The 53,511-nt window shown below is 44.5% G+C and overlaps 1 protein-coding gene across 5 annotated transcripts; it reads right to left on the reverse strand.

The window, feature by feature from the left end:
• Positions 1-679: 679 nt before the first annotated feature.
• STAT1 (signal transducer and activator of transcription 1) lies at positions 680-41,817 on the reverse strand. Of its 5 annotated transcripts, XM_077830480.1 has the most exons (25): positions 41,709-41,796; positions 33,222-33,334; positions 31,749-31,877; positions 30,772-30,916; positions 29,083-29,181; positions 27,376-27,465; positions 26,348-26,426; positions 25,002-25,093; positions 24,164-24,315; positions 22,748-22,906; positions 21,380-21,472; positions 19,143-19,202; positions 17,710-17,739; positions 17,512-17,605; positions 16,407-16,448; positions 15,233-15,316; positions 13,897-13,995; positions 13,137-13,272; positions 10,441-10,496; positions 9,498-9,592; positions 5,987-6,126; positions 4,470-4,655; positions 3,736-3,811; positions 2,498-2,600; positions 680-1,713 (listed from the first exon to the last, which is right to left on the reverse strand). In XM_077830480.1, the coding sequence occupies exons 3-25, from the start codon at positions 31,874-31,876 to the stop codon at positions 1,690-1,692; spliced, it is 2,262 nt and encodes a 753-aa protein (XP_077686606.1). In that variant the 5' UTR covers position 31,877; positions 33,222-33,334; positions 41,709-41,796; the 3' UTR covers positions 680-1,689. The 5 variants fall into 5 exon arrangements, with proteins under 5 accessions (XP_077686606.1, XP_077686608.1, XP_077686604.1 ...); XM_077830482.1 differs by lacking the exon at positions 33,222-33,334 and having other exon boundaries at positions 2,525-2,600; positions 41,709-41,817; XM_077830478.1 differs by lacking the exon at positions 33,222-33,334 and having other exon boundaries at positions 41,709-41,817.
• Between the last annotated feature and the right edge of the window lie 11,694 nt (positions 41,818-53,511).

The raw sequence follows: 53,511 nt of genomic DNA on the forward strand, positions 1-53,511 counted from the left end.
CTTGGAGGCCTAAAACTAGTTTATTTTTCAACTAAGGTAACCGTGCTACTTTCACTAGTGGAGTGACGTGCTAGGAATGCTTCTGTTTGCTGCTACAAAGAGGAAAGCAAGACACAGTTATGCTCTGGATGGGCTTGAGCCTACTCCCATTCAAGTCAATAGAAAACTCCCATTGACATGAATGGTGCAAGATCAAGCCCTCAGTGGACAACGTGGACTTCTCCATTCCAACAGTTCCTGGCTAAACTGTGAACTATAAAAATAGCTGCAATCTGACAGGCCAAGAGATGCCATCTGTCGGTTTGACAAGTTTGCATTTCTTGAGGATTTTTTCTTTTTTTCCCCCTCAATTCTCAACTTACTTTTCAGGCTTAAGCCCCTTGCCAGTAGCAAGGTTAGAATATTTTCTCTTTGTTTGGATGGCAGGTGTGTCACAATGAAGGAGCCCCACTCTTAATTTATTTTAGTTCTGGTTACTTAAAATTAAACTTTTATGCGCTTTGTGGATACATATATTTTTATGGTAGACAATGATTAATAACTCTGACAGTGTCAAAGCCCTTCCACCTCCTCAAGTAACTACCGGTCGAGGGGTAGTCTATGGTGACTTTGCAGTCAGCTTACAAGGATGGTTGGATGGAGGGCAGTGCTTGTATTAAGGATCCTCTGAGAAAACATCTCTCTGCTGCCTCACACAGATTTTATTGAACTGTACTTCAGGAAGGGACTGGGTATAATTCTACAGTGTCTAGCTTTCAATTCCTTTATGCCATAACAGAAAGCAGAATATGCAGCGCGTGCTCAAACACTGTTCTCTGGGGTGACATGATACCTTGGGGAATTTTCTCCATGAAAGATTTTGTGAGACATCCTATTCAATTGGTGTTTCTTTTCTCAATGAGCGGTACAGTCACAGTTTTGGATTTCACTCTTACCATAATAACATGCTAGTTTATTTTTACAATGAAGCATATGCCACTGATTTAGCAGAGCAGAAGTAAACACAGGTCAGTGCAGTTTGTGGCTGTATCCTTTGAGAAAGTATCTAAGCTTTCATTTAAAAGAAAATATTCCAGCCCTCCTCATTGCAGAAGAAAGCCAAGTGTGAGCAAAGTGCAAACTGAAGCTGTATTGTCTGCCTGTGTATGCAGGCAGCCTGGAACCAATTTCAGAGGTGATTTACTTTAAAACCTAAAGACAACATTGTAAATGTCAACATAACTATTTCATTTACGATAAATTTAGTAGAAACACGGGCTTCTCCCATAATCCCACGCTGCTGTCCCAGCCAAAAGCCCCCACTGTTCCCCCACGCTGTTGCTAAGATTTCCAGCTTTTCCCCTCCACCTTCTGTGCTGGAGTTTCACAGCGGTGACAGAAAATTCTCTAGCTCATTGAAAATTACAATTAAACGAATGTCATATCACAATCAGTAACATACAGGCTACTCTGGGTATTATGATTTTCACACTGAATTCATTAAGAACCTCAATTCCTTAATTTAACTGAAGGTCCAGTCTGATGCATTGGTGTGCCACACCATCCAAGGGCTTTCTTCAGAATGTAGGGAAAGCTTGCCACAGACTACACACAGCCTTGATGCATACCTCTGCAGACTCGGAAGCAGAAAAATGCAAGCTACTTAAGGATGGACATGTGCAAACAGTATAGCAGAGAGACCAATAACACTTAAGTCGGATAGGCTGAACACATCTGTAAAGAAAGAGCACAGGTTGATTAAAATCTATCCTAAAACAAACCACAGCAAAGAATTATACTAAAATACTCTTTTACACTTACATTTTACCATGCACTGCAGTAGTATTTTTCAGGGGGTTACACAGTAAAGGCACTGAGACTGATGTGCTGCTATCTATTATTAATGGGGGCTTGAACTCTGACAGCAGAATTATTAAGTAATATTCAAAAAGTGTTACCCAGGGTTTTCAGAACCCAGTGCTATTTGCTAAACCAACCAAGACTATGTCATCTTTTCAGATTGCCACAGGCAGATTCAGATCTCTCAATTCAACTTACTGTGAGAACAAGAAAATTGTATTTTGCCAACTTTGTTCCACTGTTAAGCCAGATAAAATGACAGTGCTAACTGGCCAAATCTATTCATAGCTAGATGAAGCACCTTACTGCTGTTTGTATAGTAACTTTTCCTATTGTGTTTCCTCCACAGTCTTACCTAGCCTTCCTCCAGGACATAGCATATAAAGAGAGCCACTGTCTTGGAGTCCAAAGAGGGGAGAAATAGGTTAAAATGAAGCAAAGTAGCTCCAGCCTGCAAAGGAAATGCATTTGCATTTCCAACTAAAGGTGGTAACTTGTTCTGGAAAGCCAGTTGTGTTCAAATCACAGTATTTTTAAAATATGAAATATTCAATGGCAGGATAAAACCCTTGTAAAAGCAAATTCCATGTCCACCCCCGCTCTCTTCCCCTTCACCTCCCCCACCCTGGCCAAAAAAAACCCCAAAAAAACACCATACCACAGTGTCAATTTCTGCAGGGCTCACCATTCGAGACACCTCGTCAAAATCTTCAGGAGACATGGGTAAGAGGTTTTCTGTGGTCTGGAGTCTGGAAGGGTGGCTGACATGGGAGAAGAGAAGGGACAAACCTTCAGCGTATTAACATTAATTCCAATGAAAAAACAGCACCCCTGAAGTCAATTCATTTCCCATTTCAATCTCTTTTCACTCTATTTGATTTTTAGTAGCATGTGCCCCTCACCATGGCATCTGGCTGCCTCTCGTTCAGTTTAAAAGGCAACAAGTAGGTAGATGTCACTGAGATGGGTGACTCAGCAAAGTTACATCTTACTCATTCTGCAGTAATGTTAATTACACAGTCTGAACAAATGTGAGCTGTGGGGAAGATACTGTCTTCAGCAAGAGAACCCATTACAGGGAGCTCCTGGGCCCCATACGCAGTACCACTGAAGTCTCGGGATGGGTGCAAACCCCTATGCCCATGGATCCTATTACTGCTACATCTACACAGGGATAAAAACCCCAGGGCTGGTCTAGGTCAGTTGACTCAGGCTGCGAGGCTGAAAAATTGCTGTGTAGATCCTGCAAGGATGCAGGGTCCAGAGCTCAGGTTCCAGCCCGAGCCCAAGAATCTACAAGAATCCAGCAATTTTTAGTCCTGTGAGCCAAAGTCAGCTGACCTGGGCCAGCCACAGCTGTGCCATGGATCTTTTATCCCTGTGTAGCCATACCCTGCAAGATCAACCACTCTGACTTTAGTAGGTCACCAGCAGCAGGATGTTCCACAAGCTAGAGTGTTCTACTTAGAAAGCCCAGCCAGTTCTGAACTGCATTGCTGAGACACAATGTTTCACACTCTGCAATGCAAGAGTGGTTTTAATAACTGAAATCAGAGGTGGGTGGGTGGGAAGACGCACTGATCTACTACAGTCAAGTCAGGATAGGTCATGTTTGTCCAAAGAAAATGGAGGTAGCTAATTTTTATGAAAAATCAAGTATGGGAAACAGCTGTAAATTGCCCAAATATTTCTACATTTTGTACTTTAATATAGTAGCCTTTTTTCTGTTCTATTATGTGTATTGTGGTGTCTTCCTACCCAGTGGGCTTAGCAAAGCAGGGGAGAGATCTAATGCAAAATCATATACATCTTTAACACTCCTAAAATACACAACATTTTTAGTAGCTTCAAATACTATCCCATTTTTAGAAATCCAGCTGTTCTGGGCAAACTTACACTTCAGATACGGAGATTAATTCAGTCTTGATGTATCCATTCCCTTTGGGGCCATCTAAATCCATAGGCTCAGAGGCTAAAAATAAAATACACCAATGCTTAGCAAATGTTTACTTTGAGAAAAATCTTTTATATGAATTAAAGGAGCAGTGTCAAAAACTGCATTTCTTCCTGAAAACGTTTTACCACCTACTGTTACAACAACTAAGGCTATATTTCCCCTTGTTTCCATTGTGCATTAAAGAAGACTGTGTCAAGTCAGTTCCCCCTGCTTGTGTGACTTTTCCCACATAGCATGACGGAGGGGGGAAAAAAGGAAAATATGGCCCTGATCAATTCACGCAGCAGCTTCTACCCCCTGAAGTCAATGCAGCGCCACACAAGTGCCAGCGTCCAGTTACGTGGATCTAATTGCTAGTGGGGACATAAGGTTGTAAAACCACAAAATATGGCAGGCAGACTCTGGGGCAGTTGTATGGCCTGAAACTGCCACGTACACATTTTTCAATTTGATCAGATTTCCCACTGACAGCCCCTCTACTACCTCACTTCTTTTTCACCCGTTGAACAGTTCAGATACAACCGCTCACATTTTAGATGGGAAGAATTCAGCAGGTCTGGTTCAACTACCGTCATTTAATTGTATATCATAGCTATTATCCGGTAGTCCAACATTTCAATGACAAACAAATACCTCAAAATACTTCTGCAAATGAAATGCTGGTAGCACTTACTCTCCTTGGGTCTGGAGTAGTATTTCCCAAAGGCATTGTCTTTGGGAATATTTGGGTACAGATAGCTCAGTGGATTTTCAGGAATATTTTCGGCCGCCATCACTTTGTAGTTGCGAATAATATCAGGGAAAGTAACAGCTGAGAGCTCCTTCTTGGTGTAAGGTTCTACCGAATGGAACTGAGGTTCTAGTGAATAAAGAAGGACATGAATCCTAGAGATGGTGCCAAAAGCCTGGTTAAAAGTATACAGAAAAACACAGCTGAGCTTACGTATTCAGAGAGGATCAAGTGAAGGAAGGGACTTACAGAATGAAATCTAATTTGCACTGTCACAATTTAGTTTTTATTTCCAAAGCAAATACTGTTCCATGCAGAGGAAAGTATGACCTAATATATGTGAGAACAGTTCTTTTCACATATTTTATTCAGAGTGACTGGGGTGACTTGTGTTCACCTCTGGAAACGGGCTGTAATCATATATTTAAATTAAAACATGCTGAAATTTACAAGACTGGCCCTTTTCAGCCTCTTCTGATAAAATTCAGATCACATCACCTGCTACCTGATTTGACCCAAACAACCATGGCTGTTTTATTATGGGGGTGAGCAAGGTATGGTCCCCCTGCAAGCTGAAAGTTTGGATTCGGGACAACACTGTCCGTCTCCCCTCAGCCTCTGACTGGCAAAGGCAGGAGCAGGAAGGCTGCAGAGAAGGAAAGACAATGGGTGAGGCAGCAGCTTTCAGCAGCAGCAGATTCTCCTAGGCTGTTTAGTAGCTGGGCTCCATCAGCAGCTGCAGCCTCCTGCCAGCTAGGGGCGATCTATCTCCTTACAGCATAAGCTGGAAGATGTAGGGAGCCTCTCCTTCGCAGTCAGTGCAGTCCCTGCCCCGTCCAGGCCCCTCCCCAGCCAGCCTGGGTCTGAGCCCAGCAGGAAGAAGCTGGCCAGGCAGGGAGCTGAGCTGACTGCAGAGGAGTTCCAGCTGCCCATCCCCCACGGTGTCTTCTCTCCCCCTCTCTGGAGACAGGTGCAGGGGAGCTGCTGAGAGCAGGTGGAGGGGGAGTTACAGGGTCAAAAGAGGGATCTCTGGGTCGGGGGGAAGGGCAGCAGCTGTAGCACCTTGGGGATGGAGGAACTTGGGGCAGATGCAGGTGAGAGCTGGGGGCACCTTGGGGTGGTGGGGGGGGGGCATGAAGGATTTGTACTGGGACATGTTGGGATGGAGGAGACCTGTAGGGGGGAATGATACTGGGGGAACCTTGGGGATTTGTCCTCCACAACTTTATAGGCCAAACTGACTCCCCTGGAAATGCCCGTCCCCACGGAAGTAACTGAAGCAGCCTACCAGATTGTTGTTGGAATATTGTACTCGTGGTGGTACTCTGGCTCTTATTGGGGAAGATTGTTAATTTCATGTTATTGCCAGTCTGTGTAAGGGAGACAGAGGGCTCCAAGGATTTTTAACTTTGGTTTTAAAATGTAGGTATAAACCCAAGTTATTCTCTGTATTTACTTACCATTTTGGGATCCCTCTACCCAGGTAAAAGTGATGGCTCCTTCTCGGCTACTTTCACTAAATCTCAGTAAAAAGGTCCCTGGCCTTTGGTCCTTTAACAAAGCACGTTCTCTCTCCTTGCTGATAAAACCCATGATACAACTGTAATATTAAAAGAAAAATTGTACAATTTACTTCTAAGTACATCCAAAGCCTATTATTAGGCTACCTCATGTAACTAAAAGCAGAATTTTTCCAACTGGTTTATAACATCCCATGCAGCTATAACACCACCATCAATGCACAAATTAAAATGTGCACTCTCACTCCTGGGTGCAGTAGTCCTTGAGCAGCAGCTATCCAGAGAGTGGCTATTCAGCCTTTTCTCTCTTGCTATGTGTAACATGCTATAAAATGTTGTTGTCTCAACACTTTCTAAAATCAGAAATTGGTTTGTTATCCAAAACCAGTGTCTCAATTCAATGGGTAAAATTACTCAACTTACTCATGTGTGTTTGCAAGACCAGGGCCTAGATGGCAGTTTTAACTTAAAGAGAGCATTAAGTGGGTATTAACGAAAACTGTCACTGCGTTCCTTTTTGACATCCTGTGTTTGCTTTAGTATCCCATGCTCCTGTAGGAATCGCAGACAATTGTTTGGATTTCTCAGTATTCTTTGGTTTTGTGCTCACTTCCCAGACAGTATGTGTATCTCTGCCAGATCAGATATTGACAGTCAAGGTTATTTCAACCCCAGTTTTACATTGTGTGTTAAGCCGTGTTCTCTTATGCTTGGAAACACTCTGATTGTAGCTCACTTTAACTTTCTCACCCTCCTTGTACCATGATTACCAGATGCAGGGTACTATGATGTTTTGTCCCTCTGGAAAGGTTTATCTTTTGTCGGACAATGCTTCAGAGTGATCTGGGGTGACTTTTGTGGCCTTGAAGGAAAGGAGCTCTAAGGAGAGCATATAGGGCTGTGTCTAATCTGCTTGTGATGCCTGAATTTACCTGCACAGGGCAGAGTGGGCCAGTGTGGTATCCTAGGGTAACATCTATTATATGGGCATGATGGTGAAGACCTTAAAAGGTGGATGATGTCTGAACATCAAGATGACACGAGAGTCTCAAACAGGGACATGAAGGAAGAAACTGCTCTCAAGACAATGACCTCTATCCATAAGCAATATCTGTGTTTTCATGCTTGGGGATGAGGTAGCTCTGATGCAGTCAGTCACTTAGCAATACTGTCCAGGTTTTCTCCAGTAGATCAGAGTTTGAGGGAGAGGCAAGAGATTTTTTTTTTTGCTTTAAATTAACGTTTAAACTCAATTTTATTTATCTAGGAGTTCAAAAGTCCTCTGAACCATTGTTCTTTCCTTATGCATACACTCATTTATGTAATTAAACCACCATTACTCTAGGTAAATATGTATCTTGGCAAGCCCAGTAAATTAGGAAATACACCATCTACCCAAAAGAGAACAGTAGAAATCTACAACGTAAATTTTATATATTTAGAGATTTTTAAAAAAAACACTTCAGATATTGTGGGTAACAGCTACAAAGGATCCTTTGAGGACTATATATCCCAATCCTTTGTTTGGCAATCTTCAGCTTGATATATGAAAAAGGCAATCTGGGGGCAATTATGATGCCATGTATATGCAACAGGTGTTCATATTGTACAAAAAACAATCAGACTGGTTGGCAGTCTGTCTGATTCAGGGCCTCTTGCGGTTCCAGTGGGTTATTAGCCCCTATTAATTAACTTTCAGCTATTTGGCTTTCCTAAAAAAACCCAATAAATGTTTTAAAGCCTGTGGCTGATGTCACAAACCTGTTTATCTTTGTTCCTAGGGATCATTTTATTGTGTTACCTGCCTGCAAATCCTCTAGGTTTAGTTGAAAAAAAAAGGTTTGTTTGTACCTTTTATTTCTGTCTCTGTTCTTCCGCTAACAAACAGAGAACTGCTCACAACAGGGAGGAAATTTGTTGTTTACAACTCTGTATATCTGTAAGATGATCTTGTAGATGGTATTAATGGTATAATTATACAGAGAGAGCCCTGGATACCAGGGGTGAAATCCTGACGCCACTGAAGTCAGTGGCAAAAATCTCTTATGGGTGTGGGTGTGAGAGAGTTAAGTCTTCTGGCTGGATCTTCAAAAATGCTCAGCAGCCAGTTGCTCCCACTGTTAAGCCAAATCTGGACCCCTCAATGGGTGCTGATCAGTTTGCAAAGATTAGGGCAAAGATTTTCAAAGAGGAGCAGAAATTATATATAGAAAAAGAGGAGTTTATGTGGGGTGGAGGTCAGAAGTGGAGGTGACAAGTTTGTTGGGGGCATCTGAACGGGAAGCTTTGAGGGCAGAAGTCAGTGCAGAGATATCTGTAGTAGCTAAGCAGAAAATTAGGGTGAGAACACAGCACACTTTAGTATAGTAACTTCCCTGTTAACTCAGCCATATCTGTGGGCCCAATTCAGCAAGGCACTTAAGCATTTGCCTATTTTGAAGCACATGAGAACTTCTGTTGTTCACATGCACAAGTACCTTGTTCAATCAAAGGCTATATCCATAACTTTCCTGGTCTATGTTTGTTAGTCCTGGATATGAGTGTTATCTTACCAGCATAAACACCCTAAAACGGTCATTAAAATAAGAAAGTTTGTCATTGGCAATCAATAACTAATGAAAGCAATTTTAATACATAGCCATTTTTACAGTAAGTCACTGAAGGTTCACAGAATCGGAAGCACCTTTCATCATATATGAGCTGTTAACAGGATTGTAAAAAGGTCAAATCTGAACTGACAACTAAAAAGCAGGATTAAAACCCCATTTTGAGCCTATTTCTGGCAGAAGTCATAGTCCCTTTAATAATGGGCTATGTGATATCAGCAACACTGAAACCCAAGGTTTCTAAACATTGAAAAATCAGCTCCTTTGCTAATCTGGAAAAGAGCTTTACTATTAACATTTTAATTCTTTAACATTTGATCAGCAAAGATTAGCTGCTGTAGCTGGACTCCATCATTGCTATCAAAGGATTCAGTCAATCCAGCTGTTGCCAACAGGAGGCTCACAAATGCACTTTTTTAAACAAGGGTGAACCTTGTACAAGATTCCCCTACAGCACCTCAGACTTCTAAACAGTCTTCTCAGCCTGCTAAACTCCTGTTCTTGTGAGCTAACTCAGTTCTGCCTTGAGATGTGGTGAAAGCTCACTGTACTGTAGGTTGAGAGCTGGTGGTTCATCTCACTTAACCTGAAATTAATCTGAACTTTGACCTTTGGCATTAAAAGGCAGTGCAATGGGTTTATTCCCCAAATTCATAGTCTTTTTACCACTGCTTCAGCTAACATGCAAAGGATCCATCTGGCTCCTTCCAATGAAGACCTAGAACAAACCTCATTTGCCCTATTAGCACTCATATTTTATTTCTGATCACAACTGTCATTTTAACAGAGCTAAAGGTGTGAGCCATCAGCTATTCATCTTCATTAGCAACATACAAGATTCTTACCCGTCATTCCAGAGACATAAGAGGTGTTTTTTAATGAGTTCAAGGATGCCCTCAATCCACAGCCAGAAGGGAAAATTTTTATCATTTATGTTTTCCTGAAATTACAGTACATGGGGAGGAAGACACAAATAACTGTTACAAAAAGAAATCTGAGTACAACGGACTCAATTTATAACAATGTCCTGAAAAAGCTGCAGTGTCTCTCCTTCCTCTCCTCTTCACCCCCTATTTTTCTTAACACTTTTCCTCTTTCTTTGTTCCTTTTTGCTGCTCTTTTTATTTCATTTATTTATTTTTTGTTGTCTCCTCTCTTCCCTCTGTAATAGCTCCAGTTCCTCCACTCCCTAGGATGAAAGATGCTGTGTTGGGATGAGGTGCATCCATTGGTACCATCCCAAACTGGTCTGTGTGGCACAGGTACAGGGAAGAGAAGCTTGGGCTGGCAAGGGGATACCTGGGCCTGCAGGACCTTACATGTGACCTGCTGCCACCACAGGCATGTACATTAGGGTATGTCTTCGTTGCAGAGTTAACTTGTGCTCTTCCTTGGGTGTTGCCCCTAACCCAGCTGCGGTCCACTGGACAACTACCCTCTTTATTTAAGAGCAATGAAGATCCTTCACTTGATGATTAACAGATGAAATAAAAGTGTAGGAATAAAAGCCAGGAACAGCAGGTTGTTGTATCTATGGATTTATGTATTTCAATATAATAGAACATAAAGTGCTCTAGGTGACTTCTACAGAAATTAAGATTCAGTCCCTGAAAAGATGCACACAAATCAGCAGTCTAACCTCACCCCCATATAACTTACATGAACCAACCATAACTGAATCAAAATATTCACACACACCCCCCCTTGCCTTCCCAAAAGCCTAGTGAAAAACAAGAGGAATCGAAGCTTTGTCTCCATTATCTAACCTGTTAAATAGACAGTTCCTACCTTGCAGAATCTTGTCCAAGGAATAAGGCCATCAAGAGAGCCTCCACCTGTTGGACCTACACAACAAACCAACAGACTGGCTTCAGACGTGTTTATTTGAAATATCAGTTAGGCTCAAGACTTAATGTAGGTGAAACCGATCTGTATTTACATATTAAATTCTAAGCATTTGTTTAGTTTCAGTTAGGGGTGTAAAAAAGAAGGAAGAGAAGCTGTTGATTTAACTGTTCGAATAGCTGGTGCAGAGCTAGCAAGCCAGTTTTGCGGAGTAGCCCCTCTAGGCAGTGTTCTGGAGAAGCAGAATGGATGCAAATGACAGACCGATGTTTTGACAGGCACCAGGAAGAGCAATCGAGAGCTCTGCTACAGATTTCATATTAACAGTAAAGTAGGGTAGGAACTAATCCAAATATAGAGATAATCTAAAATTGTTATATACTAAGACATTTTCATCTTCAAAATAATTCTTGAAATGTGGTCCAATCATTCTCCATTTATTGGCAGAAGCCATCACACTGAAATTAGGACTATCCATGTGAGTTGAGAGAGAGATTTGGCCCATTAACTCATCGATCATTGCAACATCCTGTGAGATCAAGTAGTATTCCCATTTCAGCTTTAGGTGACTTGCCAAAGGTCCCACAGAAAGCTTGTATCATAGCGAGGAATAAACCTCATATCCCGACTTCCAAGCCTACTCTTAACCCCAGGATCCTTTTCTTTCCCATTAAAATCCTGTAGCATACGTACGTGTTTTGATTTAAGGGAAAAGCCACAGACATTCCTTTAAAGGAAACTGTGGCCCAGTTGCCACAGCTACATCAACATGTTCAAAATCCCCCTAGGCACACCACAGAACTAGGGAAGTAGTGTATAGTTGTAGCTACGCTCACAGAGGACGAAGATTCGGTTACTTATTACTATTAAGTATTCCCACTACATTCACAACTGGATTTTCAACTATGAGGCATGGGACCCCCAAAATCTCAGGGGAAACTATACATACTGGCCTGTCAACTGCAAGTCTTTTCAACTCTGACTCTGTCTAGTATCCTACTCCTACTCCCAATATCAATCAATCAGACTAGCTCCAGGCACAAGGGAGAAATCTATTTTTTTTTTCTTTTTCCCCCTATGTCCATCTAGAATGAGTCTCGGTTCCCAATACCATTGATAGTATCACAGCACAGACTATTCACACCCTCACATCTGAAAGAATGGATACAGGCTTTATCATCAGACAGCCAAACTCCATATACTAGTGAACTACATACAGCACAGAAGGAAGTCTTGAATTTATTGCAGCTAGTAAGGATTCTCCAATCAATCTCTCCAGCGCTAAGATTGAGTTTTATAACTCAAATGTAATGTAATGATAGGATGAAGGATATCTGTTTACAAACTTAAGTGGAGGTTATCACAGTTTGGGAATTTACCAAGTTGTAAAATACTAAACCAACAGAGAGATGTCAATAATCAATATCTCTCTATCTGACAGTAGGAAACCTGTATTTTTTTATGATGAATATATTCTGCCTTTGTTAAATATTACAGAATTTTAAAACACATAGAAAAGTGATCTAAACAATGGTAAATTATGTTACAAAAGGCTGCCAAACCTTTTAAAAATTTGATATTTGAGCTCTTGATAGAGCTAGAAAAAATGCTTTATAAACTGGACAGCTGGGATTTCCAATTTAGATTTTTTTTTTAAATATAACCCTTTATAAAATTTAAGGCTAATGGCAATGCTTCTGGGAATTAATAACAAAGTTTTGTTTTTTAAATTAAGTCTATCCTTCCTCTTATCCAAACACTACAGAATTAAATTAGTCAGGGTCTCTGAGAACCAGACAGGAAACTGACACCTTTCCGTTGTTCAAGAAGGAATACACAAAAATTGAACAATGAATTAGTGTTTAGCTAAGGACATGTAGGTGGGAAGAGCAGGAGATTTTTTTTAGCTTGACACATTCCTTTAACGCTGTCACAGGTCTCTTGGTCCAGCCCTGTCTTTTATGCACTGAGTCAAGACTGTATATAGCCCATCCTGGTCTATGGGCAAGTGTAACATAAAAACCTGAGACAAAAATTACAGTTACTGGACTAAATGACCCATTTCTTCAAGGAATATTTCAGTGCCCTCTCAGAAGTAAATTTGGTCCCAATCCTGTAAACCCTTACTCAGCAGAAGTGTGTGAGTGAGTGAGAGAGAGAGAGAGATCGGCGGGATCTAACCCTTACAGTATACTAACTATTCATCATGTAGAGAAATGGAAAATGGCTTCAACACTAAGTGGGTGATCACAATACAACTCTATCTGTATTACAGAACACTGAATATTAATAGTTTAAAATTGAGCTACAGAGTATACCTATAAAAAAACCTACAAAATAAAAGTTTCTCTAAACGTAAAGTAACCATAGTAGATAATTGCAACAAAAAAAAAAAATAACAGTCCAACATGGTAGTAACTACAGCTGGTCAAAAAAATTTCAAAGTTTGACTTAAAAAAAGGCAGGGGAAAATAAGCTTTTCATTTTTTTCCTATGGAAAAGTTCAATCCATTTTTATCTAGCAATAAGTCACTTTTCCCTAGCAGTCAAACAAGCCATCTACTTACTTAATATAACCAAGAGGAAGGAACATAATAAAAGGGCTTGTAGATATAGTAAAATTTGTTATAGGATCATACCAAGAAGTTTCTCCCCCAGCATGCTCAACTGATCTGCATGAAGTCCCCTTTTAGTTACAGAAGAGAACTGCCAACTTAGCACTTCAGAAAGCTGAGACCATCTTGCACAAGGTGGGTTCAGAAAGAAGGACAAGTTCTAGAGAGAAAACATCATGTCCACAATCTTAAACACACATGAAATTTAGCATGAGCACAAGTGTGTGGTCAAAAAAGTAACACGGAGTTTACATAAAATATGCTGACGTTTGACGATAAATGAGGACTTCTACATAGATGGAAGGTCCAGCTGACTATGGAGAAGCAGTTAACAATACTGATTGACTCTTGTTCTCCAAGAAAAAAGAAACCTCTCTGGGTTTAATCTAACCCAACAAACCATTACATGTTACTGAAGACCAGTGAATTAAATTACTGAATATTTACACTAGGAGAAGCCAAATAAACATCTGAAAATTGTAGTATCCTTTATCATGTTTTATACACCTAACAGTTTGCTTGGTTTAAAAAAAGCACACACAAGAAACAAACCCTGATTGACCGACCCCCCCCCCGCCAAAAAAAAATCCTAGATCCAGTAAGAACTGAACTTCAGAATAAAGATGAAAGAATGAATTATGTCAAATATTATGAATTAACATGGAAAGACAATCCACATCTCCCTTGTAAATTACACAGTAGTTTCAGGATACTGACTTACACTTTTAACATTCTATCTATCTTTCATGTCAACAACACTTAAAAGTAAGTATTCTGTAAATACCTTGGGTTCAGTAGTCAGCATGTTGTACCACAGAATGGAAGCCCATCCACTTGGAAGTTGGCTCACATTTGAGATCACAACAATGGGAAGGGATGTGGTCTATAGAAGAGAGGTTTTTGGAATTATTTGGGATACAGTTCTACTACTGTAGATACTTTATTACACATAAATTGATTTAGGTATATATACTATCATCTTTCATATACAATAAATACATTATCAATTTGTGATGAACATGGGCTATGTCTGTACAACTAATTAATTCTGATCAATATTGTGAAGTGGTTTTATGAAAAACTGCTGAATTACTAGGGTCTATATGCATGTGGATCCACTATTGCTGACATGGCCTGCAGCAGGTACACCAGACAGGAGCAATGTGACATACTTAAGGTTAACAACGGCATTTAGACCTCATAAAGGTCATGCTAAAAAAGCAGTGGCATCCTTAGAAATCCTGTCATATAATGGGAAACACACAAAACACATCCAAGACTCACTAGTGAAGGAATGTAGTAAATGCTGGTAGAGACTGCTATAATGAAGTTTACAAAACAGTTCCCTATTTTCACATGATTATAACTTACAAAACCTTTTGGATTGATGTTTTCTATGTTAGCAAATTGGGGGGGAGGGAGAGTTGAGGTTTTTTTGGGACTGGGGGAGTGTGTTGGAATTGGTGGACATCCCTTACCAAGAAGTCAGGTTTACATCTCATTCAAAAGCTGGTACCTCCAGCAGCACTTTTAATGCTAGCCTGGGGCACTGGTTCAGGTCTGACCTGAAGGGAAGAGTGCTACCCAAAGAACTGCAGGTACCAATTCTGCAACATAGAGTATTCTTTGGGAGGTTTTATAAACCAGACCCAGCCTTACTTAGGTGCAGAGATTTGAAAGAATCAAAATACAAAGGCCCTATCACTATATGCGGTGACACTGCTAAGTATTATCAATGGATTTGAAAACAACAATGGAGGCAGAAAAAATGCTGAAAATTCTAATACAGTAGAACCTTAATTTTATGAATACCACTCTTACAAACTCTTTTTTTTTTTTTTCCCCAAGAGGATAATAAAAATCACAACAAAAGTGATGATGAAGAACAAGCATGTCTTCAGTGCATTGACAATTCCTTTGCACTGGCTTGAAGGACAAGAAAGCGATACAATGCACCATGGTGCACCATAACTTCTGTAATTCTGAGACATTCCTAAAAATTGAACTCAGGCCCCAATTATTTCAGAGAAGAGGGGTTTCTACTGTACTTAAATAACAATCTCTGAATAAAATTACTCAGAATTAATTTCACCCCTATCTAATCTACGTAGTAACCTTACCTCTAGATCTACCACCAGCCCAGGCTGGCACAGCTGAGTTTCAAAGCTGAGGGAATGAAGTTCTTCTGTTACAATGAGAGGACCCTTTAAAAAACAATCATAGGGAATTTAATGATTAAGCTCAAATCCTTAAAACACTGGAAATAAGACATTTTAGGCTGTTAGGCTTGATATGTTAAATATTGTATGGGAACCCATTTAGTACGGTACCTCTTACTTCCCCAGCAGTGTATAAGCTATGAAGTTACTGTCAGTCCAAATAATGACATTTAGTATTCATTAGTTAATGTAAAAGCAAGACCCCTATAAGCCATTTTTCAAATATTCCAATTAAGTGGTTCTAGGGATTAGAAGAAGTGTCATTAGGCAGGGAAGGGAGCAGTTTGATGGTCTCCTGGCTTAGACAGAATGAGTCGTCATCCCTCACCCCCCCATGATTTCCTTTTCTTCCTAACTTGTTTAGAAGATTGTATATTTTAGAAATGCCAATAAAATTGAGCACAAAGGGCAGTTTGCAGGTAATACCACAGGATAACTCTGCGTAATGTCATACAGCTTTGGATTCTATGGAAAACCAAAATGCTAATTTGTGCCCTGTTATCTAAAACTTCTTTGAATCTGTTCCAATAGCCAAACATTGGGGTGAAGAGTGCCCTCTGCATAGGTATATGGAGGGCACCCTCCATGGCAAATCTCACCCTATCCGGGAGGCGGGAGCCTTCACCTCTCCTGGAAACTTCTAGATGCTCCTGCCCTTAGGCTTGCAAGGGGTAATAGCAAGGGCACTGGATGTCGTCCACAGCACTTCCCCTAGAGCGCACATGGACATTTCAGCAGGAACTTCCTGGTCCCCTCCATGTCTGCTACTGATCAATCCCAGGGAATTCTGCCATTGGCAAAAATTCTTGTTAGAGCCATGCCGTGAGGGGGAGGAAGGCACAAAGGAAAAGCACCAAGCTGGGATCTTATATACATAGTACGGTGCCTATGTCTGTGATTCCAGGGCTTGCTTTCCCTGAGGTTTTAAGTTCCTACCCTGCTCTGCCCATTTTCCCCTTGAGGAGTTTTCCATGGGATTGGGCAGTTTGGCCCACTATCAGGCATTTAACAGTCCTTAATATTATTAAAAAAAACTGGACCAAAAGAGGGAGAAAAAAAAGTCAGTGCTGCTTACCTCATTAGTTCTGCTTCCTGTATTTTTTTGTTCCTTTAATTGCTGCAGACAAAAAGAACAAAACAAAATACATGACAGTCCCGACTGAAAAAGTGACTGTTACAAATGAAAGATGTATTTACATAAATAAAGCAGCATTTGCACAGTCCCTTCTGCATAACTGGTCATGAACCTGCTGCATTAGTCTCTGATCCTCTTTAGCTCCCAAACATGGGAACCAGGGGATTTGACTGTAGATACAGTAGATAACTGCTATCCCTTTATAAAAGCATTCTGCTGTGAAAACAGATATTGCAACCTGACTTAATATCTTTTTATCATGCTGCAATGATTGTGTAGAAAAGGCCTTTCTTAGAGGCACAGCAACAGTTATTGATGAGCGTGGGATAGACTAAATAATGGATTATCATCAATGAGCATCCACCCTAAATCGGTCTAGGAGAATGTCGGCCGACTCTGTACCATTGTTAGTGCCCTATATATAGGTCTACGCAAATAGGAGAGAAGAATCCTGCATCTGAATCCTCCATTTGCATTTGATTCCTCTCCAGATAGGATGGATACTCGCTACCCTTCCTAAATCAGCATGGCAGTGAGATTATTTAGTCCGCTAAATTTGTGGGCTGTTGTCTAAAAGCCCCTTCCCTAGACAATTCAGCTCTAACCTTTCTTTCCCAACACATCTAAAACCTCCCTACTCGTGGCTTGCTGCAGAATCCTTTCCAGAAACACTCTCCCTCCTGCCACAGCACCTCCACTGCTGCAGGTTTCCTCTTTTTTCCTCACAGAAACTGATGCCTTCGCTACAATTTATTAACAAATGTTTGTTTCAGGCCACAGGGCAGTAACTACTTTCCAGTGTAGGAACAGATTACAAAGAGCGTGGCCTCCAGCTCTCCTAGGACCCAATCTTACTTTCACTCAAGTCAGTGGTATAACTCCTTATGTAGGGGACATTTGGCTATTTGGTACCACTAGGGTAGAAAGCAGTGGCACTTTAAAGCAGTAGAGAGTCAGTACTTAAAGGAATGCTTTCTGCAAACAGGGACTTGAGACATATTAGACAGTGATCTAAAAGTGGGAAGGCAAGAAAAGTGTACCCCACCAGATGCCTGAACTCTGCTGCTAGGCTTCCATTAGTGGATTCCTCCATGTTCATTACTTTTGTATTTGTTCCCAGAATGTTAAATTTTCTGAACCTACACAAAGAGAGGGGGGGAGTTATCAGACTTTAATTCATTTTAAAAATACCCAACATGGCAAAAAAAAAAAAAAAAATGGGAAGAGTGCAGGTGCAACATACCCTTTTACTGTGTTCTTCTCATTCACGTCCCTGCAAAGGAGATTCAGATCTTTGTAAGTTCCAAAAGTAAACCACACACAGAGGGGAAAAAACAGGCTTATTTTCTCTTATATTTGTAATTGATAGAGCTGGTTGAAAACAGGTAAAAATACTTGTGGAAAAAAATGAATTTTTTTGCCAAAAAAAAATCAATGAAATTTCAAAACTCTTTGATCAGCTCCAGTAATCAAGAAAGCAAAATGTTTACTGGATTAAATGTATTTCACATCACACTGTATATTTTCCCCCAAAGTTTAGATTTCTCCAAGGTGCCTTTATAATCAAAGACAGCCCTTCACTTTACTACACTGTTTATAACTTTGGTACTCCACTTGTAAAAGATAAGAGTTCATAAACTACTTTCATTCTAAACCCCTAATTTCAAGCACAAAAAGCTACCATTTAACTTGAAACAGTGTTGCCCAGTACTCATGATTTTTATCATAAACCTCGTGATATTAGATGTTAAGTCCCAGATCCTGGAGTCAGATAACTATGCGAGAATCTGCTTGTTTTGTTTTGTTCAAGTAAGTTTCCAACCCTTGTAGTGTTTGTGGAGAAAAGCCTCACTGCACACTAAATAATAGAATTTAAATAAAAAAATAAATTATGTATTTGTTTTTTTTTAAATCATCATTTTTCAGCCAATCATGATTTCTGAAGGCTGATTTTGGATGCCTGGTGTTGGCAACAGTGCTGAATTATCTCAAGCACATTGTTGGCTGACAGGTGAATTTTGTTTAGAAGGTTTGGTAACAGTCTGTTTGGAGTTTTCTGATTTGAATGTGAATAAGCAGAGGGGTTTGGTTTTTTTATAGTTAAGACATTTCTCAAATTTTTATCTTAGGGGGCTCTTTTTTGCATGTGGACAACTCAAAAATGGTTTTGTCTTAAAAGTTTAATCTTGTCATCTGTATAGTCCCCAATGTGGAATGCCTATTCTGCTAACTTTGAGAGAGACTAGTTGATAATTAAAGCTGTATGTGAATGAAAATAGCAGTATAGGGTCAAATTCTGCTCTCCGATAGAATTAATGGGAAATGCACGTGCATGCGTGCACTCACAATTTACCCACACAGTGAGTGACTTTCCTTAGGAAATAAGGCCCCAGTACGACAATGAGCTCTGCGTGGGTGGGACCTATGTGGAACTCACTGCAGGGCTGGGTCTATATCTTTCCCTGTGGTGCAAAGGTATATACTAGAAATGGAAGAGGATGGGGAACTGTTCTCTTGCACCTAGCAAGGAAGCAGAATTATAGTGAAAATAGGGGAAATGGCTCCTGTGGTAACTGGTACAATAGGGCCCAAGGTCTACTCTGTCATTAAGTGTCTATCTTTTACTGGGGCAGATCATCATAACTATATACAGGATATGAAAAAGATGAAACATACTTATCAAATAAGACTTTCACTTTTAAATTATAATTCAGTTCTTGTAGCTTCACCAGCAATCTGGAAAGAGAAATCAGTACAGATGACTGCAACTGCAAAGGCTTTACTTCTCTCAGAAACATGGCTCCTCTTTTATTTTGGTGATGAACAAAATGGCTTCTTGATTTGCCAGTTCCTTTTAAAAATCAATGAGTCAGCATGAAATTTCCATCCTGCATTTAAATCAACAGACATTTTGCTACAGACTTCACTGGGAGTGTGACTAGTCCCTTTTGACTGACTGGATACTGCCCACTGATAAGTCATCTTTGATATATTTATTTTTTCTTTCCATTTTGAATAATAAACAGTGCCTGTACACAAGCTCTGAGCGCCCTACCATTTATTTGTAATTACAAAACCAAATAATGCAGTGCAGTTAGCTCACCCCATTTTTCTGGCGCTCCAGCTCCTAATTAAATGCTGACGCACCATACGCTGACCTACACCTCAATTCACTGAACGCTTTTCAAAGGTAACAGTGAAACAAGTGGTCCCTGTAGCATGCCCTGGAGAGGCAATTCGACTCTATTTCAGACCAGGGATAGGGGTACAATCAAGAGTCCATGGCACTGATGGAGAACACTCTACCATCCAGCCCCTCTCTATTATAATCAAGGGGGATCTAGTGTGAGTTCCCATGCTAACTCAGAACTGTAGCAGTGTCTTACAAGGAGACTAGTATTATTGAGAACTACAGAACTATGCAAAAGACAGGAACTTTGAAGGTGAGGCCTGGAAGGGAACTGACTGTTACCCATCATGGAAAGACCATTCCTAACCACTTTTATATGCAAAGAATTATTCTAAGTATAAGCAAAGAAAGTAAGTGTATTATTAGCTGACACCTATGAAACTAAAGGAGCTTCTGAAAGGCAAGGAGATATTGGCAAACTAACTGTAGTTCTAATCAAGGAAGTGTCATTAAATATGGTATAAAATGGCTAGTGCTAGAGCCCTACCAAATTCACGGCCATGAAAAATGCGTCACGGACCGTGAAATCTGGTCTTTTGTGCGCTTTTACCCTATATTATACAGATTTCACAGTGGAGACCAGTGTTTCTCGAACTGGGGGTCCTGACCCAAAAGGGAGTTGCAGGAGGGTCTCAAGGTTATTTGGGGGTCAGGGGGGGGGTGTCACGGTATTGCCACCCTTATTTCTGCGCTGCCTTCAGAGCTGGGCAACCAGAGAGCGGCGGCTGTTGGCAAGGCGCCCAGCTCTGAAGGCAGCGCCCTGCCAGCAGCAGCGCAGAATTAAGCATGGCTGTGCCACACCAGGCCACTCTTACTTCTGCACCGCTGCCTTCAGAGCTGGCGGCCAGAGAGGGGCAGGTGTTGACTGAGGGCCCAGCTCTGCAGGCAGCCGTGCAGAAGTAAAGGAGGCAATACCATACCACGCCATCCTTACCTCTGCGCTGCTGCTGGCGGCGGCTCTGCCTTCAGAGCTGGGATCCCGGCCAGCAGCCGTCGCTCTCCAGCTGCCCAGCTCTGAAGGCAGCACCGCCGCCAGCAGCAGCACAGAAGGAAGGGTAGCAGAACCGCAACCCCCCCTCCTACAATAACCTTGTGACCTCCCACAACTCCTTTTTGGGTCAGGATCCCTACAATTACAACACTGTGAAATTTCAGATTTAAAGAGCTGAAATCATGAAGCTTACAATTTTTTAAAATCCTATTACCGTGAAATTGACGAAAATGGACCAGGAATTTGGTAGGGCCTTCGCTATTGCTCAAGGGAAGAGGACAGGTTGGGGGGGGGGGCGGGTGGTTAACTCCCCAAGACACCGCACCTGAGCGATCGTGAATACAGCTTAGTGCTCCCTGGCTAGTCTGCTAATGGTGGTTCATCCCTCCTCACATCGAAGTGGTCTGAATGGTTTAGACTGAATGCCTTCAACTCCCTTCTGGCTACGGAGGCAGGACTGTCACTCAATACCAGGGCCCTGACCAAAGGAGTGAAGTCAGACGGTTCCAAACAGAATCTTGGTCAGTTCTCAGCCAGAAGGAAGTGGAGCAGTGAGTGGGAAGAGGGAGGAAAAAAGGTAGGGCCCAGGGAAATCCTGCCAGAACACTTTCTCTGTCACAGAGTGCTCACTATATTTTGTTTCTGGTCACTTAGCCAGATGGAAGGTTTTGCAGCCCTTTCAGCTACAGGAAGTCCAATGAGGGAATAGGCTTACCACAAAGAAAAAATTACCTCAGTTTTACTGTGAACTGCACTCCAGTTTTCAGGACCAATGGCCTCTGAGGATGAGTTGGCATGCAAGGCTGCCTCTCCACCACAAAAGAACTGCAGGGGGAACAAAACCATGGACATTTTTAGCTACATTAGTACAATACTGTTAAAAAGTGATGACACTTTCAGCACAAAACAGATTACAGTCTAATTTATTTACTACAATATTTTTAACAAATATCCACAATAAATTGGTACTGTGTGCACGTTCAGTTCCTATTTATTCAGGTACTAAATCTTTGGACTCTATTCTTACTAAAGTGATATGTTTTTAAGTTGGATGGAATTCTAAAAATATAAACTTTTATTTCATCAGGGCTTTTTTAAAAAAAAAAGCACTAAAAATAAAATTAACAGTTTGAAGAAAAAAAAGCTACTTCACACAACTTTAAAAATCAAACGGCATGTAAATAATAAAGGACAGAACTGGTACAATCAGAGTGTAAACTAACGGAATGATCCATCTCACCTATCTACAGCACTATGGATTACTAAATTCTTAAAGTGTTCATACTGTGACTGGATGTCAGGCTCTAGGATGGTATTTCTCATCCTACTCGCGCAAGCACACTATGCATATAACTAAGGAAAATGGCAAGATTTAGGCCTTTATATCTTCTCAATTTGCACCGTTTCTAATGGAGCAGGAGCAGATTTCTGTCTTTTTCACCTGTGGGTTAGCTAGGGCGCTTGAGTGGGACTCAGGAACTGGGGCTTCTGTTCTCAGCTCAGACTGTTGTGGGATCTTGGACAAATCACTTTACCCCTTTGGACCTCTTCCCCTCCCACATCTCATCCGTCTTATCTGTTTAGACTGTAACTATTTCAGGGCAGGAATCCTATGTTACGTATTTGTACAGTGGGACCCTGATCTTGGATGGGGCCTCTAATTACTACTGGAATGTAAATAATTGCCTGGAGATGCAGGGCTAATCTGACTCATCCCAACTCCCACCCAAGGAAATAAGAGGTGGACAGTTTCTAAGGTATTCATCCTGCATGTATTTCTGTGGGTAGACCCCAGCGGCGCACACATGGAGCAGCTTGCAGGACTAGAGCCTAAAATCAGAAATGGACTAAGGGTCCAAAGCTTGATTCTGTGTGAACTGAAGACAGTGACAAAACTTCCATTGACTTAAAGGTGCAGAATCAGGGGCTTAAACAGGAGAGTTTACAGGGAAAATCCTAGTAACAGACAGCCCAGTTTTTGTTTTTTGTGAAGAATAAAAGAAAATAGCAGGTGGGGCACTAACCCGTGTATGTGACATGTTAAGTGGGGAGAGTCTACCATCCATTCACACAGACCAAACAAACATATGCATCCATTACCTCTGAATGAGTTGTTTGAAAAGATTGCACGTGCGGTCTTGCAGGACTTGTTTGTTTTTTGTAATGGGATCTGGCTCATATGTAAATTTCTGCTCCAATTCCTCAAGCTTTTTAAGCTGCTGACGAACTTGCTGAAGACTCTCAGCAACAATGGTGAACCTGCAAAAAAACACATCTTATTGATTATTGTTACCAAACACTGGTATTACAGTAGTGCCCAGACACCACCCAGCTCTGTCTCCAATTAGTATGTTTCTAAGAGTCACACGGTCCTCAGGAACTTGTGAGCTTGTCTCAGTGGAAAAAAGACGATGATGATGATGTAGGTTTGGCAAGGATCTGTTAGTGCAGGTAAACATTTAAATCTCCAGAATCTGCCCTCTTCGCCTCTCCTTCCCATGTAAGTACTGTGACCTATTTAAAGTAATAAGGAATGGAAGCATTTCCTCGAGTTACTAGCATCTGTTTTTTGGAGGACATGTTTTGGGTATTGGAGACAATGCATGCATTGTGAGGCTGCTTAAATAAATTGCTGTACTGCATTTGGTGCCATAATGGAGATTTCTATCCTCTCTACAGTGCATTAGCTCTGCAGCACAGGAAATTACATTTACGCAATCTTAGGGCTAACATGACATATAGTCTTTAAAGTGCCACAAGTACTCCTTTTTCTTTTTATGACATATAAGGTAGTTTATATGATATTTAATAAGGAAAACTATATTTCTCCCCCAATTAGAGCCCTCATTCTCTAGGGATGCATTCTGATAATGGCAAATTCAGTGGGACTTGCATCATCTTACACCAGAAATTACAGTAGAACCCCATTTATCCAATCCTCTATTATCCAGCTCTCCCTATTAAACAACCAAGGCACACAGGTCCAGAAGCAAGCAATCTCTCCTGCTGCCACTAGATGGCACTGCAGCCTTATACCTTCCCATTCTCTGGATTATCAGATCTGGCCCCCATCTCAATTAGATCAGATAAATGGGGTTCTGCTGTAACTTGTCCTTAGTTTCTCCTTCATGTGTCAATTTACAACATTTATCGGCACAAATACTTCCTAGAGGACTTCAACCTTAACACCAAGGCTCAATTCGGCCTCTGGAACATAAAAAGGCAAATTGTACTTCACGTACAGAAAGTTATACAAGAAAGGCAGACAATGTTTTCTTCAAACTTCCTCGAAAAGAATGAATACAATACAACATTATATAACTTTCAGGAGCACAGTGAAATATGCTTTTTGGTTCTCTTGTGGATAAAAAAATTACAATTTTAATAACAGTAAATTGACTGTGGGCCAAAATACTTTAAGCATGCCCATTTTCAAATATATTTGCTTATCAGGCTTTCCTTCGTGGTATGTTTCAAAACCCCTGGGGTCAGTTGAACTGCGATGTAGAGACTTACCAATTTTGTAGCTGGTCGAGGCAAGCATTGGGTGGACCACCAATACAAGCAATTTGTTGTCTATGCTTCCATTCAACAAGCTCTTCATTAATCAAAGCACTTTGTGTGTGCTCTGATATATTCAACAAGTTTATTATTTTGGTCACCACTTCCTAAAGAGAATATCAGATTCCTCTGTTTAATTATATTTTAAGTACATTTAATTATTTGCTTTATCAATTAATGCTGCATCTCACAAAACTTTGCAAGGAGCTCTGAATAATAGAAAATCTACTCTGCTAACATGAACTTGGAGAGCTGCTCTTTTTCCTCAACCAGCAGAGTATTTGCTACACAAAGAGAAGAGACAAAGACTGCTAACCCTGCTGACTTCTCCCAAGTGACTAACCTTAGATTCCCCAATTCTGCAATGACCTCTATGCAAGTGGACCCTGGTGCCCATACAGACTCATTGCAGAATTGGGGCTTACAGTATTACAAGACATGTATGACTATTTAAGAAGGGTTTAAACAAACAAAAAAAACAGCACTTTCTAGCATCACCAATGAGATATGACACATTTCCTTTCCCGTTATTGCACCAGCTTTAGCTGGTTAAATAAGTGTTCAAAATGAAAAGGCTGGTTTAGTAAGAAAAATCCTAAAATAGAAGCAGTACAATTGCTTTAAGAGGTTTGGACTCCCAATAACAATGCAAAGGGCACAAGAACATTTAAACTGGTGTTAACAATCAAGCTGCTTCTTTGTTTAAAACCATGGTTCTTTTATATCCTATGATAAGCCAAGCCAAAGAGAACAAAAGTGCATATTTTCAAACTAAAGTATTCTGGAGCATCACCTTTCGCTTAAGGTCAAGTGTTAGAAACATCTTCTGGAGGAGAAGCTGTTCTTTCTTATATTCATCCTGTGCCACTCCATTGGGTTCATTTTCTAGAAAATAAAATCAAACAATAGAATAAGAAATATTTTGTGTGGGGGAGGGTGGGGGAAATTGTTTCTACTTTCAGTTAGACATTAGGAAGTCTGCAAAAGCTGATGGCAGCAGAGTCCGTACAAAGTGCTGAGGAGCCAAGTGGCTGGAGAGAAAATCCTGGCATTGTCTCTTCCTGTTTGGCTCTTTCCTGTTGGTTGCTGAAAGATTTCAAGAAGGGGAAAACCACATCCTTTCTTCTGCTTGAAAATATCAATTTAATTTAAAAGCTCAGTAGTTCTCAATTACATTCACACCCAGGTTTCACGAGGGATTTAGACCAGGGCATCACCAAAATTACTCAACTGGCAGTGTCCAGATTATACTATGCTGTTTAATGCTTAGAAAGATGTTCAAAAACTCCCCAGTTCTCCTTTTGAACAAATAGTCCAGTTTTCAAAACATGCAAGATGACAAATCCTCATTAATGGCTAGTCACTTTCCAACTTTGGTTTTGAAAAATGAAGCCTTTGTAGAATGTTCCAAGAACAGAACCAACCAACTTTAATCACTCCGGTCCCAATTCTACTGAAGTTAGTGGCAAAACTCCTATTAACTTAAATGGTGCAGGATCAAGGCCTTTTGCGGAGGCAGAAGGGGAGAGAAGAGAGAGCTCCTCTAACTCAAGAACAGAAATTCATACTTTCTCCAAACTTTTAGACATTAGGGAGAAACTCCTTAGCAGAGACAAAGTAAGTCAAGTTTCAGCCCATAAAGAATTTTTATCTCAAAACTAGTAACTGACTGAAAACAAGGATCTATATAATTAATATGCAATCAATTTATATATATATTTTAGAGGTGTACAAGTGCATCTCTATTTAAAGTTATAAAATTTCATAATAAAATTACTTATGTATGCAACGAATACACAAGAGCAGGGAGAAGCCCAAGCTCCAGAGATAAGATCTAGGGCTGTACTGTCTCAAAATTCATGGGGTTTTGGAGTTGGGGTTTCTAGTAACGATGCAAAGGACAAAAGAACATTTAGATTGGTATTAAAAAGGCTTTCCAACTTTACATAACGGTGGGCATTGTGAGATGAAATATTTTAGGGATGAATTTTCATAGCATAAGTAGGCAGAACAAGTAAAATTAAACCCAACAATTGGCATATCTCTGAATTTGGCTGTCTCTAAATCCTGATTACTGGTACAATCTAATAAAAACAAATTTCTGTACTGTACTTGAGATTTCTAATGGATGAATCTCACCTCTGTTCTGTAAGGTTTTGCATTTAAAGTCATATTCATCTTGCACATCCTCTAGAGTCTTGATGTCTTGTTCTACTTCCTACAAAGCATCAACATCGTAAAACACAGTTAGTCAAATAGACTTGGTCATATGAGACTTTTACTGATTGGCAATCATGTGATACCAGCTACTTGAAGGCCATAAAAGACTAGGATTGGAAGAAACCTCAGGAGGTCATCTAGTTCATCCCCCTGCTCAAAGCAAAAAGAAGGTAGTAAGAAAAATCCCCAAACTAACCACTGCCTTCTCTGCCAACGGAAAGTTCACTTGTAATAAAATGGGGCTAAATTCTGACCTTGCATAGTCCCACACAACTTTAATGAGGTGAGGAGAATTTGTGCACGACATGAGGCAGAATTTGGCCAGTGAATGGCATTTAACGATGTTGGGACAAATCCTTCAGCCCTCACTCAGGAAAACTCTCATGAAAGTCAGAGTAAGCACTACAGGATTTGTCCTACAGAAGATTATCAATCAAGATGAAGTTATTTTTAAAAAAAATGGCAGGGCAAAGCCGTAGAAGCAGGTCTGACTTATACAAGCGGACGATCTGGCTTCTAATAATTTTTATGAATGAACTATATATAATTTCTCAAACTACCTCCTTTCTTCTACGGTGTTGCTTAAAATAGATAGATATCTGACAATCTAATCTCTATCTATCCGTCCATCCATCCCATTTTAAAACTTTCTCCTGCTGTGTTTAAAATTTGGGAAATCTGGTATAGCCAAGACTAAACTAAAAATCTGATTCCAGCCACAGAGTGACAGGCATTGTGGACATCCTGCATCTCAGTACCATTGAATAGTGATTAGGTAAAGATTTTAAAACATTTTACTGGTGGTAAAAAGCTGAAAAAAAAAAAAAAACCCCTACTGCTGAATTCATGATTTCCCTTTCACAACTTAGACACTGAAAATATTTTCCTGTTATTAGAAAAATAAATGTAGATCTCCAAGCAAAGCCTAGAGTCCCACTTTCACTTACCACAACGTTGTTCTTCACACTCCTGACTTTCATATCAAGCTCCTTCTGTTTGTCCAGCATTACAGTATTCTGTATGTTCCCTACCTGCATCTGCAGTAGAGAGAACAAAATCAAAGAAAAATATTGGGTTTTTTGGTTTTGATTAACACAAGCTACAGTGTATTTGGTGCCATAATGACGCCTCTAACAAAGCACACTTTGTTCTGATAGTTAATGAGCAATTGTTATATACATCATGGTCAAAGAATTAGGTTTAAATAACTGGAAATAGAGGAAGGCTATAATAAGGAAACGGACTGGGGTGTGTGTGAAAATATATAAACTTTGCCTTTTGGGTGACACGTACTTTATATCAGTGGTTCTCAAACTAGGAGCGCCACTTGTTCAGCAAAAGCCCCTGGCGGGCTGGGCCAGTTTGTTTACCTGCCGTGTCTGCGGGAAGCGGTGTGGGCCGAGAGATGTGCTGGCCGCCCTTCCCGCAGCCCCCATTGGCCTGGAGCGGCGAACCGCGGCCAATGGGAGCCGCAATCGGCCCAACCTGCAGACGCGGCAGGTAAACAAACCGGCCCAACCCGCCAGGGGCTTTCCCTGAACAAGCGGCTGCCCTAATTTGAGAACACTGCTGTAAGGGACTTTCCTGTGTGCTTGGAATGTTTACAGTTTGGCTTTATGACACAGAGCTCTTTGTGTGTTATCACAATGGCTTCCTTCACCTACTAACTTACAGTATACTGGAATGGGCCAATTTTGGACTGTAACACCAAAGTACTGATTCATCACAAATGAGTCATCTATTACTATCTAATACCTGAGGTGCTACATTTTGCAATATGAACTTTTGTCTGCACCAAATGTGTGAGTGTGGGTTTTTTACAATCTTTATTACCAAAAAATGTGACTGGTCCCGGGGGGGAATAAAAAAGGAAAAACAAGAAGATTTACTCTAACAGGTGAAGAAGGGAACACCCTGGGTCCTTTACATTTTTTACCTATTAATTTAGTGGGCAGAGAAGGGTTCCATGGAAAACACAAGATGGTAAAGAAATATTTAGAGAGCAAATGAAAAAATGAGAGACTGTTGCATCAAGATCACAGACAGAAGCTACAGAAAACTAGGAAGGATCAGGTGGTCACCACAGGGCAGGTAGAGGGGTACACTGCAGAAAGGAAGCCGGCTAGAATCCCACTGATGTTGGAAACGCTGGAAGGGCAAAGGCAAGTCTTACAGCTGAGTCATAAAAAAACCTAATAAGGTTGTTTAAATATTCTCCTTACTACAGCAATGGTAAAACTATATATTATTCTTACATTTAACTAATCAAAAGTAAATATGAGCAGGCTAGGCCACTTTGAGTCCATTATCAAAAGTAAAACACCACAATAAAATCCAGTTTAGAAAATCAAACTGGCTTCTTTTTGTAAGTATCATCTAGCTCTGGACTACAAAGGCAGCTGAGGCCTTGAATTCCCGCACAGGGAGAAAGTTAACTTCCTTTTTCTTTAAACTATGCCTAGACAAGCAAACAATTTAAAATAAACCACATCTTGTGCGGTGGATGTTTGTGATACACCCAATCAAGCTTCCTCTTTTAAAACAGGAGGTGATGGGCAAAAGGAGAAAGTACATATGGTTCTGCCTTCAATCTGTCACTCTGTTTGGGTGGCTGTAACTGCAGCAGCGAGAGAGAGAGAGAGAGAGGGAATTACCTGGTCTGACGACTGGGCACTACTCAATATTTTCCTTTCTTCCTTCAGACAGTTGAAGATTGTCATTGCCATTTGTATTGGGTCTTCTTGAAAATGATCCTGGTTGCACAGCATTAGAATAGTCCATTATTAGTACACACCAACCACTCCAGTTCTCATGTCTTTGATGAAACCGACAGGCAAAAAGCTTAGCAGGTGGTGGATATATGTGAGCCAAGATGTGGTGTGGAGATGCACTGCCTCAGTAGGAGCTATCAGGTCAGGCACAGTGTCCCCTAGAACTACAGGAAGCATGAATGCTGTGTCACCCTTTCGAAGAGTGCAGAATCCAATGCCCTCTTGTCTACCCCAAGGGCCACTCCCCACCCACTTTCAGGAAGTCTAGTACTGCTGTAGGTGCTGGTTTTGCAGGGTTCTTGCACCTACTGGGTCCTGCTCTGCTCAGGGGAAGGCTCCTTGCTCCATATGAACCCAGTTAGTGCTTGGCACAAATCTAACCCTATCATTTGAGATGTGTACAGAGTGCTTGTACGGGGCCAACTGCGAGACAGCAAGACAAAACAGGTAGCTGCACTATCCTAAGCTTGGCTGAACAGAAGAAAGACCGAGGAGGTCCAGCTATCGGTAGGACTCCCTACCCTCTTTGCATTAGGGAGCACTGTTCTGCAATAGCTGCAACCTTGTGGAATAATGTGTTTCGGGGGTGGGGAGGCAGCATTGTGCCCAGTGAATCCACTAACTAATAAAATCCACCAGGTCCACATTCTGCAGTGTCCTACAATATATTAATCCCCAAATGCTGTATTCCCTTTCCTCTTTAGTTCAGTATCATGTTTCTCTGCCCACAGTACGATATTGTCATTAGTATTGTGGATTTTACTCTTTATAACTTGCCACTGTCAACCAAATTACTGAAACTGTTACTGCCTCTACTGACTTTACTGGAGACTAACATGTTATCTAATCCTTGCCATAACATAAACCACTTTTGTTTCTTTGGTATAATCCTACAGAGCCTGGAGCTGCAGAACACATGCAGGGAACGCTTGATCTTTTCACTGAGATTCTTCACTAGAATCTGTTTCTTGGTACAGATTCTACAATGTTGTTTCACAGGCAAATTCTCTTGCTTCTGGATAGTTTTCAGACTATTTTGTTTTTAATAGGTATGAGAACTGTATTTTAAAATGTTTGCTGGAATCTAGTTTAAAAAGAATCTGGAAAACACCTATAAATCAACCTTCCCTATTTTCAAGTTGATTAATTTATTACTGAAATCAAGTCAATTTAAAAGAAATGGATGGGTGAAATTTCTTTTAACCAAAGTCCCTCTGCTAAGTTTTTTGTGGCTCCAAAACGTCTTTGAAAAATTTTTTCTTTCCCAGATTACAGCATAACACCCCCACACAAACTCCTGGGAAACTGAATAAATAGGAAAAAGTAAAGAACTTACAGAAAGGGCTACCAAATAAACATACTAAACAAACTGGAAAAAAATCATTTCTTTAAACTGTTATAGTACTCAGGAGTTACATGTACCATTCAGAAGTTTTAAGAAAAAACCTCAGAGGGGGTATAACCTTTAACTTGATTGTGTTTAAGTTAGAAGAATATTCTCTTGAATAAAATAAGACCCTAATAAAATGACAGTAGTATGCCTGTGTGAATCCAAACAAGTTACACACATACCTGAAGATTACGTTTGCTTTTCCTGATGTTGTGTTGCAACAAAAAGTTGTTTTCTATTAAAAACCGACTGAACTGATCGTCTAGCTGTGACAGGAGGTCATGGAACAGTACTGTAGCAAATGAAACGTTGTTGGCAGCATGCTCCCTAGAATATTTAAGGCATCTTTAATATTAAATGCAACCGTTAAACTGATATTTTAGAAAAATACGGTAAGTGAATGCATTTTTTTCAGATTCTGGTGTTAGTTTTTAAAAGCATTGAATAGGCATCTGTAGATTTCACTCAATTCCACTCTCTGTAACCATTTTATTCCTTCATTATCATCTCAAATGAATACTACTTTCTTTGCTTTTTTCTTAGGGTTACTCTTCAACCTTGTGTATTTGCACATGTATTTTTCCTTAATCTCCACTATACTGAGGAGCTGGAAGTGGGATGTAGTCATTTGCATGTTAATGAAGCTCTATAAAAAGATATTCTCTAGAGATTTTAACAATACTTCAGTTTGCTAGTGGAGATGAAGCTAAACACCTGGCTCATATATCCCTTTAATAATAATTGCCCATCTCTCTCTGGTGGACAAGCCAAACAGGGAAACTGCTGTGTACCCCTGAGCAGCCAACACCTGCACTATCCAAGAGGCCCAGACCAGATTGTTAAGTGCTGGAAGGAAGTCCATGGGAAACAGTGACTAGCAGCCACATAGGCAACTACTAAATGTCTGTCCCCACCGCCCAATGGTCACTCTCACAAAAATTTACTGAACAGTTTGCTGCCCTCGTATTTTACTGCCCTAAGTGGCTGCTTGCTCTCACTGTACAACAGAGGTGACCTTGTTCTTAAACGTGCATGCATGGTTATCCATGAGAGCCATCGGCACACAAGGCCAGAACCTGCCACCATATATTTCAAAGGCATCACCAGTCAACTAATTTAATGGCAAATTCCTATATACATTACAGCACGTTGCTCTCACCAGTCTTGATTTTCCAGCCATTGTGCCAGATACTGTCTGATTTCCATGGGAAAGCTGTCATCATATAGCTGGTGTACTTGCTCCAAGAATTTGGAATCAAGTTGCTGCAACTGATACCACTGAGTCATCCTGTGGAATCAAGATGAATAAAGTTTAATAAAATTACACAAATCTCTTTCATACCTACATCCCAGTACAAGGTATTTAAGAAGAAATGTTCAGCTCTACTATCTAAACATATTTTTTGATGGAAAATGTTTTTCTAACTAAACTAAATTTTGGGGGGAAATTCTGTTCACAGAAAATTTTCAGGTTTTTGTCCAAAAAAAAAAAAAAGACCCCAGGAAATGTTTGGTTCTCGGGTTTTCAGAAATTCCCAAAAATTTCAAGAAAATTTTGACAATTTTATTTGCATGGAAATAAACATCCTTTCCCAGCCAGCTCTGATTAAGGGTATGATGCAAAGAAGAATTGTAAAATTTACATCTTTATTTAATGGAGAGTCAACTTAAAAAAGAAATCACACTTCTCTTTGAAAACTCTTACCTATTTTTGTTATAATTAACGTTTAAGATTGCTATAACAGTGATCCCTGTCCAGTCTGTTAATTTTGTACATTTGACAGCACTTTGCATAGAGACAGTTTCAGTGTTTTCCCCAATGCAGTCCTAGACCTTGCAATGGGGCTCTGTGCAGGAGCAGCAGGCTGTCTGCATATTGTATATTGCAGGACTGAGGTCTCTCATTCAGTTCCCCTTCTGCGTGGATGAATTTTTAATCCATCAATAGGAGAATGAAGAACTTAAGAGACCTAAAAATGTGACTGCAAACCCATAAAAATGGTCAGGGAACTCAAGTGAAGGCATAGTACCTGAAACTACATTTAACTCAATACTGAAAACTGGATAGGATCTCTTTAAATGGAAAAATATAAAGAAACTCTACCTGCTTCCTCCCCCGCCCCACATCATGACTACTCAGGCTTTGTCTTCACTGCAGTTAATCTGAGTTACCTAGATTGGAGCTAACTCCTCAGTTAGCCTACCTTGAGTGAGCGTGGCCACAGTACGAAATAACACTTGAGCCACAGAGCAATTGCATTACTATGCAGAGTGACTGGGTTAGCAGTAGAGCTGGTCAAGAATTTGATAACTTTTATGTCAGAAAATGCCGACTGATCGTAGCCAAACGCTTTGCACAAAAGTGTCGGTAAGAGACAGACCTACCCCAGAAAAGCCAGTAGCCCAGTGGTTAGGGCTTCAAGTCCTTGCTTTGCCTGATCTGGAGCAAGGACTGGACGCTAGGTCTCGCATGTCCCAGAAAAGTGACCTAACTAGCAGGTCATAGAGCCAGTCTTTTTCTCTGACCCAATGAACATTTAACTCATTTATACAAAGGGGAACAGCTCCAACAGGACACCAATAGAGAGAGAGAGAGACACACTAACTCTATAGCCTAGTGTAGGGCACTCACCTGGAATGTGATGGACCCTAAGCATCAGGCTGTTGGCTGTTCTGAAGTGGGTCAGTATCCCCCTCTCTGGTGGGTCTCTCCCATTGGTTTTTCATGGAAAATTTTCAAAAGGTCTCAGTTTCATCCCGATGCAGAAAAGGATTTTTTTATTTCAAATGTTTGTGGAATAAGACCGCTGCCCTCCCAGCTCTAATTAGTAGCAGAGAGGGTTGTGTTAGTAGCCCTGATGAGTTGTGCTAACTTGAACAGTAGCCTACTGGTTAAAAGGTTTCATGTGTAGAAGGGACTAGAGTTAGGGCAATACTTGAGTTATAACTCGAGTTATCTTTGCAGCGAAGACAAGCCCTAACAATAGAGAAGCAAAAAGTGAAGACCTGTATAGTTGGGGGGAGGCACCAAAGGGAGATTATACTAGAGTGTATAAAATTAGTGGTTGGCTTGTTCAGATGTTGGATAGCATTTTCAAAGTCCATTTTCAGAATTATTTAAGTCAGAGGGGTCTTGGTAGATAATCAGCTGAACATGAGCTTGCAGGGCAATCCAATGGCTAAGGCAGCAAATGTGATATTGTGGCCCAGTTTTAAGAAGGGGCATCTTGAGAAGCAGTAGGGAACTGGTCTCGCCTCTGTCTAGGAAATTAGTGAGACTATTGGAGTACTGCGTCCAATTCTCATGTCCAGAATTTAAAAAAAGTTGACACATTGGAAAAGGTTCAGAAAAGTCGTAAGAATGATCTGAGGTCCGAAAAGCCTGCCTCCGTGACAGCCTAAGGAAGCTCAATCTGTTTATCTTATTGAAGATCACCTCTATAAGTACCTACTCAGGGAAAAGATTTCTCATATTAGAAAGCTCTTTAATTTAGCAGACAAAAAGCATAACCAGGTCTGTAAACTGAAGAGAGACTAATTCAGGCTTGAAATATGGTGAAAATTTTCAACAGTGAGAGTTGTTAATCACTGGAAGAAGTTACCTACAGATGTAGTGGATTCTCCATAACTGAGTCTTTTAAAAAGATGCTCTAGCTCAGTGATACTCATGACTTCAGTGGTTCAGGAGCCAAATTAGCAATCAACATTGCCCAAAAGAGCCACAGTAGGGCGAATTCATTGTTTCATTTACTATATATTCATATTTAAACAGTATGATGGGAAATATATAATAAAATAACTGGTCATTTTGCTGTGAGAGTAACTTATCAACTACAACTGGTTAATACAGTATTTCCCAAAGTGTGGTACACGTACCCCTGGCGGTGAAAGGATTTCAAGGGGTACGCGGCAGAATTTTTTATTTTACTTTATCGTTTTTTTAGCAGCAGAAAACAATTCACTAAAATTTAATATATAAGAATGGTGTACACTTGTACAGTAGAAATCCAGGTTTACATTGTAACTAATATGATAATGTGTTCAGTAACATCTAATAGCACAGCAGAGCCGACACAAACCACGCGTGCGTGTTACCGTGGCTTGGGCAATACATGTGCCTTTGTGGCATGCGCAGAAGTCAGACTGACAGATAAAAGATAGAACTGAATAACTACTCGTAGTAATCTAAAGATCGTAGTAAGTACATACTTGGCATGTATTAATATACAAAATTTCTCTTTGTTTTTGTTAAACCCATTTACAATGGATCACTGGCTAAAAACAGGAAGTTTGAAATGTACAAAAGAAAATTGTGAAGGAAATACGAATGCTAGTGATGATTATGCCAAAAAATGCAGTGATATGGCTACATCAGACAATTGTGACAACAAAATTAGTGAACCGTGTGAACCATCTGTAAGTTTATTGAACGTATCAGCTGCAAAGAAAACGAAAAAAGATCGCAAATATGTTGAATATCTTAAACTGGGATTTTTGCGGACTGGCGACGAGGTGGACCCTGTTCCACTATGTGTGATTTGTTATGAGACTCTCACAAATGAAAGTATGAAACCATCCAACCTAAAATGCCATTTCAATAACTATGAAAGAATAGGGAAAACCTGTAGAATTCTGTGAAAATAGGCGCAAAGATCTCCAAAAGTCCCAGAAAACAATTCGTAATGTGACGGGAGGTGAAAATATGAAAGCTTTGGAAGCTTCATATAGTGTAGCATACCTACTTGCAAAGTCTGGAGCTGCTGAAGTGATTGGCGAGACATTAGTAAAACCTGCAGCCAAAGTATTGGTACAAGTGATGATTGGAGACAAGGCTAGCAAAGCTATAGATTGTGTCCCCCTCTCAAACAACACTGTTCATCACAGAATCACAGATATGGCCGAAAACTGAAAGCAGCAATTATTATCAAGAGTACAAAAGAGTTGCTACTATGCACTGCAAGCAGATGAATCCACTGATATTGTGAACTTAGCTAATCTTTTGTTGTTTGTCAGATACGACCTGAATAATGAAGTCCACGATGATATTTTGTTCTGCCAACCTATGCCAACACATACAACTGGAGAAGCTATTTTTAAAAGTTATTGATGACTTCATCAAAAACAAAGACTTGGATTGGAGTCATTGTGTTGGAATAAGCACGGATGGTGCCAGAGCCATGATTGGTTCGAAGAAAGGAGCTGTTGCACATATTCAAGCTGTTGCACCAGAAGCAAAATTGACTCGTTGCATTCCCAGAACACACAGGCAGATCTAAAGCAAGTACTGGATGAAGCTGTGAAAATAATCAATTTTGAGAAAGGCCGCCCTCTGAACGCCCGGCTGTTATCTCAGCTTTGTGATGAGATGGGCAGTGATTACACACAACTCCTATTTCACACTGAAGTGCGTTGGCTTTCACGTGGAAAAGTTCTGAATCACCTGTTTGAGCTGCGAGAACTGCAAGTTTTTTTTAGATGAAACCTTTAACCTGCAAGACGATATACACAACTGGAAACAGCTATGCAAACTAGCATATATTGCAGATATCTTTGCTCATTTAAACAATCTCAATCTATCCTTGCAAGGGAAACTCATATCCATATTCCATGTACAAGACAAAGTGAGTGCCATGGTCGCAGAACTGAAAGTGTGGCATAAACATCTTAGTCATCGTGAACTGGATTCCTTTCCATCTCTTCATGGTTTAGTAGTAAACTCTACTAACGAACTTGATAGTGATGTGTTGCAAACCACGAAGCAGCATTTGGAAAGCTTACAGAAAGATCTGCGTAAGTATTTCCCTGAACTGGATGGCACCTTTGAATGGATAAGGAACCCTTTGAACATTCATGATAAAACTTTGCCAAATAACCTCTCTGCTTCAGAAGAACAGCTCTTGTAGCTGGCTTCAGATAGCTTCCTGAAAAGAAAATTTGAGCAAAATACACTGACATCATTTTGATTGGGGGTTAGCTCTGAATATCCAGCTCTATCGGACAAAGCTGTCAAGTATCTTCCGCCTTTTCCCACCTTGTATTTGTGCGAGATCGGATTCTCTGCGCTAGCTGACATCAAAACAAAAAAATGAAATCGTCTTATTGACGTGGAGCCCCATCTTCATCTTAAGTTCACAAACATAGTGTCTGGTCAAAAGCAGTTCCATCCCTCGCACTGAATAGTTTGGTTTGTACTGAAAATTTTTCAATACTGAAATCGTAAGTATTAAAACTAGTGCTTTCTTCAGTAACCTAACCAAACCAGCATATTTTAATTTCAGAATTATACAAATTCACCATATATATAATATGCTGTTCTGCCAGACTGTTGATTCACTTTTATTATTTTAATTATTTTTAGTACTATTTCTATATGTAACTATTATTTCTATTAAAATTTGTTTCAACTGTATGTAATATAATTTTGTATTTATTTCTAATAAACATTTAATCCAGAATGAAACTAATTAGGAGTGTGTTATGTGGCTATCATCCCATCCCACCCCCCACCCCCACCCCGAATTATCTTCACCAGAGAAGGGCTATGCTGCTAAGACAAATGTCTCAAAAGGGGTATGCAACTACTGTGAGTTTGGGAAACACTGGGTTAACAGAATCCTAGAACTAGAAGGAATCTTAAGAGATCTTCTAGTCCAGGCCCCTGCACTCAAGGCAGGACTACTATCTCTGACAGGATTGGGCATGGTGGTGTGTGCCTGCCTAGCTACTTGGGAGGCTGAGGTTGGCGGATTGCTCAGGGATTCTGGGCTGGTGCGCTATGCCAATCGGGTGACTGGTGCCACTGACAGCCTGGCCAGCGGGCGGCTGAAGGACTGACTAGTGATCGGCACTCTCTCTGTGAGGGCTGATGGACTGATCAATCACGGTGATCTCTGACAGGTGTTTGTCTAACCTATGTTTAATAACATAGTAAAAGCATCCTGATTGGCTAATAATTAAATCAGTGTTTTAATATCCTGTGCTGCGAAGAGCCACAGGATACACATTAAAGAGCCACTTGTGCTCATGAGCCTCAGTCAACTGCTCTAGTTCAGCCAGAAATTATGGGGTCATTGCAAGAATCGCTTAGCAAAACTCTATGGCCTATGTTACCCAGGTCAACGATCATAATGGTCCCTTCTGACTTAGATTTTAAAGTCACTTAGGCTCCTAAGTCCCTCTGAAAGTTATTTCTCTAATTGTGCATGTTCTCTCTGAAAAGGTATGCAAGTACCAAGATCTTTACATTTCATTTTTCATAATACTATGTTCTTAATCCAATGTTCCTTCATTATGCCCTCCTAAAATCTTGGGACCAAGTTGTACCCCTCTGTGTGCATTTATTTAGTAAAGGGATATGGTACTAAAAAAACCTCGGATCTCGGAGGAAGCAGGTGATGTAGGTTCCCAACCCTACATATCTGGAAAATCTGAAGAGATGGGAAGGTCCAGTTCTGTAAAGGAGTGGCTTTTTTGTGTTTTGTTGTGGCACTGCCCCAAGGCAGCATAGTTCCTGAAGGACGCTGCCATTTACAAGTCACCTTACATGTCTGAAATCTCCCTACCTGTTCTTAAACTCTTTAGCCAAGACATCTGCACCCACTGTAGGGGAGAATACCATAGAGGTAAGCTCTTCTGTGGCTCTTGCTTTCACTACCTTGCCGGGCAAAGGAAGAGGATTAGCATGTACTAGGGCCAGGGTTTTTCCACTGACTCAAGGAGAGGTTTGGGGTCATAGGAAGGATCACTGAATCTGTGACACTGAATCCAGTCACTGGAATACTTTGTGACGCTGATGCAGGGGGGCTGTGGTCAGTATAATAGGATAGGATCAGTGATGAGCTGAAGAAGCGGTTCCTTCAGTCGCTCTGGGTCTTCGGCGGCACTTCGGTGACACATCCTTCAGTCGCTCCGGGTCTTTGGCAGCACTGAAGGACCTGCCGCCGAAGTGCCGCCAAAGGCCCGGAGCGTGTGAAAGACCTGCCGCCGAAGTGCCGCTGAAGGCCCAGAGTGCTGCTGGGTGAGTAAAAATTCTCAGGGGAGCTTCCCCAGCCGAGAGCTCAGGCGGGACGGAAAGGACGGTCCCGCGGGCCACAGTTTGCCCACCCCTTTAACATCCGGTTCTAAACCGGCTTCAAAATTTAACAACGGGTTCACGCTAACCGACTCCAGCTCACCACTGGATAGGATCAAGTAGCAGTCATTGTGACTTGGTCAGAGCCTGCCCACCGGGTAGGGTGCATGTAGGGAATGAATTTTATTCCCAGCATGAAGTTCCACTTCTCAGGGTTTGTGCAAAGGATGGGCTTAACCTCACTTCATTCCTTTCTTTTTAAATAAGTTAATTCAGGCTTCCTGAAGGATGCATACTGGCAATTTTTCACTTTATTAAAAGAGAGAGAGAGAGAAGTTAATCTTAAACCTTTCATTTTGATTGATTCATTTTAAGAGTTAAAACAATCCCACAACCCAAAATCAATTGAGTTGCAAAGTCTATAACCCCTGAAATTTACTTACATTTCCACAACTCAACACTCCTGCTTGTCTACTCCCCCGCTAACTATAGCTGAGACTATATACAAGACCCCAGGTGGCTGTCAATGTCGCATACAGTCACTTCTGTGCCTTTTCTCTTCCCTCAGTCATGCCAAGTTCAACCCACCCAGAGCTCAGATCTGCATTTCTAAAGTCATTCTTACATAATTTCAAACCCTAGTGAAAAGGGTCAAAGACTTTTATTTTTTTAAACAAAACATAATTTGAATAATAAGCCCTGATCTCTAAGGAGCAATTAGTACCCAGCATCAAACTTACTCTTCCTCTTTTTTACATGAAAAACAACATAAACTCCTGGTAGCTTTACTGTTCTGGACCACTTCGTGAGTGAGTTTTGTTATTTGCCCCGTAAACTGACAGATACTTTCGCTGATTTTTGTACAGAAATTTCTGTACAACTGATTGGGGGGAGCCATAGCTCAGTGGTTTGAGCATTGGCCTGCTAAACCCAGGGTTGTGAGCTCAATCCTTGAGGGGGCCATTTAGGGATGGGGCAAAAATTGGGGGGGATTGGTCCTACTTTGAGCAGGGGGTTGGACTAGATGACCTCCTGAGGTCCTTTCCAACCCTGATATTCTATGATACTGAAAAATAAGAACGTCTATGATTCCAGGCATATGTTTGTTTTGCTGTTTAACTTAAGTCCCTGTGTGTTCAGAGCTACGTTGTAGATAAAACTTTCAAAAAAGTCTGAAGCCGGTTCACTTAAAAAAGGGGAATTTAAAGTAATTTCAAGTCACTGCAACTGCCCCTTTTTCCTTCTGGTTCGACAATCACATTTTCCTTTTTTGTTACAAACATCTGTCTGTTGCCTAATGCAGTACAGAACGCACCGCCAGAGAACAACTCATTATATGTGTTGTCAAATGCCAATGTAAACAACAAGCTTCCCCCCCCACCCCCAATCTTTCTCCGTTATAACAGGTGAACAAAATTTCAAGCTGAAGTGTGATCTTCACCGTGGTAGTGCCCCCCCTTTAACCTGCAAACTGGCTAGATTGTCGGGCTCAACGGGTAGTGATCAATGGCTCCATGTCTAGTTGGCAGCCGGTGTCACGTGGAGTGCCCCAGGGGTCGGTCCTGGGGCCGGTTTTGTTCAATATCTTCATAAATGATCTGGAGGATGGTGTGGATTGCACTCTCAGCAAATTTGCGGACGATACTAAACTGGGAGGAGTGGTAGATACGCTGGAGGGGAGGGATAGGATACAGAAGGACCTAGACAAATTGGAGGATTGGGCCAAAAGAAATCTGATGAGGTTCAATAAGGATAAGTGCAGGGTCCTGCACTTAGGACGGAAGAATCCCATGCACCGCTACAGACTAGGGATCGAATGGCTAGGCAGCAGTTCTGCGGAAAAGGACCTAGGGGTGACAGTGGACGAGAAGCTGGATATGAGTCAGCAGTGTGCCCTTGTTGCCAAGAAGGCCAATGGCATTTTGGGATGTATAAGTAGGGGCATAGCGAGCAGATCGAGGGACGTGATCGTCCCCCTCTATTCGACATTGGTGAGGCCTCATCTGGAGTACTGTGTCCAGTTTTGGGCCCCACACTACAAGAAGGATGTGGATAAATTGGAGAGAGTCCAGCGAAGGGCAACAAAAATGATTAGGGGTCTAGAACACATGACTTATGAGGAGAGGCTGAGGGAGCTGGGATTGTTTAGCTTGCAGAAGAGAAGAATGAGGGGGGATTTGATAGCTGCTTTCAACTACCTGAAAGGGGGTTCCAAAGAGGATGGCTCTAGACTGTTCTCAATGGTAGCAGATGACAGAACGAGGAGTAATGGTCTCAAGTTGCACTGGGGGAGGTTTAGATTGGATATTAGGAAAAACTTTTTCACTAAGAGGGTGGTGAAACACTGGAATGCGTTGCCTAGGGAGGTGGTGGAATCTCCTTCCTTGGAAGTTTTTAAGGTCAGGCTTGACAAAGCCCTGGCTGGGATGATTTAACCGGGAATTGGTCCTGCTTCGAGCAGGGGGTTGGACTAGATGACCTTCAGGGGTCCCTTCCAACCCTGATATTCTATGATTCTATGAGTTTCAGGGGGGTCGAGCAAGGCCTGTATTCAATCCGACTTTGCACGCTGCTGCTCTCCCGCCCGCTGGGACTCGTGTTGCTGCTCCAGGAACGGAGTGTCCCCCCGCGTACCGCTGACTCTGATGGCGGGGAGCAGCGTTACCCCCTTGCCGGCCCTGGGGCACCCATCGCTGAAGGGACTGGGCTGAGGAAGGAACCTTGTGCCAAACCCGGGGAACAGAGGGCAGGTCCCGCGAGGCTCGCTGCAGCCCCGGGAGCGCCCATCCCTCCTTTGCTCCCCGGGGCTTGTCTCGGGCCACTTCAGTCCCGGGGCCGCCCCGGGCCCCGGCAGGGCTGAGCTCAGCGCCGGGCGGAAGCCGCCGCGGGCTCCAAGGGCCCCAGCAGCAGGGCGGGCAAACAGCCCCTGGGCGCCTCCGTGCCCGGCAGCCGGCGCGGACCCCAGCTCGGCGTGCGGGGCCGGGCAGGCGGGCATCGCGCGCACTCCGCCCCGGGGCTGGCGGCGGCCGGGTCCGCGGGGACACTCACCCGGCTCCCGAGAGGAGGGCTCCGGACCCCGCTGTCACCGCTCCGCTGCTGCGCCGGCAAAACGAAACCGAGCCGAGAAACAGCAACAAAGCGCGAGCCACGCGGCCAGCGCCCGGCCCAAGCCCGAGCCCAGCCAATCCGCTGGCTCCGGCAGTTCCCGAAAGCGTCCTCCCCCCCCGCTTCACCGCGCTCCTCCACAGCCCCCCTCCCCCCGTAGAGCCCCTGCACCCTCCCCGCCGCTCCACGGGGCTAACCCCCCCCCGCAGAGCCCCTGCACCCTCCCCCCCCGCTCCACGGGGCTAACCCCCACCCCGCAGAGCCCCTGCACCCTCCCCCCCCCGCTCCACGGGGCTAACCCCCCCCCCGTAGAGCCCTGCACCCTCCCCCCCCGCTCCACGGGGCTAACCCCCACCCCGCAGAGCCCCTGCACCCTCCCCCCCCGCTCCACGGGCTAACCCCCCCCGCAGAGCCCCTGCACCCTCCCCCCCCCGCTCCACGGGGCTAACCCCCACCCCGCAGAGCCCCTGCACCCTCCCCCCCCGCTCCACGGGGCTAACCCCCCCCCGTAGAGCCCCTGCACCCTCCCCCCCCCCCGCTCCACGGGGCTAACCCCCCCCCGCAGAGCCCCTGCACCCTCCCCCCCGCTCCACGGGGCTAACCCCCCCCCGCAGAGCCCCTGCACCCTCCCCCCCCCCCGCTCCACGGGGCTAACCCCCCCCGCAGAGCCCCTGCACCCTCCCCCCCCGCTCCACGGGGCTAACCCCCCCCGCAGAGCCTCTGCACCCTCCCCCCCCGCTCCACGGGGCTAACCCCCCTCGCAGAGCCCCTGCACCCTCCCCCCCCCGCTCCACGGGGCTAACCCCCCCCGCAGAGCCCCTGCACCCTCCGCCCCCCGCTCCACGGGGCTAACCCCCCCCCCGCAGAGCCCCTGCACCCTCCCCCCCCGCTCCACGGGGCTAACCCCCCCCGCAGAGCCTCTGCACCCTCCGCCCCCCGCTCCACGGGGCTAACCCCCCCCCCGCAGAGCCCCTGCACCCTCCCCCCCCGCTCCACGGGGCTAACCCCCACCCCGCTGAGCCCCTGCACCCTCCCCCCCCGCTCCACGGGGCTAACCCCCCCCGCAGAGCCCCTGCACCCTCCCCCCCCGCTCCACGGGGCTAACCCCCCCCGCAGAGCCTCTGCACCCTCCCCCCCCGCTCCACGGGGCTAACCCCCCTCGCAGAGCCCCTGCACCCTCCCCCCCCCGCTCCACGGGGCTAACCCCCCCCGCAGAGCCCCTGCACCCTCCGCCCCCCGCTCCACGGGGCTAACCCCCCCCGCAGAGCCCCTGCACCCTCCGCCCCCCGCTCCACGGGGCTAACCCCCCCCCCGCAGAGCCCCTGCACCCTCCCCCCCGCTCCACGGGGCTAACCCCCCCCGCAGAGCCTCTGCACCCTCCGCCCCCCGCTCCACGGGGCTAACCCCCCCCCGCAGAGCCCCTGCACCCTCCCCCCCCGCTCCACGGGGCTAACCCCCACCCCGCTGAGCCCCTGCACCCTCCCCCCCCGCTCCACGGGGCTAACCCCCCCCCCGCAGAGCCCCTGCACCCTCCCCCCCCCGCTCCACGGGGCTAACCCCCCCCCGCAGAGCCTCTGCACCCTCCGCCCCCCGCTCCACGGGGCTAACCCCCCCCCCGCAGAGCCCCTGCACCCTCCCCCCCCGCTCCACGGGGCTAACCCCCACCCCGCTGAGCCCCTGCACCCTCCCCCCCCGCTCCACGGGGCTAACCCCCCCCCCGCAGAGCCCCTGCACCCTCCCCCCCCCGCTCCACGGGGCTAACCCCCCCCGCAGAGCCTCTGCACCCTCCGCCCCCCGCTCCACGGGGCTAACCCCCCCCCGCAGAGCCCCTGCACCCTCCCCCCCCCGCTCCACGGGGCTAACCCCCACCCCGCTGAGCCCCTGCACCCTCCCCCCCCGCTCCACGGGGCTAACCCCCCCCGCAGAGCCTCTGCACCCTCCCCCCCCGCTCCACGGGGCTAACCCCCACCCCGCTGAGCCCCTGCACCCTCCCCCCCCGCTCCACGGGGCTAACCCCCCGCCCCGCAGAGCCTCTGCACCCTCCCCCCCCGCTCCACGGGGCTAACCCCCCGCCCCGCAGAGCCTCTGCACCCTCCCCCCCCGCTCCACGGGGCTAACCCCCCGCCCCGCAGAGCCCCTGCACCCTCCCCCCCCGCTCCACGGGGCTAACCCCCCCGCAGAGCCTCTGCACCCTCCCCCCCCCGGCTCCACGGGGCTAACCCCCCCCCCGCAGAGCCCCTGCACCCTCCCCCCCCGCTCCACGGGGCTAACCCCCCCGCAGAGCCTCTGCACCCTCCGCCCCCCGCTCCACGGGGCTAACCCCCCCCCCGCAGAGCCCCTGCACCCTCCCCCCCCGCTCCACGGGGCTAACCCCCCCGCAGAGCCTCTGCACCCTCCGCCCCCCGCTCCACGGGGCTAACCCCCCCCGCAGAGCCCCTGCACCCTCCCCCCCCGCTCCACGGGGCTAACCCCCACCCCGCAGAGCCCCTGCACCCTCCCCCCCCGCTCCACAGGGCTAACCCCCCCCGCAGAGCCCCTGCACCCTCCGCCCCCCGCTCCACGGGGCTAACCCCACCCCCCACAGAGCCCCTGCACCCTCCCCCCCCCGGCTCCACGGGGATAACCCCCCCCCCCGCAGAGCCCCTGCACCCTCCCCCCCCCGGCTCCACGGGGCTAACCCCCCCCCCGCTGAGCCCCTGCACCCTCCCCCCCCGCTCCACGGGGCTAACCCCCACCCTGCAGAGCCCCTTCACACATACCCCCCCCCGGCTCCACAGGGCTAACTCCCACCCCACAGAGCCCCCCACCCACTGTCCTGCTCCACAGGGCTAACCCCCACCCCACAGAACTCCTTCACCCCCCGCCCCCGCTCCACAGAGCTAATCCCCACCCCGCAGTGCGCCCCTGTTGGGCTCCGCAGAGCCCACTCCACAGCGCTAAGCCCCACTCCACAGAGCCCCTTCTCCCCGCCCGGCTCCACAGAGCCCCCCCACACTCCACAGGGCTAAGCCCCCCACCACACAGAACCCCCTCCTCTGCTCCACAGGGCTAACCCTCACGCCACAGAGCCTCTTCCTCCCCACACTGCTCCATGGGGCTAACCCCCGCCCTACAGAGCCCCCTGCCTCCCGTCCCACTCCACAGGCTAACCCCCACAACCGTCCCCACTGTCATGTTCAATAGGGCTAACTACCAAGCAGCAATTTCCACTCACCACATTCTGCTTATTCAGATGTGTTGCAATCAACTTTCAGAAACTACCTAGTTCAGTTGGCAGCCATAGATTGACCTTTGAGTACAGCCTCGCCTTGTGCCATGTTTACTTAAGTGATTTACAGGGAGTTCGAAACGTTTTTATTTTTCACTATTAATTCCTCAAAAAGGGGACATTTTTAACTGCTGCATGTGCTAAAAAGAAACCCATTCATGAGCATGTTTACAGCACTTACAACCTTCATGTTTGAGAATTGTAGCAAAAAGATGACAGTAAATCAATAAACCACCAAATTCCATGGGAAAAATCATTTCAATGCAAGTTCTCCTCACTAGCTTTGAATTTTAGTGGTGCATTGTATGACAACTTGCTTGTGTTGCACCTCTTGCAAACTTCGGTTTCACTGTTGCATTTTGATTTAAAATAAAATAAACCTTTCCCTTCCAGTGCCCCATGAAGTTTTTTGATATATTGTTTTTTAAAAAGGCATTCAGTAAAAAGCTGCACTAGTTTTGCTGCACAGTGCTGGTGCCATAGCTTTAAGAAACCCGATAGTGAAACCTAACCTTGACATTTAGACAGAGAAATTAAGGGCCCATATTGCAAATTGCTGTGTGCCCCCAACTCCTGCTTAAGTCACAAGAGGAGGGTTTCTGTCTTTCAAGAGAAAAAGACTAGAGTATTTTAGCATGACTATTTTAGGGCTTGCCTCACTGACCGCTCAGTCTTGCTGCCATTGAAGTCAATAGCAAAACTCATATTGTCTTCAGAGAGGCATGTGTCAGGTCAAAGTACATACCACAGAGAGACACTTCAAGGTACTAATGGAGGATTTTTGACAGTTGGCTTGAGGCCCATACTTTTCATGAAGCCTCTTAATTCTGCTTGGAGACTGGGAGGGGAAATTATTTAAAGTAGTTTCCGTTTGTCATCAGCATTTTTATTTGTTTTTGAATCTGTTGAACAACTCTGATTGTCAGCTTTGTTTTCGCCAATATAAATCTGTAATAAGAACTCCCATAGAAGACAAGCTGAATGTAGTTCTTTTGCTTTGTCAAGTACAGTGGTTCCCAAACTTGTTCCACTGCTTGTGCAGGGAAAGCCCTTGGTGGGCCGGGCCAGTTTGTTTACGTGCCATGTCCTCAGGTTCGGCCGATCGCGGCTCCTAGTGGCCACAGTTCGCTGCTCCAGGCCAATAGGAGCTGCTGGAAGTGGCAGACAGTATGTCCCTTGGCCCGCGCCACTTCCAGCAGCTCCCATTGGCCTGGAGCAGCGAACCGCAGCCACTGGGAGCTGCGATCTGCCAAACCAGCAGACGCGGCAGGTAAACAAACCGGCCTGGCCCGCCAAGGGCTTTCCCTGCACAAGCGGCAGAACAAGTTTGGGAACCACTGGTCTAGCAGATGATCCAAATATGATATTTTTTCAGCAGAGGACTTACAGTTCCCACTTTTAAAACAGTATGTTCTGGGAAAAACTCATAAAGTTGACATCATGATATTTGCATTAGCCACAAAGTATATTAGAAGGTTTTGAATTCTGTGCACGTGTTCTTGGGACAACCCAATTAAAATAAGGGTTGTGTTGCCAAAATTATGTCTCTGGGCACTGTGCACACGTAATGGGGAAATTCTACTTTGATTTATAATGGAATAACAGATTGAAAAGGGTGGAAACCAGTGCACTGTTTGACCCAATTTGCTAATAAAGGCCCCAATCCTACAATGTGCTCTGTGTGGGTCAGCCTCTGCATCTATGGAGCCCCACTTCATGGGTTGGAAAGCAGTATTCCTCCAGTGGGGTTTCATCGGATACGTTAATGCAGAACAGGGCCTGTTATATGTGCATTAGCTTTAACTTTCCATTTCCTTTATTGTATTGTATTTTTAATCACAATCTTAATTTTATTTGAAGATGGGTTTGTATTTGAATCTTACAAATAATTCATGTTAAGCACTATTAAGAATAGAGATGATATTCTTTGGGGGAAATGCCTAGCTAGCACAATGGGATCCTAACAGGGGGCCTGTGGGTGCTACCACCACATGTTAAACAATAATAAAATAAAGTAAGAACCAGGACCAATGCCCAACTAAGTAGTTAGTCTTAACTCATTGCACTATGGTTTTAGTCACCCAGCTCCCATAGACACTAATGGCAGTTATAAAGCTTAATCCTGTCCACCTAATTGAGAATATAGCCCTATGATTTTTGCTGTTATAAGAACCAAACCATGACTTGTCAATCACAGATTTGTGGCCAGTGACCATGAACCAATTATAAGTACAAAGGTACATATGACAAAAGTATATAGCTTTGTACTCCTATGGAGTACTATGGGACCCCTTTCTCAGCATTGCCCTCAATTTACCCATGTTACAGCTGTCCTGTTTTTTAAGATCACTGTTATAGTGCATTGGCTAAAGCAGGGGTGGGCAAACTTTTTGGCCCGAGGGCCACATCGGAGTTGCACAACTGTATGGAGGGCCAGGTAGGGAAGGCTGTGTCTCCCCAAACAGCCTGGCTCCCGCCCCCTATCCACCCCCTTCCACTTCCTGCCCCCCTCCCAACCCCCGACCCATCCAATCCCACCCTGCTCCTTGACCTCTGACCACCCCCTCCCAGGACCCCCCCCAACCGCCCCCCAGCACCCCACCCCCCCGCCACTCCCCGTCCCCTGACTGCCATGACCCCTATCCACACCCCCCGCCCCTAACTGCCCCCCGGGGACTCCACCCCCTATCCAACTCCCCCTGCTCTCCGTCCCCTGACTACCCCCCCAGCACCTCCACCCCACCCAACCACCCCCTGTTCCCTGACCCCTGACTGCCCCCTGGGACCCCACACTCCCCGTCCCCTTACCATACCAGCTACGCCGCCTCGCTGCCCAGCAGGAGTGTCGGGCCAGAGCGCTGGCGGTGCAGTGTGCTGAGGCTGCGGGGGAAGGGGAACAGTGGGGGAGGGGCTGGGGGCTCAAGGGCCAGGCAGGACGGTCCAGCAGGCCTGATGTGGCCTTAGGGCCATAGTTTGCCCACCTCTGAGCTAAAGCATTGTTTACAGTATTGTTGGAGCAGTGTGTGTCCCAGGATATTAGAGAGACAAGATGAGTGAGGGAATATCTTTTATTGGGCCAACTTCTGTTGGCGACAAGCTTTCAAGCCCCACAGAGCTCTTCTGCAGGCCTTTTCCCAGATGACTTGTCTGCTAGGGTTGGCAACCCTCCAGGATTGTCCTGGCCCCTCCAGGAATTGAAGATTAGCTTTTAGTTAAAGGTTGTTACAAGGAAGAGGGAGAAAAATTGTTCTCTCTTTAACCTCTGAGGATAGGACAAGAAGCAATGGGCTTGAACTGCAGCAAGGGCAGTTTAGGTTAGACATTAGGAAACACTTCCTTTTGGGGTGGTTAAGCACTGGAATAAATTGCCTAGGGAGGTTGTAGAATCTCTATCATTGGAGATTTTTAAGAGCGGGTTAGACAAACACCTGTCCGGGATGGTCTAGAACAGTGGTGGGCAACCTGCGGCCTGTGGGCTGCATGCAGCCCATCAGGGTAATCTGATTGCGGGCTGCAAGACATTTTGCTTTCGTTGACTGTCCGCAGGCACGGCCCCCGCAGCTCCCAGAGACCATGCTGGCTCTGCTTCCCACAGCTCCCATTGGCAGGGAACTGCAAACCGTGGCCACTGGGAGCTGCGGGGGACCGAGCCTGTGGATGGTCAACGTCAGCAAAATGTCTCTCAGCCCGCAATCAGATTACCCTGATGGGCTGCATGCGGGCCGCGGGCCGCAGGTTGCCCACCACTGGTCTAGAACTTAATCCTGCCCTGCGTGCAGGGGGACTGGACTCCATGACCTCAAAGTTTCTTCCAGTCCTACGATCTGAAGCACTTGTCCAGAAGCACAAGCTTTACAACCCGCAGCAGGCTGCACAGCCTGATCGCACCTTGGCAGGCACCAAGGGCCTGGAAACACTGGCTGGCCTCTGGCCGATTGGCTGACGGGGCCAGGGAGGAAGGAGGGGTGAGCGAAACCGGGAACAGCTGAGCCACGTGGTTTCTGAGAAAGGACTCCTGGAACTAGAAGGCGGCGATTGAGAGGAAAGCGAAAGTTAAAGCAGCCTGAGGAGGGGAAATGGAGGTTACCTTGAGCAGCTGTGTCCCTGGCCCTGTGCCCTCGCTGGGGAACAAGCTGATTTCCCCCCCTTCCCTACCGCATTCTGTTAGCTCGGTGCTTGACCAGCTAGCAAAATAGGGTGTTTGAATCATTTAACAAATGCTCTGCCTGAAAATCTGCCGGGCCGCTTGACTGCCTGGTGCATTTTTAGCCGGTTGCTGTGCCTCTGGCCTTTGCTGTCATTTGAGTGCTTGACTTTTCAGCCTGATGCTGCTCCTTCAAGGTGTGCTGGAATAATACAGAGGCACCGCCTGCAAGGAACGTGGCCAGCTGAATATATCCCCATCCTCCTGGCAGCCTCGAGCCCTTTCAATGCAAAGGATTCCAAAGCAAGTTTACACCAATGACCCATGGAGTGCCATCAGTTTTTAAGCAGAACACCCCCATTGCTTCCTCCTTGGTATGGTGTGGTGCACGTACAAGCATCACTGAACTGCAGCCACCTCTGGGGTGGAAGATGGGTGTCAGGTAGTTGCCAACACATGTCAGGATGCTGGTGGAAGAGAAGTAACATAGTTTTTGTTTATAGACAGTGTTTGTCACCAAGACACTGATTAAAAGGGCAGAGACACAGGACCAATATTTTGAAAACAGCAAAAGCAATTTTGATCCATCGTAAAAACACAACCATAATATCTCCTTTGTTGTTGCAACATGATTTTGCAATTCTTCTGTTGGTAATAAAACTAGAGGTGTTACATATGTGTTAATAGAAAATTGGGGTGGAAATGAGCTATTGTGGATTTTATTAAGCACTGACAATGTGCTTGACACTGTACTATACACACAATACAGACACTCACGCCAAATCTAGACAAGATGGATTCAAAGCAGACAGGATGCACTGGGAAGTACAGAGGAGGAAATAATCATGATGGTTTTGTGTGTGTGATGACTTATTGACTCATTTTTTCTGGGTACTTGTGGAAGAAGCGACCTTTCACGAGGGGGGTTTAAGTTATAGAATCACTGATTGCCATGCCATGGTTAGGTTTGCAGCTATACTTTCTTTCCAAATCTTCTTACACCGCCATTATTTCCCCTAATTTTTAGTAAGGAATGAGCTTATTGCTCTGAATATTTTCGGGTTTCCTCACACGTAGAAGTTTTTTTTTTCTTAGAGTTTAAAAACTCTACGATAAAGAGCTGTCAAATAAGACACTGTGAAAAATGACCCACTTTTTACATTTGGAATAAAACATCTCATAGTTTGTCAACCACCAGTTAAATACATGCTATGCTGGCATTTGTTGACATGTATATTGTGGAAGCTAGACATAATTTGATTCTGAACTGCTTAAACTGTTTAAAATTAATTACAGGTTAACTGTATGTGGATGGAGGCAAACTTCACCAGATTCTGTATTATACAGTGGGAAGAAATAAGATGCAAAGGGTTAAAAATAGGACATACAAATATAGTTGGCCTTTCCCCTTTCTAAATTTATAACTAAGATTTCCATGTAAGATACAGTAGTTTTTGACTGATGAACAACTACAGCCAGAAAGCAAAAGAATGTTCCTTATTATCTTCCCTGACAATTAACGTCATTTCCCCCACTGGATTTTCTGATAGTTTATTTTTGTTTCATGTTATCTTTCCTTTATGATTTTCTTTGGAGCCTTGTATTAACTGATATTCACAGAAATAGGGGCATATGTTGTTCCTCCTGAACAGGAAAAAAAGATTGGCAAAACAATGGAAGAATAAAAGTTTGGGCTTTGGAACAGGCCTCCAATACGTACGCCTCCTTTCCTGTTTTACTTTGGGATCTGTCTATAGATATTGTGCTAATGAAACAATTTTCAAAATGTCATTGTCAGGGAACAAAATCCAGATGCAAAGTGCATATGGTAAATCTTGTGGATTGTAATCCTGCTGAGGTCTGGTTATAGGTATTGTCTTTTTAAGTAGAAGAACCAGTTGGCAACTGAAATTTTCATGTTTCTGTTTAATTCGTTGCATGGTGGTGATGTGGCAAAACTCTAAATTCAGCATATTTGTTGTCTTGTGATCTCTAGACAATTTTTGACTTTGCAGCTGCGAAGTACACAGAAAGTGAAAGTGCAGTTATCAGCTGCTGTGTCCCTGCTGAGCTGGTCCACCACCTTATTCTTGACACCAGGAAGGTGATGAGCTTCCCAAAGACGGAGTGCCTCTTGACAGAGAGTCGACGAGTGTGCTCCCCGTTGCCTGTCGATGTAGAACATCAAGGCTGTGTTGTCCATCAGGACTCGTACCACCTTGCCCGACAGGTGGGGCAGGAAGACTCCACATGCCAGCTGGACTACTCAGAACTCTTTGACGTTTATGTGCAACTTTTGACTCCTCCAGGGATCACATCCCTGGTGTTGAGGTCACTGAGATGCACACCCCAGCCGAGGTCCGAGGCATCCAACACCAATTCGATGGAGTGGGGGACTTGTTGAACGGAACCCCCTCTAGGACTGTCCTGTGGTCAGTCCACCATTGCAGTGAGGTAAGTATCACCTGGGGAATGGTAACGATCTTTTCCAGGGCGTTTCGGGACTGGGAATAGACCGTCCCCCGCCATTGTTGCTACTATGAGCTGATTGCCAGGAGGATCGTCCTGAGTAGGGCAACCTTCCTTTTGGACACGGCTGATTGACAGGCCGGCAATTGGTGGTGTTTGATGCCCAGTCGGTACTGGGCCCTTGAAGATGGTTAGGGCTGGTCCCGGAGTTCTTGCCGGGTGGCACGTGCCTCAGAAGGTCTGCGCCAATCTACTGGCAAGGTACACCTCGAGTCCCTCAATCAGTGCCCCCAGTGCGGGGACCAAAGGGGGCTCTGGTGAGCCTGCCTCTCCTGTCCTGAGGCATGACGGCTGTGGGCGGGCGAACGCTGGCGGGACGTCCCTCTCAATGGGGAACGGTGCCGCTGAGGCGGGAACACACATATCGGTCCCAACGCAGCTTTTCCCCGAAACCGGGGTACCGCAGGGAGTTGGTGTGGGTGGCACCAGGAGCATCAGGATCTCCTGAGCTGTTTGAAGGGCTTCAGGCATCAACGGCACCTGAAGTTGGCTGTGGCCTACACCACTATCTGGAGTTGCAGGCATGGCATGGGATGGGATGGGCTGCACTGCTCGACTTGAGCTGGGGCCCGACTTCCCAAGGGGGATGTTGAGCTGACCGACACAGGTCTTGGCTCACCCCCTGCCCTCTCCTTTCGCTTGTGGGAGGTACGAGATCTTCCCCTCACAGTCTTTTTCAGCTTCTTGACCGGAGCCGTGGAGGGAGACCAGCTTGTGGACAGTGCCGGCAGAGCACTGCGCATGGTGCAGTCAGACCGCTGCTCCGGTGCCGGAGTGAGTGCCGACTCCATTAGGAGCACTTTCAGACTGATATCGCACTCCTCCTTCGTCCTAGGTTTAAAGGACTTACAGACATGGCACTTGTCATTTATGTACCTTAGGCAGCTGGTATGTGGATCGCTGATGGGCATAGGCCATTTGCAGCAATTGCAGGGCTTAAAGCTTGGGGACCGGGGCATGCCCTGACTAACGAACTTTGGGACTAACAAAGAGTTTGAGGCTACGAAGGGTAACTAAGAAAACTACTATGTATAAGTACTTTACAGGATTTCAAAGTTCACAGGAACAGAGAAGGAATCAATGCTAGCCAAAGCAGCAGACATTCCAGCACCGGCACTGTTGGCAAGAAGGAACTGAGGGTGGGGGGAGCCAGTGGTGCCCCTTATACCGCACCATGCGGGCGCTACTCCAGAGCTGGTTCCCCTACAGATACTGCTGAGGGAAAAACTTGCGGCATCAGTGCATGCGGCGAGCGCACACCTAATATGGAATGGACGTGAGCAAGCACTTGAAGAAGAAGAATCTGTGTTCCCAAGGGTCTTATTCTTTCAAATCTGATTTTTTTTGACCATTAGCCTTTTGTTTCCAACTGGCCAGAGCAGAGCTAAAATATGGGACACCACAGCGATTAACACAGTCTTCTAGGTGGTTTATAAGGTCAAAAATATTCTGCATGCAGTGTTGGGTTTTTTTGTTTGTTTTTTGTTTTTAGAAGCTGTGACGCATGGCTAGAAAAGGTTAAACATCCTGCAAAATAAATAACCCTCAAAAGATGTGTGGAGGGGGAGAGATAATGTTTGTGTTTTTGTGTATTTACATATGTATGAGTAGGGTCAACAACGTAATCAACAGTCCCTGTCTATGCTGTATTCTGATAATTCAGAGATCTAAAGAACATCCTATTATTTAAATGAATTGTAAACATGGGCTATCTCGGTATTCATCTCTCTTTGAAATGGTGAATGGTAGAGGAACAAGAAAACGGCTTTATGTTAATTTGTATAGCTAACTACCGGTGATGGACC

Source organism: Eretmochelys imbricata, chromosome 11, assembly GCF_965152235.1.
Source record: "Eretmochelys imbricata isolate rEreImb1 chromosome 11, rEreImb1.hap1, whole genome shotgun sequence".
NCBI lineage: Eukaryota > Metazoa > Chordata > Testudines > Cheloniidae > Eretmochelys > Eretmochelys imbricata.

Bases quoted from the DNA above. Each gene is read 5' to 3' on its own strand.
- STAT1 (XM_077830478.1), bottom strand. From the start codon at position 31,876: ATGACTCAGTGGTATCAGTTGCAGCAACTTGATTCCAAATTCTTGGAG. The intron at 19,203-21,379 runs GTAATTTTTTCT...TTCTCTTTCCAG, and splicing joins CAGTTCACAGTAAAACTGAG to ATTGCTGGTGAAGCTACAAG. The intron at 10,497-13,136 runs GTATGATCCTAT...TTTGTTGTGTAG, and splicing joins GCTGGGGGAGAAACTTCTTG to GTCCAACAGGTGGAGGCTCT.